Below are 72,089 nucleotides of genomic sequence, written 5' to 3'. Positions count from 1 at the left end.
GAGTCCTTCCATGTCAATAGGGCTCTCCTGTAGGGCTATCCCCTAGTCGCCTCATATAAATGGTATTTAATGTATAAATATATATATATTTAACCCCTTAAGGACCATGGATGTACGCGTACGTCTAAGCACCCTGGTAGTTAAGGACCAAGGACGTACGCATACGTCTGTGGGAATTTCGGTCCCTGCCGGGCAGAGACCGAATCGGGGTGACTGCTGATATCGATCAGCAGTCACCCCACGCAAATGCCCAGGGGTGGTCATCAGACCCCCCATGTAGGCGATCGCCGCAAATCGCAAGTGAATTCACACTTGCGATTTGCGGCTATTTCGGGTCATACGGGTCTATGGTGACCATGTGACCGGGAAAATAAGGGGGATCAGGGTTGTCCAAGACACCCATGATCCCCCTGAAGGGATAGGAGTGAGGTGGCAGGGGTGCCACTCCTCCTATCCCTGCTATTGATCGTAGAGACGTGACGACCAATAGCAGATAGGGGGCCGGGGGGAGTGTAACTTTCGTTTTCCCCTTTCTGCCCACCCACGATAGGCGGGGCAGAACGGGGAAACCGAGGAGGACCGGCGCCGAAGTCCACTTACCCTGCGGGCGAGGCTGCGGGCGACGATCGGTGTCGGAGATCGGCGGGCGGCGATGTCGTGCAGCTGAATCCTACGGAAGCCGGTGAGTTGCCTAGCAACATCTGGAGGGCTACAGTTTGAGACCACTATATAGTGGTCTCTAAACTGTAGCCCTCCAGATGTTGCAAAACTACAACTCCCAGCATGCCCAGACAGCTGTTTGCTGTGTGGGCATTCTGCGATTTGTAGTTTTGCAACAGCTGGAGGGCTACAGTTCGGAGATCACCGTGCAGTGGTCTCTAAACTGTGGCCCTCTAGATCTTGCAAAACTACAACTCCCAGCATGCCCGCACAGCAGTCTCTGTCTGGGCATGCTGGGATTTGTAGTTTTGCAACATCTGGAGGGCCGCAATTTGGAGATCACTGTGCAGTGGTCTCTAAACTGTAGCCCTTCAGATGTTGCAAAAGTGCAAATCCCAGCATGCCCAAACAACTGTCTCAGCATGCTGGGAGTTGTAGTTGCGTACCTCCAGCTGTTGCATAACTACATCTCCCAGCATGCCCTTTGGCGATCAGTACATGTTGGGAGTTGTAGTTTTGCCACAGCTGGAGGCACACTGATTGGAAAATACTGAGTTAGGTAACAGAACCTAACTGAAGGTTTTCCAACCAGTGTGCCTCCAGCCAGGGCTGCCATCAGGGGGGTACAGCCAGTACCCCAGTAAGGGGCCCGAGCTCCCAAGGAGGCCCGGCCCCGCTGCACCCCCCTGCAGTGGCTGGAGGACACATACAGATCAGCCACTGTGTCAGCCTGTCAGAACTCAGGACCTGCGCACCACAGCTACAGCTGCACACACAGGTCCTGCAGCTAACAGAGTGATACAGTGACCAGAGGTCCGGAGGATACAGAGTCTACTATATACTGTACAGACAGGACACTCACTGCTGCCTCTACTGTCTGCCTCCTCCTCACTGGTTCTGACTCCTCCTGCTGATGGCACACAGGAACAGGAGCTGCTCAGGGGAAGATCTGCTACACTGGGTGAGAGGAGAGCCTCATCATATTACTGTGCGAGGGAGGCTGAGAGTCCTGCTATGTGTGAGGAGGGGGCTGGATAGGGGGGCCTCTTATGTGGAGAGAAGGGGGCAGGGGGGGCTGAGAGTCCTGCTATGTGTGAGGAGGGGGCTGGATAGGGGGGCCTCTTATGTGGAGAGAAGGTGGGAAGGGGGGCTGAGAGTCCTGCTATGTGTGAGGAGGGGGCTGGATAGGGGGTCCTCTTATGTGGAAAGAAGGGGGGCAGGGGGGCTGAGAGTCCTGCTATGTGTGAGGAGGGGGCTGGATAGGGGGTCCTCTTATGTGGAAAGAAGGGGGGCAGGGGGGCTGAGAGTCCTGCTATGTATGAGGAGGGGGCTGGATAGGGGGTCCTCTTATGTGGAAAGAAGGGGGCAGGGGGGGCTGAGAGTCCTGCTATGTGTGAGGAGGGGGCTGGATAGGGGGTCCTCTTATGTGGAAAGAAGGGGGCAGGGGGGGCTGAGAGTCCTGCTATGTGTGAAGAGGGGGCTGGATAGGGGGTCCTCTTATGTGGAAAGAAGGGGGGCAGGGGGGCTGAGAGTCCTGCTATGTGTGAGGAGGGGGCTGGATAGGGGGGCCTCTTATGTGGAAAGAAGGGGGGCAGGGGGGCTGAGAGTCCTGCTATTTGTGAGGAGGGGGCTGGATAGGGGGGCCTCTTATGTGGAAAGAAGGGGGCAGGGAGGGCTGAGAGTCCTGCTATGTGTGAGGAGGGGGCTGGATAGGGGGGCCTCTTATGTGGAGAGAAGGGGGCAGGGGGGGCTGAGAGTCCTGCTATGTGTGAGGAGGGGGCTGGATAGGGGGTCCTCTTATGTGGAGAGAAGGGGGGCAGGGGGGCTGAGAGTCCTGCTATGTGTGAGGAGGGGGCTGGATAGGGGGTCCTCTTATGTGGAAAGAAGGGGGCAGGGGGGGCTGAGAGTCCTGCTATGTGTGAGGAGGGGGCTGGATAGGGGGTCCTCTTATGTGGAGAGAAGGGGGGCTGGGGGGCTGAGAGTCCTGCTATGTGTGAGGAGGGGGCTGGATAGGGGTCCTCTTATGTGGAAAGAAGGGGGGCTGGGGGGCTGAGAGTCCTGCTATGTGTGAGGAGGGGTCTGGATAGGGGGTCCTCTTATGTGGAGAGAATGGGGGCAGGGGGGCTGAGAATCCTGCTATGTGTTGGGGGGGTCTGGATAGGGGGGCCTCTTATGTGGAGAGAAGGGGGGCAGGGGGGACTGAGTCCTGCTATGTGTTGGGGGGGTCTGGATAGGGGGGCCTATTATGTGGAAAGAAGGGGGGCAGGGGGGCTAAGAGTACTGCTATGTGTTGGGGGGTCTGGATAGGGGGGGGGCTCTTATGTGGAGAGAAGGGGGGCAGGGGGGACTGAGTCCTGCTATGTGTTGGGGGGGTCTGGATAGGGGGCCCTCTTATGTGGAAAGAAGGGGGGCAGGGGGGCTGAGAGTTCTGCTATGTGTGAGGAGGGGGCTGGATAGGGTGGCCTGTTATGTGGAGAGAAGGGGGCAGGGGGGGCTGAGAGTCCTGCTATGTATGAGGTGGGGTCTGGATAGGGGGGCCTCTTATGTGGAAAGAAGGGGGGCAGGGTGGATGAGAGTCCTGCTATGTGTGAGGGGGGGGGGGTCTGGATAGGGAAGGCCTCTTATGTGGAGAGAAGGTGGGAAGAGGGGGCTGAGAGTACTGCTATGTATTAGGGGGGTTGGATAGGGGGGGCCTCTTATGTGGATAGAAGGGGGTCAGGAGGGGCTGAGAGTCCTGCTATGTGTTGGGGGGGGTCTGGATAGGGGGGCCTCTTATGTGGAGAGAAGGTGGGAAGGGGGCTGAGAGTCCTGCTATGTGTTAGGGTGGGGGGGTCTGGATAGGGGGGGGCTGTTATGTGGAGAGAAGGGGGTCAGGGGGGATGAGAGTCCTGCTATGTGTTAGGGGGGGTCTGGATAGGGGGGGCCTCTTATGTGGAGAGAAGGTGGGAAGGGTGGCTGAGAGTCCTGCTATGTGTTAGGGGGGGGGTCTGGATAGGGGGGCCTCTTATGTGGAGAGAAGGGGTCTGAGAGTCCTGCTATGTATGAGGTGGGGTCTGGATAGGGGGGTGCCTGTTATGTGGAGAGAAGGGGGGCAGGGGGGGGCTGAGAGTCCTGCTATGTGTTGGGGGGGGGGTCTAGATAGTGGGGCCTCTTATGTGGAGAGAAGGGGGACGGGGGGCTGAGAGTCCTGCTATGTGTTGGGGGGGGGTCTAGATAGTGGGGCCTGTTATGTGGAGAGAAGGGGGACGGGGGGCTGAGAGTCCTGCTATGTGTTGGGGGGTCTAGATAGTGGGGCCTGTTATGTGGAGAGAAGGGGGGCAGGGGGGGCTGAGAGTCCTGCTATGTGTGAGGTGGGGGGGAGGCTGGAGAAGGGAGACCTGCTGTTACTACTGTTTATTGTCTTTTAATTGGGGGACAATATGAATTACACTCAGGTCACCCAGGTGTTTCAGAGTAATCATAATTTATAAATTCTGCCGCTACCTGGGAACTATTCCTTGGGGTGGGTCTCAGGACTAGTTACTCAGGTCCCTGTGCAAAATATAACTGGGAAAATAGTGTAAAAAAATTTTTAACAACCGCCTCTCAAAAACTGAAACATTGCGCTGATTGTTTAAATAAAAAATATATTTTTTTTAATCCTGGCTCCTAGATTCAACTCAAATTTGTTAAAGGAGTGCTCTGCTACTTTACTACTTATCCCCTATCCACAGGATAGAGGATAAGTGTCCGATCCAGAGGGGACCTGGCACAGTGCCCTGGCTCCCTTTGCACATGAAGCGGGGTTATCTACAGCGTTATGTATTTCTGGCTCTTCCATAGAGATGAATGCGTTAGGAGAGCGACATGGAGGAATTCGTGAGGGGTTTCTGTGGTCGGACCCCGTGCAGTCAGAGACGATCTATCTTGTGTATAGGGATAAGTAAAGTAGCAAAGTACCCCTTTAAGCCCTGTAGTATACAGAATTAGGTCAGTAACAGTATGATGGTAATATCTATGGTGATATTTCCTTTTTCCTTCCTTACTCATTGAACTCACGGGATCTTGTTTTTCTTGTCCTGTGTTTAAAACATTTTTTTCATAGATGATGGGGAAGATAGCAGGCATGCCCAGGAGACGGCCAAGGGGGCCCAGGCCTTGATCTGTGTGAGGGGCCCCAAAATGTCTGATGGCATCCCTGCCTCTAGCTGTTGCAAAAGTACAACTCCCCGCAAGCACGATCTGTCAGTGCATGCTGGGAGTTGTAGTTTTGAAACAGCTGGAGGTCCCCATCCCCCCCCCCCATGTGAATGTACAGGGTACATTCACACTTGCTGGTTTACAAAGGGTTTCCTGCTTCAAGTTTTCAAATTTTCGAATTTTCCACCACAGCGCAAACTCCTAGCGGGAAACTCACCATAAACCGCTGCCAGTGCGAATGTACCCTAAAAACACTACACTACACAACACTAACACATAATAAAGAGTAAAACACTACATATACACACCCTTACACTGTCCCCTCAATAAAAATGAAAACGTATCGTATGGCAGTGTTTCCAAAATGGAGCCTCCAGCTGTTGTAAAATAACAACTCCCAGCATTTCCGGACAGCCACTGGAGGCACCCTGTTTGGGAATCACTGGCGTAGAATACCCCTATATCCACCCCTATGCAATCCCTAATTTAGTCCTCAAATGCACATGGCACTCTCTCACTTCGGAGCCCTGTCGTATCTCAAGGAAACAGTTTAGGGCCACATATGGGGTATTTCCGTACTTGGGAAAAAATTGCAATACAAATTTTGTGGGGCTTTTTCTCCTTTTACCCCTTACGAAAAGGAAAAGTTGGGGTCTACACCAGCCTGTTAGTGTAAAAAAAATTTAAAAAAATTACATTAACATGCTGGTGCTGCCATATACATTTATTTTCACAAGAGGTAAAAGGAAAAAAAGACCCCAAAATTTGTAACGCAATTTCTCCAGAGTACGGAAATACCCCATATGTGGGGGTAAAATGCTATGCGGGCGCACAATATGGCTCAGGAGTGAGCGCACTGTGTACATTTGAAGCCTAAATTGCTGATTTGCACAGGGGTGGCTGATTTTACAGTGGTTCTGACATAAACGCAAAAAAATAAATACCCACATGTGATCCCATTTTGGAAACTACACCCCTCACAGAACTTAACAAGGGGTATAGTGAGCCTTAACACCCCACAGGTGTCTGACTAATTTTCATTAAAGTTGGATGGGAAAATGAAGAAAAAAAATTTCTCGCACAAATGCTGGTTTTACCCAAAATTTTTCATTTTCACAAGGGAAAATAGGAAAAAAGCCCCCCAAAATTTGTAACCCCATTTCTTCTGAGTAAGAACATACCCCATATGTGGACGTCAAGTGCTCTGCTGGCGCACTACAATGCTCAGAAGAGAAGGAGCGCCATTGGGATTTTGGAGAGAAAATTTGTCCAGAATTGAAGGCTACGTGTGTTTACAAAGCCCCCATAGTGCCAGAACAATGGACCGCCCCCCCCCCACATGTGACCCCATTTTGGAAACTACACCCCTCACGGAATTTTGTAAGGGGTGCAGTGAGCATTTATGCCCCACTGGTGTCTGACTGATTTTTGGAACAGTGGTCCATGAAAATTGTAATTTTTCATTTGCCCAGCCCACTGTTCCAAAGATCTGTCAAACGCCAGTGGGGTGTAAATGGTCACTGCACCGCTTATTAAATTCTGTGAGGGGTGTATTTTCCAAAATGGGGTCACATGTGGGGGGGGGGTTCACTGTTCTGGCACCACGGGGTCCTTTGTAAATGCACATGGGGTCACAAATTTTGGGGGCATTTTCTCCTATTACCCCTTGTAAAAATTTAAAATTTGGGGGGAAAAACTGCATTTTAGTAAAAAAAAAAATTTTCATTGAGGGGTTTAGTTTCCAAAATAGTATGCCATGTGTTTATTTATTTATTTATTTTTTTTTTTTGCTGTTCTGGCACAATAGGGGCTTCCTAAATGTGACATGCCCCCCAAAAACCATTTCAGCAAAGTTTGCTTTCCAAAATCCAAATGTGACTCCTTCTCTTCTGAGCATTGCAGTTCGCCCGCAGAGCATTTTACGTCCTAACATGAGATATTTCCATACTCAGAAGATATAGGGTTACAAATATTGGGGGGCATTTTCTCCCATTACCCTTTGTTAGAATTGTAAATTTAAAAAATAAAAACTGCACTTTAGTGAAAAAATAGTTTTTTTCATTTACACATCCGACTTTAAAGAAAAGTCGTCAAACACCTGTGGGGTGTTAAGGTTCACTGGACCCCTTGTTACATGCCTTTAGGGGTGTAGTTTCCAAAATAGTATACCATGTGGGGTTTATTTTATTTTTATTTTTGCTGTTCTGGCACCATAGGGGCTTCCTAAATGTGACATGCCCCTCAAAAACCATTTCAGAAAAACTCACTCTCCAAAATCCCATTGTTGCTCCTTCCCTTCTGAGCCTTCTACTGTGCTTGCCGAGCACTTCACATACACATATGAGGTATTAATTGGGTTACAAATTTTTTTGGGGGGGGGATTTTTCTCCTATTACCCCTTGTGGTGGATGACTATGTGAGCTTCCTCTCTATTCATACAGGGTAAAAGAGACCTCCATTCTGGTCAGATCCCTACCAATAAGCTAGCTATTACCGATCCTGTGGACAGATGATCATTTTAAATATTGGAGTTTCCCCTTTAATCCTCTCCTGTGCCTCATAGTGATCCTTAGATAATATTAGAGGAACACTTTCCAAACTCTGTAACACCCTCTCTGGAAAATATTGGTAAATCCTGGGTGGTGGAAAACCCTAGAGATTACCCATTTTTAGAATCTGTCTACGGTGTAAAATAAAGACAACCATACAATGTTCATGGACAACTTTGCATTTATTATCTGAGACCTAGTAAAGAAGATTGTTCAGCAAAGTCAATTGTCAACCTGTCTACATCTTATATAGAACTTATCCTTCTCCCATAACTAAGACTGGACACTCAAAAATAATTTATGTTGCTCGGCTTAAAAAATAGGTCCTAATGGTGGTGAAGCCGTATCATGACATATATACTGTACATTAATGACTATGGACCTACAACCTAATGTATGTGGGTGATGACCACTTATTGGATGTAGCAGAACATTACAGGCCCTTAAAAGGCTTTATTATTCCTGCCATTACAGCAGGTACAATATCTGGTTATTCCTGCACCAGGATCATTTGGATTCCCCCACAACCACCCTTGTTATAACCTTCCAGCAGAGTCTATGGGCACCACTGCCAACCTATACAGCACATAAAAGTCACATCACTCTGCTCCATCTACTAATAAAACAGCTCTACAAGAACCAGCCATGAATGTCTCCATTTTTCTGGACACTAGGCTATCACCATGATGCCCACATTACAGTGTATATGGATGCACAGGTGGACCACTTGCAGCAGGTGCCACCTGATGTTGCTATGACAACACGTCACCTGGACAACGGCTGTTGTTGTTGTTGTTTACCCACAACTGTCAGTTGGACCGAGCGGACGGACGTCTACAGGATCCCAAAGATGGCGGCTACTGGAGGAAGAGGAGATGGCGAGAAGGAGAGAGGAAAGAAGATGAAGAGAGAAGAGGAGGACGAGGAGGAGGAGAAGAGAGGAGATGAGAGGAAGAAGAAAGAGGTGAGCGAGGAGCTGAAGAGAGGAAAGAAGAGGAAGAGAGAAGAGAGCGAGGAGGTGGAGAAGGAGAGAGGAGCGAAGAGGAAGAGAGAAGAGGAGCGCGAGGAGGAGGAGAAGAGAGGAGATGAGAGGAAGAAGAAAGAGGTGAGCGAGGAGCTGAAGAGAGGAAAGAAGAGGAAGAGAGAAGAGAGCGAGGAGGTGGAGAAGGAGAGAGGAGCGAAGAGGAAGAGAGAAGAGGAGCACGAGGAGGAGGAGAAGAGAGAAGAGGAGAGGAAGAAGGAAGATGAGAGCAAGGAGGGGAAGAGAGGGAAGAAGAGGAAGAGAGAAGAGGAGATCGAAGAGGAGGAGAAGAGAGGGAAGAAGAGGAAGAGAGAAGAGGAGGAAAAGAGAGGAGAGGAGAGGAAGAAGGAAAAGGAGAGCGAGGAGGAGGAAAAGAAGAGGAGAGGAGAGGATGCCAGAGTATTGGAAGATGAGGAGTCAAGACCAGGCACCAGTCAGGCCCCCGGAACATCAAGCAAATACCCCAAATTTAACATCAAACACCTTACTGTCCATCAGGTATTGGGTAGGGGCAGCTTTGGAGTGGTAAGTTTATTTAAGTTTATTTTGATGTTGAATGGACAATCAATGTAATTATATCTCATATGTATTTAATATGCAGCTGAATGTAGGCTATTGCTTTCTGTTATCAGCCCTTATGCTCATGAGGATAGCTGTACATAATGGGGTGAATAACAGACAGTCCAGTAAATAACCAGCCCCCATGATCACTCCTATATATCACATATCTGCAGCACTAGAGACCTCCAGTAATGTTTATATCCCTGTGTGTGACAGATATCGGGCCCTTATATAACGCTGCACTGTAATAAGTCCCCATATTAGATCTGGTCTGCTAGAGAGGGGTATTAGACTGTATTAGAGAGTAATCCCTATCTAATTTTCCTTAACTAGTTAGTTACCTTAATAATGATTTTTCTATGTCTGGTAAAATTATTGCCAGAAAATAGATGTCGGTGATTTTCCTCCCCATAATATAGTTTTTGGGAGTAAAACTTTATTTTACTTAGCACCAGCAAGGGCAAAGCTATAGGGAGTACAGAGGTAATTATACCGGGGCCCTGGTGCCTAACGGGACCCCAAAGCACATCTGCCCTATAAGTGACCAGTATTATAATTGGCAGATGGGGCCCAGAAGCTACAAGTTACACCTCTGAGCACCAGTATATTCAACCACTGCCCTGTGGGATTTTCTGTTGTTTTTCTCTTCATTTATGTATTTTATGATGTATTGTTTACGTATATTTAATAAAATAATGTCTTTTTTTGAGATTGTTGTTGGGAAGTCTTCTTTGTTTCTGTAGAATTTAATGTTTAATGGTATAGTTTGTAGGACATTTATTGACAGAAATTTTGAAAATACATTGGGGGAGATTTAGTAAAACCTGTCTGGTGGAAAAGTTACTGAGTTGCCCATAGCAACCAATCAGATCGCTTCTTTCATTTTTGAAAAGGCCTGTAAAAAATGAAAGAAGTGATCTGATTGGTTGCTATGGGCAACTCAGCAACTTTTCGTCTGGACAGGTTTTGATAAATCTCCCCATTGTTATTTATCTGCCTGGTTTTCTTATATATATATATGAAAATGGCGCATCGCTCAAAAATTGTAGGAATGTAGAAAATACTGTGAATTTATTCCTTCATGTCCAACAAAAGGCTTTTTTTGTTGGACTTGAAGGAATAAATTCACAGTTTTTTCTACATTTTTTGAGTGCTGCGCCATTTTCTTCTATTGCATGGACTGTGATCTGCTCGGGGGGCGCTGGCACTGTGCACTTTTGGTTCAGTAGTGCAGCATTGACTGAGTATATATATATATATATATATATATATATATATATATATACTTTTCTTTTTTTTCTTTTTTCCTTAGGGGAGATTGATAAAAACCTGTGCAGAGATAAGGTTGCCCAGTTGCCCATAGCAACCAATCAGATCGTTTTTTATTTTATTTTCAAAGGCCTTTTCAAAATGAAAGAAGTGATATGATTGGTTGCTATGGGCAACTACATTCTGCAGTTTTGTGTGAAATACTCTGAAATAGTTGTGTGAAAAGTTAGGATTTTTTTTTATTCCAGATTCTTTACTTGTAAGAAAGATATAGGATTATATATATAATTTATGCCACATACATTAGGTATTTATGTGCATCTATGTCTACTCTTTGTTGGCATTATTTGTTAAATGTTATTTTACTTTTTTAGGACGTTAACGGGGTTTAGAAATTTGGCAACAATTTTCTAAATTTTTTATTTTTAGAGACCAATTCAGTTCAGAAGTGGATCTGAGGGGCCTACGTGTTAGAACCCACTCATTATATGAACTGTACCCCTCAAAGTAATAAAAATGACTATTAGCCGTGAAGTCATGATACTCCGGCCCCTGTATCGCCAGTCATTACGCACACAGCGAGTTTGCTCTGTGCAGTGATGACAGCGGGGTGCCACAGCCGAGATCGCGGGGGTCCCCAGCGCCGGGACCCCCGCGATCAGACATCTTATCCCATATCCTTTGGATAGAGGATAAGATGTCTAGGGTAGGAGTACCCCTTTAAGTACCAGGGCACCAAGATGTATATTTACCTCTAATGAGAGAGATTTATTAAAACCTGTGCAGAGGATAAGTTGACCAGTTGCCCATAGCAACCAATCAGATTGCTTCTTTATTTTTTTTGAAAATGAAAGCAGCGATCTGATTGGTTGCTATGGGCAACTGCTCTACTTTTCCTCTGCACAGGTCTTTATACATCTCCCCCAATGTTCTTAAGGGGTTATCATTCTGATAATACACTGTAACAAAAACCTCCTTATGTCCCTATCATCATGATAACACACTGTAAGAAACCTCCCCATGTAATCACCTTACTACTGGGGTGACACACTGTAACAAACCTCCTCCTCATGTAATCTACTTACTACTGGGGGGACACACTGTAACAAACCTCCTCCTCATGTAATATCCTTACTACTTGGGTGACACACTGTAACAAACCTCCTCCTCATGTAATCTCCTTACTACTGGTGTGACACACTGTAACAAAACTCCTCCTCATGTAATTACCTTACTACTGGGGTGACACACTGTAACAAACCTCCTCCTCATGTAATCTTCTTACTACTGGGGTGACACACTGTAACAAAACTTCTCCTCATGTCATCTCCTTACTACTGGAGTGACACACTGTAACAAACCCCCTCCTCATGCAATCTCCTTACTACTGGGGTGACACACTGTAACAAGCCTCCTCCTCATGTAATCTCCTTACTACTTGGGTGACACACTGTAAAAAACCTCCTCCTCATGTAATCTCTTTACTACTGGGGTGACACACTGTAACAAACCCCCTCCTCATGTAATCTCATTACTACTGGGGTGACACACTGTAACAAACCTCCTCCTCGTGTAATCTCCTTACTACTGGGGTGACACACTGAAACAATCCCTCTCCTCATGTAATCTCCTTACTACTGGGGTGACACACTGTAACAAACCTCCTCATCATGCAATATCCTTACTACTGGGATGACACTGTAACAAACCTCCTCCTCATGTAACCTCCTTAATACTTGGGTGACACACTGTAACAAACCTCCTCATGTAATCTCCTTACTACTGGGGTGACACACTGTAACCAACCCTCTCCTCATGTAATCTCCTTACTACTGGGGTGACACACTGTAACAAACCTCCTCCTCATGTAATCTCCTTACTACTGGGGTGACACACTGTAACCAACCCTCTCCTCATGTAATCTCCTTACTACTGGGGTGACACACTGTAACAAACCTCCTCCTCATGTAATCTCCTTACTACTGGGGTGACACACTGTAACAAATCTCCTTCCATGTAATTACCTTACTGGGCTGACATGTGACCTCTCCTCCAGCTCAGCCCCGCCTCCTCTACAGCATCACACAGGTCCTTCAACCACAATCTTTTCTCTCCTCCACAGCTAAGCTCCGCCCCCACATATGATGGTGACATCATCACAGGTCCTACACCTTCAGCATCTAGCAGTCCGGGCCAGGGGAGGAGACAGAGAGAGAGTAAGAACAGAGAGGTCGGTCCTGCAGGACTAATGTAACAGGGACGGCGTTCCTCCTGTGGAAAAAACAAAGGAACGCCATTCCTGCACGTTCCTGCAGGACTCGAGCCCTGTTTGTTTCACAGAAATTAAATCAAAGTGGAAGTGGAATTCAAAAAAAAGTCACTTAACGCTGTAGGGCGTACATTTATGCTAGGTTGGAGATTCCATAGATTTTCTCGTTGTAATGACTCTGTAAATTAACCTATATGGTATTGGAAATGCATAATATTTCCCATAGTCTTCCATTTGCTCAATTGCTCCCTTTGCTTTCTTTCAGGTGGGCCTGGCATCAGTCCCCGGCCGAAACAACTATGTCGCCATCAAAGGTATCACCAAAACAGCGGACAATGCAGCAATCCTACAGAGAGAGCGACGGATACTCCTGCTGGCCCGAGACTGCCCGTTCCTGTGTCACCTGTATGCTGCACAGCAGTCTCAGGACCATGCCTTCTTCATCACCGAGTACCTGTCCGGCGGCAGCTTGGAGGCTTTACTCAGAGTGTACAGCAGTCTAAACATCGAAATAGTAAGATTCTTCACAGCAGAGATTGCATGTGGCCTCCATTTCCTTCACAGACAGAACATCGTCCACCGGTAAGTATTACTTCCTTGTCATGTTGTGAATAAGGAATAGGAAAGAGGCCTCCAATACCAGAGAAGATCCAGCACTCAGGTTTGGGTTAAAAATCTTCCAGCTTTATTTTGAATATATTGAAATGTCCAGTGGGCTACAGATTATATAAAAACCAACGCGATTCGCTGAGGTCTTTTTCAAGGCTTAAAGGGGCACTGTCATTTTAAAAAACGTTTTATATTTTGTAGTACTACTGATAAAATGACTTTTATTAAAAATACATTTAATTAAAAACATTAAAATTTTACTAAAAAATTAAAATTAAAATAGCCGCCACTAGAGGTCATCTATCTTTATGCAGACAGACTACTCTGTATTTTGCAGCATACTAAATACCATAAAGCATGTTGGTATCCAGTATAGGAAATCACTGCTGCACCACTGCAGCCTTCAGCTGTTCTGAAACTACAACTCCCATGATCGAATTTGTAGTTTTGCAACAGCTGAAGGCACCACTGCTCTAACACAGTGCTTTACAAACACTAAAGCTCCAGCTGTTGTAAAACAACGACTCCCAGCATGCTTGAACAGCCAAAGCTTTTTCTGACTCCTGAATGACAAAGAGGCTGATCATACATTCATGAGTATGTAGAAGCTGAATGACACATATAGTGACAGCTATGTTGATTAGCATCCAGCTTTACTAGGAACAGATAGAACATATGTGCATAAAAACTACTGTGCTTTTATCATTGAAATCCTTGCACTAATTTATAAAGATCTATTTTTATATTTACACATTTAATATTGTATATACTCACCATAATGTCTTAGGAATACTGCAGGCAAACTCCAATAATCTTCCTCTCTGTGTAACATGTACAGCATGAAACCAGAGAGGAAAGGGTTACAGGAGGGCAGTGATTTGCAGACTGCCAGGCTGCTCCCAGACTCAGAGCAGATGACTTATCCACAGTGAGAGAGAGAGACGCCCCTTCCCCAAGGCAAGAAGACAAAGGAAGTGAGCAAGATATGAATGCTACTTGTTAGGGATATATAGGTCCTAAACCCATAACATTTATATATGTTTATTATCAGGATTAGGTACTGAGTAACATTTTTTATTTTTTTGGCACAATGACAGGTACGTTTTAAAGTAATGGCCCTCGACACGATATAAATAGTATATAAGAAAAAAGAAAAACCTTTTTGTTTGTGCACCTGTGTAATCACCAACACTTTCAAAGATACAAAAAAATAACTCCTTATTGACTAACATCATTTTGCAAGGGGTGTACACAATAAAGATAAACAATAGATAAGTATAATATAATGGGATACCATGATATTAATAATCATTTAAATGATAATAATAGTATACATAGATAACATAAATCCCACCATATAAACTAATGTTATAAATCCTGTAGTATAGTGGCAGGAGTAAAAAGGCAGCACACAAGAGAGATCCAGCGAGGAGGTTTAATAGAAATACATTATGTCACGCCCCCCTCCCACAGACTTGCATTGTGGGGGCTGGGCGGGACATCACATGGGGGCGGAGTTGGGACATTACAATACTCTGGCCCCATAGTAGTGACCCAGCAGACTCGGAGGCTGCAGCGCTACATGCAGCTCCCACAGGTGCATGCGAGATGGGACCCCCGCAGCGGTGGGACCCCCGCGATCAGACATCTTATCCCCTATTCTTTGGATATGGGATAAGATGTCTTAGGGCCGGAGTACTAGTTTAAGACCATTGGGAATTCTAGTATCCATTTTTAATATCCACAAGACCTCCCTTGGACATCCCATTAACCGGTTACATCTAAGTGGTGAGCTGTAAAAAATCATTTTTCCTTCTTTATTGTAAATAATCCACCCAACTTTCCATCAGTGAATTTTGAATAATTTTACTATTGTTTTTTATTTATCAATCTTTTTTCTTCTTTAATTGCAGAGATATCAAGCCAGATAACATCATGCTGGATCGAGATGGACACATCTGCATCATAGACCTCGGACTTGCCCAAGATGGCGTCACCTCCTCCAACAAGATCCAAGGAGTGACGGGCACATTACTTTACATGGCCCCAGAGGTGCTCCAGAGGAAGAGTTACCATGCAGCGGTTGACTGGTGGAGCCTGGGGATTGTTGTATCCCGGATGTCAGCAGGACGTTCCCCATTCTACTTTGGCTGCAACAGAGAAATGGCTCGCGATTCCATCACCAGAGAGAAGCCTAATATTCCATCTTGGCTCCCTGCTGACCTGAAACATCTGATCCAACAACTGCTGCACAAGAATCCTGAGAAGCGGCTGGGTGTGAACAGGAACATCAGAGAACATCCATTCTTCTCCACCATCAACTGGGAGGAACTGGAGCAGAAGAGAGCACAGCCGCCATTTACACCATCCGAGGCAGCTCTGAAGAAGGGAGACCTGCGGTGGTCAGAGGTAGAGACAGCTCTTCACCCCTTGGAAGGATTCTCCTTCATAGCTCCAAGCTGGGAATGGTAAGATCAGCCCACGGCCCAGCTCTGTACCATCTGAGCGCTGTACCCAGGAGCGGCCTGTGCTTGTAACACCTCAGCACAGACCTGGTAAGTATCACACATCATCACACATACATTAGGATCACACACATACAGGTAGATAGAAATATACACACAGGTACATATATAGATAGTATAGACACATACACACAGACACACACACAACAGATAGTGGTAGATATCGGCTCTGATCCTGGGACTTGTTCCGATCGCCATATTTGGGGTCAGGAAGGAATTTTTCCCCTTTGAGGACAATTGGCTTATTCCTCAAGGTTTTTTTTGCCTTCCTTGGGATCATCTCAGCCATAAATAGGTCAAGTATGATAAATCTTTAATTTATTACTAAATATTCCCACAAATAAAATAATATAAAAATAAATTATAAAAAAAAGGTATAGCATATAAAGTATTTATAACATATAGTTTTCCATATTAGATAGGTCAGGTACTGGCTTTTGATCCTGGGACTTGTTCCGATCGCCATATTTGGGGTCAGGAAGAAATTTTCCCCCCTTACATAAGGATAATTGGCTCTTTCCTCAAGGGGGTTTTCGTCTTCCTTTGGATCAACACAGTATATAAAAATGCTTTACCTATACATTTATATTTCACACATAGCAAAATAGAACATAACACACATTTCTATGCCTCGCAGTATCCCCAGTATACCCCTCCTATAAATAAAAAGTCCTTTTTTCCTTTTACATCATTGTGTCTGTGTCTTTATTTTCATTGGATGGTCATGTATTGTTTTAATAAACCTCTTTGAGAAGACACCCCCCCCCCCCCCCCCCCCAAAAAAAAAAAACAAAAAAAATGTATTTAACCCCTTAACGACCAAGGACGTATATTTACATCCTTGGCCGGCTCCCGCGATATAACGCGGGGTCACGTGGTGACCCCACGTCATATCGGGTCGGTCCCGGCATGTATCTGATTCCGGGAACCGGGGCTAATAGCACGCGGCAGCGATCGCTATTAAACCTGCCCGCCTGCTCAGCGGGGCTGATCGGGACCACCGCAGTGATAATGCGGTGTCCCGATCAGCTGGGACAAGAGCGGAGGTCCTCTTACCTGCCTCCGGCGTGTCCCCTCGGCGATTGATTGCTCCAAGACTGAGATTCAGGCTTGAGCAATCGACCACCGATAACCCTGATCACTGCAAAGCTATGGCTTTGCAGGGATCAGGGTAAAAGATCAGTGTGTGCAGTGTTATAGGTCCCTATGGGAGCTATAACACTGCAAAAAAAAAGTGTAAAAAAAAAAGTTAATAAATGTGATTTAACCCTTTCCTTAATAAAAGTTCAAATCACCCCCCTTTTCCCATAAAAAAAACACCATGTAAATAAAAATAAATATAAACATAGGTGGTAGAAAAAATGAATAAAAAAACGATCAAAAAGTCTGATCAATACAAAAATGATACCGCTAAAAACTTAAAAGATCATGGCACAAAAAATGAGCCCTCATACCGCCCCATACGCAGAAAAATAAAAAAAGGTATAGGGGTCAGAATATGACAATTTTAAACATATAAATTTTTTTGCATGTAGTTATGATTTTTTCCAGAAGTACGACAAAATCAAACCTATATAAGTAGGGTATCATTTTAATCGTATGGACCTACAGAATAAAGATAAGGTGTCATTTTTACCGAAAAATATACTGCGTAGAAACGGAAGCCCCCAAAATTACAAAATGGCGTTTTTTCTTCAATTTTGTCGCACAATGATTATTTTTTTCCGTTTCGCCGTAGATTTTTGGGTAAAATGACTGATGTCACTGCAAAGTAGAATTGGTGGCTCAAAAAATAAGCCATAATATGGATTTCTAGGTGCAAAATTGAAAGGGTTATGATTTTAAAAGGTGAGGAAAAAATGAAAGTGCAAAAACGGAAAAACCAGTGGTCCTTAAGGGGTTAAAAGTGGGCTTCTATGTGGGTGGTCTTTTTAAAAACATGTGTAGAAGTAAAAATAAAAAAGAATCGGGAGGCAGCGCCTCGTGTGTTACCCTCGCAAGGTGGGGGATTCTAGGAATAAAGTAAACACACCCAGGGTTTGGTCTGGGCGGCCACTCACCTTAGAGAAAAGAAAATGCGCATATCACCCTTAGTTCCGGGGTACCATAGATTTCAGAGGAAGCTGCTCAGCCTAGGGGTGGTCACTGGAAGGGGGCAACCCAACCCGTCCGTATGGATGTCAGAAAGAAAAAAAAAGAAGAAAACCACCGTATCCAGGCGCTGCTTCGTCCACCAATAATCCAAAGATGCAGGATTTTAAATAAAGATGTAGATTTTATTGCAAATCAATATCTAAAAATGTTTTTGTTGTTTTATTTATTATATATATCTTTTTTTTTTTAAATACTGCATCTGGATTATTGGTGGACGAAGCAGCGTCTAAAAGCATTTTCTAAAAGCATGACCACTATGTATAATGTATGGTGGTCCAAAAATCCATCACATAAAATCTGGTCTGAAGAAGTGGGTGGTCTTCTCAAAGAGGTGGTCTTTTCTAAAGACTTTAATATAAATGTGATACCCTAATTTACGTTTACTACCTGAACCTCCCCTCCCCCATTTTGCTGTTTATCAAGTCATGCTTGATAAACAGATTTGTAAATTACTTCAATGAACAAAATCTTAATCCTTCCAGTACTTATCAGCTGCTGTTATTATCCATAGGAAGTTATTTTCTTTTTGAAATTCCTTTAAGTCTGACCACAGTGCTCTCTGCTGACACCTCTGTCCATGTCAAGAACTTTCAAGAGCAGGAGAGGTTTTCTATGGGGATTTGCTCCTACTCTGGACAGTTCCTAAAATGGACAGAGGTGTCAGCAGAGAGCACTGTGGTCAGACAGAAAGGAAATTCAAAAAGAAAAGAACTTCCTGTGGATCATAACAGCAGCACATAAATACTGGAAGGAGTAAGATTTTTTTAATAGAAGTAATTTACAAATCTGTTTAACTTTCTGGCACCAGTTGATTTAAACAAAAATGTTTCCAGTGGAGTACCCCTTTAAATCTCCACACACCAGAAATGTGGGCCCCCCCCCCAACCCAGGTAATATGTTTGCTAGGTAAACAGGTAGTACGTTTGCAAGTGGTAAATTAGGTAAGTAGAACATTCTCTAAGTAGGTAGGCAAGTAGTAAGTTTGCAAGTTATTTAGGCAGGTAGTAAGTTCAATTTGTAGGAAGGCAAGTAAAAGGTTTGCCGCTAGGTAGGTAGGTTACCGTATATACTCAAGTATAAGCCGACCCGAATATGAGCCGAGGCCCCTAATTTCACCCCAAAATCGCAGGAAAAGTTATTGACTCGAGTATAAGCCTAGGGTGGGAAATACATCATCCCCCCCTGTCATCATCCAGACCCCCGTCATTAACACCCTCATCATCATCACCCTGTCATCATCCCCCCTTCATCATCACCCTGTCATCATCCCCCCTTCATCATCACCGCCTGTCATCATCCCCTTGTCATCATCCCACACCCCCCTTCATCATCCCCTTGTCATCATCCCCACCCCCCTACATCATCCCCTTGTCATCATCCCCTTGTCATCATCCCCACCCCCCTTCATCATCCCCTTGTCATCATCCTCTTGTCATCATCCTCTTGTCATCATCCCACACCCCCCCTTCATCATCCCCCTGTCATCATCCCACACACCCCCCTTCATCATCCCCTTGTCATAATCCCACCCCCCCTTCATCATCCCCTTGTCATCATCACCACATGTCATCATCATCACCGCTTGTCAATGTCTGATACAGTGGTCTTCAACCTGCGGACCTCCAGATGTTTCGAAACTACAACTCCCAGCAAGCCCGGGCAGCCATCGGCTGTCCGGGCTTGCTGGTTTTGAAACCTCTGGAGGTCCTCAGGTTGAAGACCACTGCGGCCTTCGACATCATCCAGCCCCCTCTCACCCCCTTTAGTTCTGTACTCACCTCCGCTCGGCGCTGGTCCGGTGCTGCAGGACTGTCCGGTGGGGAGGTCGTCCGGTGGGATAGTGGTTCCGGGCTGCCATCTTCAGGCTTCGGGCCCGGAATAGAGGCGTTGCCTTGACGATGACGCAGAGGGACGTTGGTAATCAACGTACCTCTACGTCGTCGTCAAGGCAACGTGACTATTCCGGGCCCAAAGAGCGGAGAAGAGGCCCCCCCGATGAAGATGGCAGCCCGGAACCACTATCCCACCGGACGACCTCCCCACCGGACAGTCCTGCACCAGACCAGCGCCGAGCGGAGATGAGTACAGAACTAAAGGGGGTGAGAGGGGCTGGATGATGTTGAAGGCCGCAGTGGTCTTCAACCTGCGGACCTCCAGAGGTTTCAAAACTACAACTCCCAGCAAGCCCGGACAGCCGATGGCTGCCCGGGCTTGCTGGGAGTTATAGTCTTGAAACCTCTGTCGGTCCGCAGGTTGAAGACCACTGAGGGCGGAGAGTTCACTGGAGTATAAGCCGAGGGGGGTGTTTTCAGCACGAAAAATCGTGCTGAAAAACTCGGCTTATACTGGAGTATATACGGTATACGTTTGTTAGGTAGGCAGGAAAAGCATTTGCTAGGTAGGTAATATGTTTGGTTGGTAGGTGGGTGGCCACGTTACATTTGGTAGGTAGGCCCTTAGTCCAGTGTTTTCCAAACAGGCTTTGGCTGTTTGGGCATGCTGGGAGTTGTAGTTTTGCAACAGCTGGAGGCACTCAGGTTGGGAAACACTGGACTAAGGGCCCAACTACCCACCAAAATGCCACCTTCTGCTGCAAAACTCTAACTTCCAGCTTAAGACTGTCCGAGCATGCTGGGAGTTGTAGTTTTGCAACAGATGGAGAGACAATGTTTCGAAAACACTGCCGTAGTTAGTGTTTCCCAACCTGGGGGCCTCCAGCTGTTGCAAAACTACAACTCCCAGCATGCCCGGACAGTCTTAAGCTGGGAGTTAGAGTTTTTCAACAGCTGAAGGCACCCAGGTTGGAAAACAATGGACTAAGGACCTACCTACCACACCTGAGTGTCTCCAGCTGTTGCAGAACTATAACTCCCAGCATGCCTGGACAGCTAAAGACTGTCAGGGGAATGCTGGGAGTTGTAGTTTTGCAACAGCTGGAAGTCCCCAGGTTGGAAAATACTGACTAAGGCAGTGTTTTCAAAACAGTGTCTCTCCAGGTGGTCCAAAACTACAACTCCCAGCATTCCCGGACAGTCTCTAGCTGTCAAGGCATGCTGGAAGTTATAGTTTTGCAACAGCTGGAGGCACACTTATTTGTAAAACTGGTGCTGAAACAATGATGACACTGAGCGCACCGTGATTCACTGACCTGCAGGAAAAGCAGAAGGCGGCGAACAGAGAACGGGACACCAATATTGGAGCAACGGGGGAGCATAGACAGTTGAGTTAGTTTCTTTTGGAATAATTTTCATCCCTGGCACAGTGGATAAAACTAAAATAAAATACTAAAAAAGCCAGCAAGTAGAAGTAAAACGTCCGTCTTTATTCAGGGTTCTTCCTTAAAAGCCTTCATGGTGGCAGACAAACCGTGAACATATCAAAAATATGAAATATTGCACAAACAGAGGGGGGTCCCAAGCATGGCTGACGCGTTTCTGATCTATCAATCCTTACTCATAGCCTGTAGATCCTCAAATGAGGCACCCTTATATACTCCAGGGCATTTTCCCCATTCCCACAGGAAGGGAAGGGACAGGTCCACATCACATGTGCGCGTGATTAAAACAAAAACATGGGACCAAATACAGCTAAATTATTCGGAGACATATCAGTAATGTAATATTAAATCTGTTTTGCTATTTAGACCATGGGGTTGAATGCAATTCAAAAGATAAATCCACATGATTTCCCTATTGTGGAGGGATCGAATATGGTCACCTCCCCTTTTATTTAGCTTCACCTTCTCAATGCCTGAGAACCTGAGGGAAGTGGTGTCTGAATTATGACATATTAGAAAATGTTTAGATATGTTAGAAATGTTCGAGCTTAAAGGGCCAGCAGCATGTCTAATGTGCTCTTGCATGCGTTTTTTAAGGGACCTTTTGGTGGAACCCACATATGTTAAGTGACATTGTGTGCACATGATTTTATATACAACAAAAGTGCTATCACAGTTTATAAAGTTGTGAATGACATGGCATTTGCCATCCACCGTACCTTCTATTTTCTGGCATTTTTCGGCAAAGGGTCATACCACACACCGCGATTTACCGCACTTGTGGAAGCCCTTGGTGCTAATCCACTGGGTGGTAACACTAGCCGTGTCCACCATACTGGGAACAAGGAGATTGGATAGAGTAGGTGCCCGCCTCGCTGCAAATCTCACACCTGACTTTATAATCTCCCCTACCGTGGGATCTGTTGATAGCAAAGGTAAGTGTTTAATTACAATGCGTTTGATGTCATTAAATTCTGGACTGTACGTGGTGACAAATGTAGGACAATCTTGTGATTCAGTTGGTTGCTTACTTGTTAAAAGGGATTTTCGATCCATAGGATCCACTCTCGACCGAGCTTTTTTCAAGAGCCATCCAGGGTCACCTCGAGCCGCCAGGCGTGTGCATGCTGCATCAGCTTCGCTGCGGTACATCTCGGCGGAAGAACTGTTCCGCTTAATTCGTATAAGTTCACCTACTGGTAGGGCTCTTACTGTTTGTCTGGAATGGCATGAATTCGCCCTTAGGATGGTATTGCCTGATATCTTTTTTCTGCAAGGATCCACCTCAATTTTATTTGTATCAGGGTTGCCACGTAATATGACATCCAAAAAGGGGGTTTCACTTTTACACCATGTGTGGGTAAACGTAAGATTGAACCGATTATTATTGATATATGTCATGAATGCATCAACGGTCAGATGGTCAGACGACCAAATGATGACCACATCGTCTACATACCTCCCATACCATGCGAGGCATGTGGAAAATGGATTGGTGTCAGAAAAAATTAACTGCTCCTCCCACCAAAAAACAAAAAGCTTAGCCCGAGCTGGTGATGACTTTGCTCCCATTGAAGCACCCGTGCGCTGCAAATAAAAATTGTTACCAAACATAAAATAATTGTGTTTTAACACAAAACCTACCACCTCAATAATATAATGTCTCAAATCCACAGAATATTTAGAAAATCTCATCAGTATATCCGAGATAGCTGATAATGCCAGGTTTTTCGGAATACTGGAATAGAGCGATTCAATGTCGCAAGTAAGCCATGACAGAGAATCGCTCCATGTGAATTCATCCATGATTTTTAGCAAGTGCTTAGTGTCCTTGATATAACTTGGGCATTGCATAACCAGAGGTTGCAGTACTGAGTCCAACCACTCGCATAGGTGCTCGTTATGGGATCCGATCCCCGCCACGATCGGACGCATCGGCGGCGGGAATCGGTCCTTATGCAGCTTGGGTAGCGAGTGGAAGATAGGAATAATTGGAGCAGGCACGAAAATATAATCCACTTCTTTTTGGGTCAAAATAGATCTGGCTTTCCCCTCTTCCAACAGAGTCAACAGTTCTTTTTTAAAAGGTTCAGTGGGATCCCCACAAAGTTTAAGGTAAGTTTTATCATCAGATAGTAGATTTTCATTTAAATTGATATACAGTCCCGTGTCCATACATACTACCGAGCCGCCTTTATCGGCGGATCGTTAAATTTTTGTTTTTCTTTAATTTCTTTATGGCAGCAGCCTCCTTTTTATTCAAATTAGGACGAGTTGTATTGGGCATTACTTTTGATTGTAGATTAACCAAATCTTTCATGATAAGGTCCTGGAACCAATCAAAAATTGCTGGTCTGGTCTGTATGGGGTAAAAATTTAGGTTTTTAGTGGAGAAGGTATGTGCAGTATTCACTTCATCACAAATTGATATCCCACTATTTTCAAAGGAGACAGAGATCTCTAAAAGCAATTTGTTCTGCTAACGTATGCATTAGTGGTAAATCAGGGTTTATAGAAAGTTGAGGTGGGTCCGATGGTTCATCAGCATTTTCCACAAAAAAAATGTTTCTTAACTGTTAAAGTTCTCACAAATTTATTTATATCCAAAATTGTCCGATAAACATCAAAATGATGTGTAGGAGAGAAACCCAGTCCTTTCCACAGGACCGAGGTTTCTTCATCTGTAATGATTTGTGCAGAAATGTTAATGACTTGAAAATCCTCTTTTATTACTTTTTCCGTTTGTCCTTGTTACGCTTCGAAGCTCTTCTTCCTATGTTTTCTGCCACCGCGCCTTCCTCGTTTTTTGACTGTCTTCTCGCATTGCGATTCTTGTGAGTGTTCACATTTTGCGGTTCTGAGTCCCCGCTAGTGTCCGTGGTATCTGAACAATCTGAATTTTCAGTAAACTCCTGGTCAGAAGAACTAAATTCACATGGAGCGATTCTCTGTCATGGCTTACTTGCGACATTGAATCGCTCTATTCCAGTATTCCGCAAAACCTGGCATTATCAGCTATCTCGGATATACTGATGAGATTTTCTAAATATTCTGTGGATTTGAGACATTACATTATTGAGGTGGTAGATTTTGTGTTAAAACACAATTATTTTATGTTTGGTAACAATTTTTATATGCAGCGCACGGGTGCTTCAATGGGAGCAAAGTCATCACCAGCTCGGGCTAAGCTTTTTGTTTTTTGGTGGGAGGAGCAGTTTATTTTTTCTGACACCAATTAATTTTCCACATGCCTCGCATGGTATGGGAGGTATGTAGACAATGTGGTCATCATTTGGTCGTCCAACCATCTGACCGTTGATGCATTCATGACATATATCAATAATAATCGGTTCAATCTTAAAGGGGTATTCCAGGCAAAAACTTTTACATATATATCAACTGGCTCCAGAAAGTTAAACAGATTTGTAAATTACATCTATTAAAAATTCTTAACCCTTTCAGTACTTATGAGCTTCTGAAGTTAAGGTTGTTATTTTCTGTCTAAGTGCTCTCTGATGACACCTGTCTCGGGAAACGCCCAGTTTAGAAGAGGTTTGCTATGGGGATTTGCTTCTAAATTGGGCGTTGCCCGAGACAGGTGTTATCAGAGAGGACTTAGACCGAAAAAAACAACCTTAACTTCAGAAGGTCATAAGTACTGAAAGGATTAAGAATTTTTAATAGAAGTAATTTCCAAATCTGTTTAACTTTCTGGAGCCAGTTGATATATAAAAAAAAGTTTTGGCCTGGAATACCCCTTTAAGTCCCAGGATGCCCTTGGTCTTAGTGGGGTTAAAATTTCAAAAGATTAAAATATATAAACTAAGAAGACACTGTGAAGTACGGGGATATACTCGGCAGGCCTGGAGAAATATTTTTCTAAAAGATGTTTTTATGTACTTGATGTATTTCTAGGTGTATATTAATATATATATATATATATATATATATATATATATATATATATATCAAAGAAGAAAGCAGCACTCCTAAAGCGTGAGTAGGTGCCTCCAGCTAGGGTCCGTGTCCAGGATCCTGCATACGTAGTTCCAAGGAAAATGCGGTGGCACTCAAGGTATGGTGAAAAAATGAAAACTATTTATTCATCCCAAATGTGCAAAGAGCGATGTTTCAATGGTCTCACACCATCATTATCAAGTGGCTTGTGGCTTGGCAAGTGGCTTGATAATGATGGTGTGAGACCATTGAAACGTTGCTCTTTGCACATTTGGGATGAATAAATAGTTTTCATTTTTTCACCATACCTTGAGTGCCACAGCATTTTCCTTGGAACTACGTATGCAGAATCCTGGACACGGACCCTAGCAGGAGGCACCTACTCACGCTTGGAACTATATATATATATATATATATATATATATATATATATATATATATATATATATATACACACACACACAAATCAAAAATATGTTGCAGTCTCTTGTAATACCCTTTTTATTGGACTAACAGAATTTTGTAGAGACAAGCTTTCAGGATTCCTCCCTTTATCAAGTCCAATAGACAAGGACTAATGATCAAAGGACTTTATAAATTATCAGGGAGGAATCCCAAAAGTTTGTCTCTACAAAATTCTGTTAGTCCAATAAAAAAGGTATTACAATCTGCATCACTGGACTAATACGGCTACTCACATTTACTATACAGATATACACATACCTGAAGATGGTTTAGAACCCTGTGATGTCACACATGCTTGTGATGATGTCACCGTAAGCTGTATAAGGAGGTGCGCGCCGGCTGCAGTCTCTTCAGTGTGTTTTGCATTCACAACCTGTGGTGCAAAGTGTTTGTTAGAGAGTTTCTATTTACGATAGAGAATTCAAGATTTTGACCGTTCCTTGTCTGAAGAGAGAACCACAAGGTAAGTCTCAGCCTCTTCTATTCATACATACACAGGGCTTTTTGTTTGACAGTTTTTTTATTGTTGTTGCTTTTTTTTTTTCGCAAAAAAAAAAACCAAGAAATTAATTTCCAAAAGAAATAACAAAAGTTATATTTCTCATAGCATTGTGACAATACTTGGCTTAGGCATTAAACATAATAAAACGCACAGATAGTAACATGACCAGAGCTTTTTCTTGCAAAAGTGCTAAAATGCAATTATGCCCAAAAAAGCCCCCAAGAAAAAGAGTCCTAATTCATGAAGTTCTAAAAGATATAAGTCTATGAGAAAGATTTGGTGGAGTAGTAAAAGAATGACAGAAAGATTAGGGCAGAAATATAATATTATATAATAGAATTCTGTGTGTACTAACAATAGAAATACTCTGGGTACTCCGAAAGGGAACATTTTCAAATCAACTAGTGGCAGAAAGTCATATAGGGGATGGATAGATCCCAATGAGGTGGGGTAGGTTCATTATTAGTAAATGTATATAGCGGGATAGCCCAATTGTATCTACAGTATGAAGTTCACATGGCCCAGTGACCATACAGCCAAGCCCTTATAATCCGCCATTACTAGAACAGATTCAGGGTTGTCAGATATTACTAGGACCGGACAGGTTCAGGGTTATCAGATATTACTAGGACCGGACAGGTTCAGGGTTATCAGATATTACTAGGACCGGACAGGTTCAGGGTTATCAGATATTACTAGGACCGGACAGGTTCAGGGTTATCAGATATTACTAGGACCGGACAGAATCAGGGTTATCAGATATTACTAGGACCGGACAGGTTCAGGGTTATCAGATATTACTAGGACCGGACAGGTTCAGGGTTATCAGATATTACTAGGACCGGACAGGTTCAGGGTTATCAGATATTACTAGGACCGGACAGGTTCAGGGTTATCAGATATTACTAGGACCGGACAGGTTCAGGGTTATCAGATATTACTAGGACCGGACAGGTTCAGGGTTATCAGATATTACTAGGACCGGACAGGTTCAGGGTTATCAGATATTACTAGGACTGGACTGGTTCAGGGTTATCAGATATTACTAGGACCGGACAGGTTCAGGGTTATCAGATATTACTAGGACCGGACAGGTTCAGGGTTATCAGATATTACTAGGAGCGGACAGGTTCAGGGTTATCAGACATTGGTGACCTCAGGGAAGACGTCTCCATATAAAACACTTATAGAGAAGCGTCTTCTTCTGAGGCTGCGATGGTCTTAGTGTTATCTTGTGGTTCTGTGCTGGACATTTCTGCTCTGTATGAAGGATCTATTGTATAATGACAGGAATGATGAGATGTTGTCTAATGTGTTCCCTTATCTCTCTCTCTCTCTAGTGTTTTCAGGCTCTGACCTGTGACCATGGCCTCTCCACAAGACCCATTGCTGAAGGAGGAGGAAGAAGCAATGGAGGACCATAGTGATATGGATGTAGAAAAGGGCGATATCCCTGAGAGGCAGAACCTGCCATCTCTAAGCGTGATGTCCACCGCACGTTCCATCATCACCGTAGTGATCCTCGCCTTTGTTAATTTGCTCATCTATGCAAATCGCTCCAGCGTGGCGGGGGTGCTGCCTTATATACAGAAAGCATATGACACCAATGCTAGTCTGTCCGGCTTATTGAATACATTGTTCATTGGAAGCTACGTGCTGGTCGCACCAATTGCCGGATATTTGGGCGACCACTGTAATAAGAAATATACTGTTTGCGCAGGAGTCATCGTTTGGCTGAGCATGACACTTACCCTGTCATTCATCCCTGACGGGTACTTCCTGCTCTTCCTGCTGACGAGTGGACTGGTTGGAGCCGGAGAGGCGACTTTCTGCACCATCGCCCCCTCAATCATTGCAGACCTTTTTACAAGTGACCAGCGGACCCGCATGCTGAACGTGTTTTACTCCGTCATACCTGTAGGCTGCGGACTAGGATACATCATCGGGCCCAAAGTGACTGATGCAGCAAGGGGCGATTGGCACTGGGCATTTCGGGTCACCCCTGGCCTGGGCCTCATAGCTGTGGCTTTGATGATTTTGGTCACAAAGGAGCTTCCAAGAACGACTTCAAACGGGAAGAAGAACAACAAATCCCAGAAGTTTGCCAAATGGGCGACAGATCTGAAAAAACTATTTAAAAATCGAAGCTTCATGTTAACCACCATGGGATCGACGGCTGTATCCTTCATAGTGGGAGCCATAGGTGTATGGGGTCCGTCATACCTGACCCACGCACGAACACTCCTACAAGAGAAGGACCCTTGCCGTGCTGAACCGTGTGACTATCACGACATCCTAATATTTGGTGTGGTTACAGTCGTTTCCGGCATTCTGGGAGTTGTAGCAGGGACGGAGATAAGTAAAAGATATCGCAAATCCAACCCACGGGCGGACCCGCTTGTGTGTGGATGCGCGATGATGCTCTCCGCCCCTTTTCTTCTGTTGGCATTGACTTTTGGCAACATCAGCCTCGTTGCCACCAACATCTTCATCTTCATCGGAGAGACGCTTCTGTCAGTAAATTTCACCCTCATATCTGACATTATACTAAAAGTAGTAACTCCGTGGAGGAGATCTTCAGCCCTGGCCGTGCAGATGACAATCTATCACCTCCTAGGTGACGCCGGCAGCCCGTACCTCATCGGCCTGATATCTGACACCTACGAACGAGGATATGCCAAATTCCCTCTTCTGAAATACCGCAGCCTGGAGTATGCCCTCATGACCTGCACCATAATGGCAGTCATCGGAGGGGCCTTCTTCATGGCCACGGCCCTATTTATAGAGAGGGACGAAAAAAAAGCAGAGATGGAATCAGAACCTCCGTCATCCTCCTCCTCCTCACTGCTTCCTGCCGATGAGGACCGCGCTCCAGACTGAGGAAAAGTCATTGCTTACCTTTATCTCGTTTACTTCATTAAAAAAAATTAAGAAAAGAAATAACTGCATTTGTTCTATGTTCCACTTTACCCCTTATTCTCTACCCAGGGGCGGACACAGACAGCAGAGGGCCCTTGTGCAAAGAATGTTCCTGTGCCCCCCCCCCCAAAAAAAACATCAATTGTTCAGCACCCCCCCTCCATGTGTCACTTACTCAGGTGGACCCCCATATGTCACTTGCTGTATAAGTTTCTAATTATTTATTAAGGCCTCCCATATGCCGCAGCTCATTCAAGCCCCCCACATTAGGTAGCATAGATTCCCAAGATTAGGTAGCATAGTTTCCTCACATTAGGTAGCATAGTTTCCCCCCATTAGGTAGCATAGATTCCCTACATTAGGTAGCAGTTTCCCCACATTAGGTAGCATAGTTTCCCCACAATAGGTAGCACAGATTCCCCACATTAGGTAACATAGTTTCCCCACATTAGGTAGCACAGATTCCCCACATTAGGTAACATAGTTTCCCCACATTAGGTGACATAGTTTCCCCACATTAGGTAGCATAGTTTGCCCACATTAGGTAGCATAGTTTCCCCACATTAGGTAGCATAGTTTCCCCTCAATAGGTAGCACAGATTCCCCACATTAGGTAACATAGTTTCCCCACATTAGGTAGCACAGATTCCCCACATTAGGTAACATAGTTTCCCCACATTAGGTAACATAGTTTCCCCACATTAGGTAGCATAGTTTGCCCACATTAGGTAGCACAGATTCCCCACATTAGGTAACATAGTTTCCCCACATTAGGTAGCATAGTTTCCCCACATTAGGTAGCATAGTTTCTCCACATTAGGTAGCACAGATTCCCCACATTAGGTAGCACAGATTCCCCACATTAGGTAACATAGTTTCCCCACATTAGGTAGCATAGATTCCTCACATTAGGTAGCCATAGCCCCCCCAAACACGCAGACAGACACAGACACACACAGAGACACACTTACCTGCCCTGCACAGCGCTTCTCCTCTCCGGCAGCGGCCTGACGAATGACGTCACTGACATCCTCCTGAGCGGGTCTGCAGAAGTACGTCACTTGTGCGACGTCCCTTGTCAGACCCCGGTCGGCCGGAGGCAGACTCACAGTCTAAAGTGCCCGCTGCACTATTATACCCCGCAGCTGCTTTAGAACAGTGAGCAACGGCGGCACCAATCCTACCATGAACCTACTAGGCACGAAAAAAAAAAAGGGGGCAGCAAAATGCCGCCCCTGAAAAGTGCCACCAGGGACTTATGGTCCCACCTTCCCATGGTAGGGCCCACCAGAGGCGGCTCTAGACTTTGTGAGGCCTTAGGCGAAACTTGAACATGAGGCCCTGCTTTATTTTCTGCTGAAATCACATGGTGGTCCGGCTGTGAGATGGTTATACTGTGACATCACTGTGTATTATCCCTGTACTGTGACATCACTGTGTATTATCTCTGTACTGTGCCATCACTCTGTGTATTATCCCTGTAATGTGACATCACTGTGTATTAACTCTGTACTGTGCCATCATTGTGTATTATCCCTGTACTGTGACATCACTGTGTATTATCTCTGTACTGTGCCATCACTCTGTGTATTAATCCTGTACTGTGACATCACTGTGTGTATTATCCCTGTACTGTGACATCACTGTGTATTATCCCTGTACTGTGACATCACTGTGTATTATCCCTGTACTATGACATCACTGTGGGTATTATCCCTGTACTGTGACATCACTGTGTATTATCTCTGTACTGTGCCATCACTCTGTGTATTATCCCTGTACTGTGACATCACTGTGTATTATCTCTGTACTGTGTCATCACTCTGTGTATTATCCCTGTACTATGACATCACTGTGTATATTATCCCTCCCTGTACTGTGACATCACTGTGTGTATTATCTCTGTACTGTGACATCACTGTGTATTATCCCTGTACTGTGACATCGCTGTGTGTATTATCTCTGTACTGTGACATCACTGTGTATTCTCCCTGTACTGTGACCTCACTGTGTATATTATCCCTGTACTGTGACATCACTGTGTATTATCCCTGTACTGTGACCTCACTGTGTATATTATCCCTGTACTGTAACATCACTGTGTGTATTATCCCTGTACTGTGACATCACTGTGTATATTATCCCTGTACTGTGATATCACTGTGTGTATTATCCCTGTACTGTGACCTCACTGTGTGTATTATCCCTGTACTGTGACATCACTGTGTATTATCCCTGTACTGTGACATCACTGTGTGTATTATCTCTGTACTGTGATATCACTGTGTGTATTATCCCTGTACTGTGACATCACTGTGTATTATCCCTGTACTGTGACATCACTCTGTATATTATCCCTGTACTGTGACATCACTCTGTATATTATCCCTGAACTGTGACATCACTGTGTATTATTCCTGTACTGTGACATCACTGTGTATTATTCCTGTACTGTGACATCACTGTGTATTATTCCTGTACTGTGACATCACTGTGTGTATTATCTCTGTAATGTGACATCACTGTGTATTAACTGTGTATTGCAACAGCTGGAGGCACCCTGGTTGGGAAACACTTATCTAATGGCTCTATGTGTGATATTGTCTGCGGAGCTGTGTATCTAATCCCCCTATAGATACACAGATACTGGTTGTTGAGTCCCTTTATCTAATGCTATAATGTGTGATACTGTATGCTATACTTGTGTAAGGAGATTACATGAGGAGGAGGTTTGTTACAGTGTGTCACTCCAGTAGTAAGGAGATTACATGAGGCGGAGGTTTGTTACAGTGTATCACCCCAGTAGTAAGGAGATTATATTAGGAGGAGGTTTGTTACAGTGTGTCACCCCAGTTCTAAGGAGATTACATGAGGAGGTTTGTTACAGTGTGTCACTCCAGTAGTAAGGAGATTTCATGAGGAGGAGGTTTGTTACTGTGTGTCACCCCAGTAGTAAGGAGATTAAATGAGGAGTGGGTTTGTTACAGTGTGTCACCCCAGTAGAAAGGAGATTACATTATGAGGAGGTTTGTTACAGTGTGTCACCCCAGTAGCAAGGAGATTACATGAGGAGGAGGTTTGTTACAGTGTGTCACCCCAGTAGTAAGGAGATTACATGAGAAGGACGTTTGTTACAGTCTGTCACCCCAGTAGTAAGGAGATTACATGAGGAGGAAGTTTGTTACAGTGTGTCACCCCAGTAGTAAGGAGATTACATGAGGAGGGGGTTTGTAACAGTGTGTCACCCCAGTAGTAAGGATATTACATAAGGAGGATGTTTGTTACAGTGTGTAACCCCAGTAGTAAGGAGATTATATGAGGAGGAGGTTTGTTAGAGTGTGTCACCCCAGTAGTAAGGAGATTACATGAGGAGGGGGTTTGTTACAGTGTGTCACTCCAGTAGTAAGGATATGACATTAGGAGGATGTTTGTTACAGTGTGTAACCCCAGTAGTAAGGAGATCACATGAGGAGTGGGTTTGTTACAGTGCGTCATCCCAGTAGTAAGGAGATTAAATGAGGAAGGGGTTTGTTACAGTGTGTCAGCCCAGTAGTAAGGTGGGGCGAGTAAAAGGGCGGAGCCAGTGGGCGGGGTCAAGGGGGCGGCAAAATTCACTTTCGCCTAGGGCGGCAAAAATCCTTGCACCAGCCCTGAGCGGGCTGCACAGGTGGCCCGCATAGGCCGCCTGGTGCCGACGATAAATACGGCCCTGGGTGGTCAGCTGCCTGGGAGAGGCACTTTGAGTTCCGGCCTGGCGCACTGCTGCGCTCAGACGTGAGGTCACGTCACCGTGGGGGTGACGTGACCGCACGTCTAAGCGCAGCAGCGCAACGTCGGAGTTCACTGTACCACCGATCAGTGCGCCCGCCACCCTAGCTGCTCTCTCTCTTGTGGAGAGCTATACTGCACCTAATGTGGGGGAACTATACTGCACCTAATGTGGGGGAACTATACTGCCAGCCTAATGTGGGGAAACTATACTGCACCTAATGTGGGGAGGGGGGGGACAGGACTATACTGCACCTAATGTGGGGGGAACTATACTGCACCTAATGTGGGGGGAACTATACTGCACCTAATGTGGGGGGGGAACTATACTGCACCTAATGTGAGGAACTATACTGCACCTAATGTGGGGAACTATACTGCACCTAATGTGGGGGACTATACTGCACCTAATGTGGGGGAACTATACTGCCAGCCTAATGTGGGGAATTATACTGCACCTAATGTGGGGGGGAACTATACTGCACCTAATGTGGGGGGAACTATACTGCACCTAATGTGGGGAACTATACTGCACCTAATGTGGGGAAACTAATATGCTTTAAAATGCATGATTTTACCTTTTATGAGCAAGAAAATGACCACGTGCTGGTATAATGACGCAACACTATGGGGCTGGTATGTAATTTTTTCCAGGGCTGGTTTTCACACCCAGTACGGCCCTGATGGAGGGCGTATGGATACGCCATTGCATCCCGGTACTTAAGGACGGAGGGCGCATTTCCGATCATTGCTGCTCGCTGGGCGGTGATCGGACCAGGATGACTGCTGAAATCATTCAGCAGGCATCCCGTGCCAATGCTCAGGGGGGTCCTGAGACCCTCCCATGTCGGCGCAATTCTCCAGTGAGCTCACACTGGCGATTTGCGGCTATTCCGGGTCATATGGGTCTACGGTGACCCAGAAAATAAGGGGAATCGGGGTTGTCCAAGACACCAGCGATCCCCCTGAAGGGATAGGAATGAGGTGGCAGGGGTTCAACCCCTCCTATCCCTGCTATTGGTCGTCTAGAAGGGGACCGGTGCCGAAGATCCACTTACCCATCGGCGGCGGCAGAGGCGACCATCGGCGCCAGAAGAGGACGGCGATGCGGCTCCCTGGATCCTACGGAAGTCGGCAAGTTGCCTAGCAACATCTGGAGGGCTACAGTTTGAGACCACTATATAGTGGTCTCTAAACTGTAGCCCTCCAGATGTTGCAAAACTACAACTCCCAGCATGCCCAGACAGCTGTTTGTGGGCATTCTGGGATTTGTAGTTTTGCAACAGCTGGAGGGCTACAGTTCGGAGATCACTGTGCAGTGGTCTCTAAACTGTGGCCCTCTAGATGTTGCCAAAGTGTAAATCCCAGCATGCCCAAACAGCTGTCTCAGCATGCTGGGAGTTGTAGTTGCGTACCTCCAGCTGTTGCATAACTACATCTCCAAGCATGCCCTTTGGGGATCAATACATGTTGGGAGTTGTAGTTTTGCAACAGCTGGAGGCACACTGATTGGAAAATACTGAGTTAGGTAACAGAACCTAACTGAAGGTTTTCCAACCAGTGTGCCTCCAGCCAGGACTGCCATCAGGGGGGTACAGCCAGTACCCCAGTAAGGGGCCCGAGCTCCCAAGGAGGCCCGGCCCCGCTGCACCCCCCTGCAGTGGCTGGAGGACACATACAGATCAGCCACTGTGTCAGCCTGTCAGAACTCAGGACCTGCGCACCGCAGCTACAGCTGCACACACAGGTCCTGCAGCTAACAGTGATACAGTGACCAGAGGTCCGGAGGATACAGAGTCTACTATATACTGTACAGACAGGACACTCACTGCTGCCTCTACTGTCTGCCTCCTCCTCACTGGTTCTGACTCCTCCTGCTGATGGCACACAGGAACAGGAGCTGCTCAGGGGAAGATCTGCTACACTGGGTGAGAGGAGAGCCTCATCATATTACTGTGCGAGGGAGGCTGAGAGTCCTGCTATGTGTGAGGAGGGGGCTGGATAGGGGGGCCTCTTATGTGGAGAGAAGGGGGCAGGGGGGACTGAGAGTCCTGCTATGTGTGAGGAGGGGGCTGGATAGGGGGGCCTCTTATGTGGAAAGAAGGGGGCAGGGGGGGGGCTGAGAGTCCTGCTATGTGTGAGGAGGGGGCTGGATAGGGGGGGCCTCTTATGTGGAGAGAAGGGGGGCAGGGGGGGCTGAGAGTCCTGCTATGTGTGAGGAGGGGGCTGGATAGGGGGGCCTCTTATGTGAAAAGAAGGGGGGCAGGGGAGGCTGAGAGTCCTGCTTTGTGTGAGGAGGGGGCTGGATAGGGGGGCCTCTTATGTGGAGAGAAGGGGGGCAGGGGAGGCTGAGAGTCCTGCTATGTGTGAGGAGGGGGCTGGATAGGGGGGCCTCTTATGTGGAAAGAAGGGGGCAGGGGGGGCTGAGAGTCCTGCTATGTGTGAGGAGGGGGCTGGATAGGGGGGCCTCTTATGTGTAGAGAAGGGGGCAGGGGGCTGAGAGTCCTGCTATGTGTGAAGAGGGGGCTGGATAGGGGGGCCTCTTATGTGGAAAGAAGGGGGCAGGGGAGGCTGAGAGTCCTGCTATGTATGAGGAGGGGGCTGGATAGGGGGTCCTCTTATGTGGAAAGAAGGGGGGCAGGGGGGGCTGAGAGTCCTGCTATGTGTGAGGAGGGGGCTGGATAGGGGGTCCTCTTATGAGAAAAGAAGGGGGGCAGGGGGGGGCTGAGAGTCCTGCTATGTGTGAGGAGGGGGCTGGATAGGGGGGGCCTCTTATGTGGAAAGAAGGGGGGCAGGGGGGCTGAGAGTCCTGCTATGTGTGAGGAGGGGGCTGGATAGGGGGTCCTCTTATGTGGAAAGAAGGGGGGGCAGGGGAGGCTGAGAGTCCTGCTATGTGTGAGGAGGGGGCTGGATAGGGGGTCCTCTTATGTGGAAAGAAGGGGGGAAGGGGGAGCTGAGAGTCCTGCTATGTGTGAGGAGGGGGCTGGATAGGGGGTCCTCTTATGTGGAAAGAAGGGGGGCAGGGGGAGCTGAGAGTCCTGCTATGTGTGAGGAGGGGGCTGGATAGGGGGGCCTCTTATGTGGAAAAAGGGGTCAGGGGGGGCTGAAAGTCCTGCTATGTGTGAGGAGGGGGCTGGATAGGGGGTCCTCTTATGTGGAAAGAAGGGGGCAGGGGGGGCTGAGAGTCCTGCTATGTGTGAGGAGGGGGCTGGATAGGGGGTCCTCTTATGTGGAAAGAAGGGGGGCAGGGGGAGCTGAGAGTCCTGCTATGTGTGAGGAGGGGGCTGGATAGGGGGTCCTCTTATGTGGAAAGAAGGGGTCAGGGGGGGCTGAGAATCCTGCTATGTGTTGGGGGGGTCTGGATAGGGGGTCCTCTTATGTGGAAAGAAGGGGGCAGGTGGGGCTGAGAGTCCTGCTATGTGTTGGGGGAGTCTGGATAGGGGGTCCTCTTATGTGGAAAGAAGGGGGCAGGTGGGGCTGAGAGTCCTGCTATGTGTTGGGGGGTTCTGGATAGGGGGTCCTCTTGTGTGGAAAGAAGGGGGCAGGTGGGGCTGAGAGTCCTGCTTTGTGTGAGGAGGGGGCTGGATAGGGGGTCCTCTTATGTGGAAAGAAGGGGGGCAGGGGGGACTGAGAGTCCTGCTTTGTGTGAGGAGGGGGCTGGATAGGGGGTCCTCTTATGTGGAAAGAAGGGGGCAGGGGGGGCTGAGAGTCCTGCTATGTATGAGGAGGGGGCTGGATAGGGGGTCCTCTTATGTGGAAAGAAGGGGGCAGGGGGGCTGAGAGTCCTGCTATGTATGAGGAGGGGGCTGGATAGGGGGGCCTCTTATGTGGAAAGAAGGGGGCAGGGGGGGCTGAGAGTCCTGCTATGTGTTGGGGGGGTCTGGATAGGGGGACCTATTATGTGGAAAGAAGGGGGCAGGGGGGCTGAGTCCTGCTATGTCTTGGGGGGGGCTGGATAGGGGGTCCTCTTATGTGGAAAGAAGGGGGGCAGGGGGGCTGAGAGTCCTGCTATGTGTGAGGAGGGGTCTGGATAGGGGGTCCTCTTATGTGGAGAGAAGGGGGGCAGGGGGGGCTTAGAATCCTGCTATGTGTTGGGGGGTCTGGATAGGGGGGGCCTGTTATGTGGAGAGAAGGGGGCAGAGGGGGCTGAGAATCCTGCTATGTGTTGGGGGGTCTGGATAGGGGGTGCCTCTTATGTGGAGAGAAGGGGGGCAGGGGGGGGCTCAGTCCTGCTATGTGTTGGGGGGGGCCTGGATAGGGGGGCCTATTATGTGGAAAGAAGGGGGGCAGGGGGGCTAAGAGTCCTGCTATGTGTTAGGGGGGGTCTGGATAGGGGGGCCTCTTATGTGGAAAGAAGGGGGGCAGGGGGGCTGAGAATCCTGCTATGTGTTGGGGGGGGGGGGGTCTGGATAGGGCGGCCTCTTATGTGGAGAGAATGGGGCAGGAGGGGCTGAGAGTCCTGCTATGTGTAAGGGGGAGGTGGTCTGGATAGGGGAGGCCTCTTATGTGGAGAGAAGGTGGGAAGGGGGGCTGAGAGTCCTGCTATGTGTAGGGGGGGGGGTCTGGATAGGGGGGGGGCCTCTTATGTGGAGAGAAGGTGGGAAGGGGGGCTGAGAGTCCTGCTATGTGTTTGGGGGGGGGGTCTGGATAGGGGGGGGCCTCTTATGTGGAGTGAAGGTGGGAAGGGGGGCTGAGAGTACTGCTATGTATTAGGGGGGGGGGGTTGGATAGGGGGGGGCCTCTTATGTGGAGAGAAGGGGGTCAGGGGGGGCTGAGAGTCCTGCTATGTGTTTGGGGGGGGGGTCTGGATAGGGGGGCCTCTTATGTGGAGAGAAGGTGGGAAGGGGGCTGAGAGTCCTGCTATGTGTTAGGTGGGGGGGGTCTGGATAGGGGGGGGGCCTGTTATGTGGAGAGAAGGGGGTCAGGGGGGATGAGAGTCCTGCTATGTGTTAGGGTGGGTCTGGATAGGGGGGCCTCTTATGTGGAGAGAAGGTGGGAAGGGGGGGCTGAGAGTCCTGCTATGTGTTAGGGGGGGGTCTGGATAGGGGGTCCTCTTATGTGGAGAGAAGGTGGGAAGGGGGGCTGAGAGTACTGCTATGTGTGAGGAGGGGTCTGGATAGGGGGTCCTCTTATGTGGAGAGAAGGGGGTCAGGGGGGCTGAGAATCCTGCTATGTGTTAGGGGGGGTCTGGATATGGGGGGGCCTGTTACGTGGAGAGAAGAGGGCAGAGGGGGCTGAGAATCCTGCTATGTGTTGGGGGGGTCTGGATAGGGGGTGCCTCTTATGTGGAGAGAAGGGGGGCAGGGGGGCTGAGTCCTGCTATGTGTTGGGGGGGGGGTCTGGATAGGGGGGCCTCTTATGTGGAAAGAAGGGGGCAGGGGGGCTGAGAGTCCTGCTATGTATGAGGTGGGGTCTGGATAGGGGGGCCTCTTATGTGGAAAGAAGGGGGGCAGGAGGGGCTTAGAGTCCTGCTATGTGTTGGGGGGGGTCTGGATAGGGGGGGCCTCTTATGTGGAGAGAATGGGGTAGGAGGGGCTGAGAGTCCTGCTATGTGTTGGGGGGGGGGTCTGGATAGGGGGGCCTCTTATGTGGAGAGAAGGTGGGAAGGGGGGCTGAGAGTATTGCTATGTATTAGGGGGAGTTGGATAGGGGGGGGCCTCTTATGTGGATAGAAGGGGGTCAGGGGGGGGCTGAGAATCCTGCTATGTGTTGGGGGGGTCTGAATAGGGGAGGCCTCTTATGTGGAGAGAAGGTGGGAAGGGGGGCTGAGAGTATTGCTATGTATTAGGGGGGGTCTGGATAGGGGGGTGCCTGTTATGTATAGAGAAGGGGGGCGGGGGGGGGGGGGGCTGAGAGTCCTGCTATGTGTTGGGGGGGTCTAGATAGTGGGGCCTGTTATGTGGAGAGAAGGGGGCAGGGGGGCTGAGAGTCCTGCTATGTGTGAGGTGGGGGGGAGGCTGGAGAAGGGAGACCTGCTGTTACTACTGTTTATTGTCTTTTAATTGGGGGACAATATGAATTACACTCAGGTCACCCAGGTGTTTCAGAGTAATCATAATTTATAAATTCTGCCGCTACCTGGGAACTATTCCTTGGGGTGGGTCTCAGGACTAGTTACTCAGGTCCCTGTGCAAAATATAACTGGGAAAATAGTGTAAAAACATTTTTAACAACCGCCTCTCAAAAACTGAAACATTGCGCTGATTATTTAAATAAAAAAATATATTTTTTAATCCTGGCTCCTAGATTCAACACAAATTTGTTAAAGGAGTGCTCTGCTACTTTACTCCTTATCCCCTATCCACAGGATAGGGGATTAGTGTCCGATCCAGAGGGGACCTGGCACAGTGCCCTGGCTCCCTTTGTACATGAAGCGGGGTTATCTACAGCGTTATGTATTTCTGACTCTTCCATAGAGATGAATGCGTTAGGAGAGCGACATGCAGGAATTCGGGAGGGGTTTCTGTGGTCGGACCCCTTGCAATCAGAAACGATCTATCTTGTGTATAGGGGATAAGAAGTAAAGTAGCAAAGTACCCCTTTAAGCCCTGTAGTATACAGAATTAGGTCAGTAACAGTATGATGGTAATATCTATGGTGATATTTCCTTTTTCCTTCCTTACTCATTGAACTCACGGGATCTTGTTTTTCTTGTCCTGTGTTTAAAACATTTTTTTATAGATGATGGGGAAGATAACAGGCATGCCCAGGAGACGGCCAAGGGGGCCCAGGCCTTGATCTGTGTGAAGGGCCCCAAAATGTCTGATAGCATCCCTGCCTCTAGCTGTTGCAAAAGTACAACTCCCCGCAAGCACCATCTGTCAGTGCATGCTGGGAGTTGTAGTTTTGAAACAGCTGGAGGTCTGTCCCCCCACCCCCATGTGAATGTACAGGGTACATTCACACTTGCGGGTTTACAGAGGGTTTCCTGCTTCAAGTTTTCAAATTTTCGAATTTTCCACCACAGCGCAAACTATTAGCGGGAAACTCACCATAAACCGCTGCCAGTGCGAATGTACCCAAAAAACACTAAACTACACTACACTAACAAATAATAAAGGGTAAAACAATACATATACACACCATTACACTGTCCCCTCAATAAAAATGAAAACGTATCGTATGGCAGTGTTTCCAAAATGGAGCCTCCAGCTGTTGTAAAACAACAACTCCCAGCATTTCCGGACAGCCACTGGAGGCACCCTGTTTGGGAATCACTGGCGGAGAATACCGCTATATCAACCCCTATGCAATCCCTAATTTAGTCCTCAAATACACATGGCACTCTCTCACTTCGGAGCCCTGTCGTATCTCAAGGAAACAGTTTAGGGCCACATATGGGGTATTTTCGTCTTGGGGAGAAATTGCAATACAAATTTTGTGGGTCTTTTTCTCCTTTTACCCCTTACGAAAAGGAAAAGTTGGGGTCTACACCAGCCTGTTAGTGTAAAAAAAATTTAAAAAATTACATTAACATGCTGGTGCTGCCATATACATTTATTTTCACAAGAGGTAAAAGGAAAAAAAAGACCCCAAAATTTGTAACGCAGTTTCTCCAGAGTACGGAAATACCCCATATGTGGGGGTAAAATGCTCTGCGGGTGCACAATATGGCTCAGGAGTGAGCGCACTGTGTACATTTGAAGCCTAAATTGGTGATTTGCACAGGGGTGGCTGATTTTACAGTGGTTCTGACATAAACGCAAAAAAATAAATACCCACATGTGATCCCATTTTGGAAACTACACCCCTCACAGTACGTAACAAGGGGTATAGTGAGCCTTAATAGGTGTCTGACGAATTTTCGTTAAAGTTGGATGGGAAAATGAAGAAAAAATTTTTTTTCACAAAAATGCTGGTTTTACCCAAAATTTTTCATTTTCACAAGGGAAAATAGGAAAAAAGCCCCCCAACATTTGTAACCCCATTTCTTCTGAGTAAGAACATACCCCATATGTGGATGCCAAGTGCTCTGCTGGCGCACTACAATGCTCAGAAGAGAAGGAGCGCCATTGTCCGGAATTGAAGGCTACATGTGTTTACAAAGCCCCCATAGTGCCAGAACAATGGACCGCCCCCCCCCCACATGTGACCCCATTTTGGAAACTACACCCCTCACGGAATTTTGTAAGGGGTGCAGTGAGCATTTATGCCCCACTGGTGTCTGACAGATTTTTGGAACAGTGGTCCATGAAAATGAAAATTGTAATTTTTCATTTGCCCAGCCCACTGTTCCAAAGATCTGTCAAACGCCAGTAGGGTGTAAATGCTCACTGCACCGCTTATTAAATTCTGTGAGGGGTGTATTTTCCAAAATGGGGTCACATGTGGGGGGGGGGGTTCACTGTTCTGGCACCACGGGGTGCTTTGTAAACGCACATGGGGTCAGAAATTTTGGGGGCATTTTCTCCTATTACCCCTTGTAAAAATTTAAAATTTGGGGGGAAAACTGCATTTTAGTGAAAAAATTATTTTTTTCATTGAGGGGTGTAGTTTCCAAAATAGTATGCCATGTGTTTATTTTTATTTTTTATTTTTTTTGCTGTTCTGGCACAATAGGGGATTCCTAAATGTGATATGCCCCCCAAAAACCATTTCAGCAAAGTTTGCTTTCCAAAATCCAAATGTGACTCCTTCTCTTCTGAGCATTGCAGTTCGCCCGCAGAGCATTTTACGTCCTAACATGAGGTATTTCCATACTCAGAAGATATAGGGTTACAAATATTGGGGGGTATTTTCTCCCATTACCCTTTGTAAGAATTGTAAATAAAAAAAAAAAAAACTGCACTTTAGTGAAAAAATTTTTTTTTTCATTTACACATCCGACTTTAACCCCTTCAGGACCAAGCCCATTTTGGCCTTAAGGACCAGAGCGTTTTTTGCACATCTGACCACTGTCACTTTAAACATTAATAACTCTGGAATGCTTTTAGTTATCATTCTGATTCCGAGATTGTTTTTTCGTGACATATTCTACTTTAACATGGGGGTAAATTTTTGTGGTAACTTGCATCCTTTCCTTGTGAAAAATCCTAAAATTTGATGAAAAATTTGAAAATTTTGCATTTTTCTAACTTTGAAGCTCTCTGCTTGTAAGGAAAATGTATATTACAAATAAAAAAATTTTTATTCACATATACAATATGTCTACTTTATGTCTGCATCATAAAAGTGACGAGTTTTTACTTTTGGAAGACACCAGAGGGCTTCAAAGTTCAGCAGCAATTTTCCAATTTTTCACAAAATTTTCAAACTCACTATTTTTCAGGGACCAGTTCAGGTTTGAAGTGGATTTGAAGGTCTTCATATTAGAAATACCCCACAAAAGACCCCATTATAAAAACTGCACCCCCAAAGTATTCAAAATCATCATTTTAACCCGTTAGGTGTTTCACAGGAATAGAAGCAAAGTGAAGGAGAAAATTCACAATCTTCATTTTTTACACTCGCATGTTCTTGTAGACCCAATTTTTGAATTTTTACAAGGGGTAAAAGGAGAAAATGTATACTTATGTTTGTAGCCCGATTTCTCTCGAGTAAGCACATACCTCATATGTCTATGTAAAGTGTTCGGCGGGCGCAGTAGAGGGCTCAGAAGGGAAAGAGCGATAAGGGGATTTTGGAGAGTACGTTTTTCTGAAATGGTTTTTGGGGGGCATGTTGCATTTAGGAAGCCCCTATGGTGCCAGAACAGCAAAAAACCCTCACATGGCATACCATTTTGGAAACTAGACCCCTTGAGGAACATAACAAGGAATAAAGTGAGCCTTAATACCCCACAGGTGTTTCACGACTTTTGCATATGTAAAAAAAAAAAAAAAATTTCCACTAAAATGTTTGTTTCCCCCCAAATTTCACATTTTTGCAAGGGTTAATAGCAGAAAATACCCCCCAAAATTTGTAACCCCATCTCTTCTGAGTATGGAGGTACCCCATAAGTTGACCTGAAGTGCACTATGGGCGAACTACAATGCTCAGAAGAGAAGGAGTCATATTTGGCTTTTTGAGAGCAAATTTTGCTCGGGGAGCATGTCGCATTTAGGAAGCCCCTAAGGTGCCAGAACAGCAAAAAAAAAAAACACATGGCATACCATTTTGGAAACTAGACCCCTTGAGGAACGTAACAAGGGGTACAGTGAGCATTTGCCCCCCACTGGTGTCTGACAGATCTTTGGAACAGTGGGCTGTACAAGTTTTCATTTTCACGGACCACTGTTCCAAAGATCCGTCAGACACCTGTGGGGGTAAATTCTCACTGCACCCCTCATTACATTCCGTGAGGGGTGTAGTTTCCGAAATGGGGTCACATGTGGGGTTTTGTTTTTTTTGCGTTTGTCAAAACTGCTGTAACAATCAGCCACCACTGTGCAAATCACCTCAAATGTACATGGTGCGCTCTCCCTTCTGGGCCTTGTTGTGCGCCCCCAGAACACTTTGCGCTCACATATAGGGTATTTCTGTAGTCGGGAGAAATTGCGTTACAAATTTTGGGGGGCTTTTTTCCCTTTTACCTCTTGTGAAAATGTAAAGTATAGGGCAACATCAGCATGTTAGTATAAAATTTTTTATTTTTTTACACTAACATTCTGATGTAGACCCCAACTTTTCCTTTTCATGAAGGATTAAAGAAGAAAAAGCCCCCCAAGCCTTGTAACGCAATTTCTCCCGAGTACAGCGATACCCCATATGTGGCCCTAAACTGTTGCCCTGAAATACGACAGGGCTCCAAAGTGAGAGCGCCATGTGCATTTGAGGCCTAAATTAGGGATTTGCATAGGGGTGGACATAGGGGTATTCTACGCCAGTGATTCCCAAACAGGGTGCCTCCAGCTGTTGCAAAACTCCCAGCATGCGTGGACAGTCAACGGCTGTCCAGCAATACTGGGAGTTGTTGTTTTTCAACAGCTGGAGGCTCTGCTTTGGAAACAGTGGTGTACCGGACATTCTTATTGGGGGAGGGGGGCTGTGTAGGGGTATGTGTATATGTAGTGTTTTTAACTTTTTATTTTATTTTGTTTTAGTGTAGTGTAGTGTTTTTAGGGTACAGTCACATCATGGGCGGGGGATTACAGCGAGTTTCCCAGCGCAAAATTTGCTGCATCTCAAGATGCGAGAAACCCACTGTAAAAGCCTCGCCCATGTGAATGTACCCTGTACATTCACAGGGGGGGGGGGGGGGGTGCACCAGCTGTTGCAAAACCACAACTCCCAGCATGCATGGTCTATTAGTGCATGCTGGGAGTTATAGTTTTGCAACAGCTGAAGGCACACAGGTTAGGAAACACTGAGTTAGAAACAGACAATGTTTCCCAACCAGTGTGTCTCCAGTTGTTGCAAAACTACAACTCCCAGCATGCCCAGACAGCTGAAAGGCATGCTGGGAGTTGTAGTTCGGCAACATCTGAAGGGCCAGATGTTGCTGAACTAAAACTCCCAGCATGCCTGGACAGTCAGTTCATACTGGGAGTTGTAGTTTTGCAACAGCTGGAAGAGCACAGATTGGAGACCATTATACAATGGTCTCCAAACTGGGGCCCTCCAGATGTTGCAAAACTACAACTCCCAGCATGCATGGTCTGTTAGTGCATGCTGGGAGTTATAGTTTTGCAACAGCTGGAGGCACACAGGTTAGGAAACACTGAGTTAGAAACAATGTTTCCCAACCAGTGTGTCTCCAGTTGTTGCAAAACTACAACTCCCAGCATGCCCAGACAGCTGAAGGGCATGCTGGGAGTTGTAGTTCGGCAACATCTGAAGGGCCAGATGTTGCTGAACTAAAACTCCCAGCATGCCTGGACAGTCAGTGCATGCTGGGAGTTGTAGTTTTGCAACAGCTGGAAGAGCACAGATTGGAGACCATTATACAATGGTCTCCAAACTGGGGCCCTCCAGATGTTGCAAAACTACAACTCCCAGCATGCCCAGACAGCCAAAGGCTGTCTAGGCATGCTGGGAGTTTTAGTTTTCAGACTCCTAGAAGCAGCAGTGAAGATCTTCACTGCTGCTTCTGAGGACTACATACTTACCTGCCGGTCCCGTCGCTGCTCGTCCACGTGGCCGGTCCTGCCGCTGCTCCTCGGTCCCGCCAGGTAAGGCCGCTGGTCCCCTGGTGTTCCCCCCCTATGCCGCAGGTCCCTGCGAGCCCCTGCAGCCATCGTCCCCCGTTCTGCCCGACTTCCAGGGGCGGGCAGTGCGGGGGATCTGAACTTTCACCCCAGATCACTGTGATTGGTCCACAGGGACCAATCACAGTGATCGCTGACCAGGACCATCAATGGATGGTCCTGGGGGGTGAAGCAGAAGTTGTCCCCTGCTGGAAACAGCGGGACTTCTGCCAGTTAACCAGTGCGATGCTGCGCATCGCCGGGTTAACTGAATGTCATTTATAAACGCCGGGATGCGCGAACGCACTGCACAACCCGGCGTTTATATATGCCATTCTGCGGGAAGGGTTTAAAGAAAAGTCGTCAAACACCTGTGGGGTGTTAAGGTTAACTGGACCCCTTGTTACATGCCTTGAGGGGTGTAGTTTCCAAAAGTGGGGTTTATTTTATTTTTATTTTTGCTGTTCTGGCACCATAGGGGCTTCCTAAATGTGACATGCCCCTCAAAAACCATTTCAGAAAAACTCACTCTCCAAAATCCCATTGTTGCTCCTTCCCTTCTGAGCCTTCTACTGTGCTTGCCGAGCACTTCACATACACATATGAGGTATTAATTGGGTTACAAATTTTGGGGGGATTTTTCTCCTATTACCCCTTGTGGTGGATGACTATGTGAGCTTCCTCTCTATTCATACAGGGTAAAAGAGACCTCCATTCTGGTCAGATCCCTACCAATAAGCTAGCTATTACCGATCCTGTGGACAGATGATCATTTAAAATATTGGAGTTTCCCCTTTAATCCTCTCCTGTGCCTCATAGTGATCCTTAGATAATATTAGAGGAACACTTTCCAAACTCTGTAACACCCTCTCTGGAAAATATTGGTAAATCCTGGGTGGTGGAAAACCCTAGAGATTACCCATTTTTAGAATCTGTCTATGGTGTAAAATAAAGACAACCATACAATGTTCATGGACAACTTTGCATTTATTATCTGAGACCTAGTAAAGAAGATTATTCAGCAAAGTCAATTGTCAACCTGTCTACATCTTATATAGAACTTATCCTTCTCCCATAACTAAGACTGGACACTCAAAAATAATTTATGTTGCTCGGCTTATAAAATAGGTCCTAATGGTGGTGAAGCCGTATCATGACATATATACTGTACATTAATGACTATGGACCTACAACCTAATGTATGTGGGTGATGACCACTTATTGGATGTAGCAGAACATTACAGGCCCTTAAAAGGCTTTATTATTCCTGCCATTACAGCAGGTACAATATCTGGTTATTCCTGCACCAGGATTATTTGGATTCCCCCACAACCACCCTTGTTATAACCTTTCAGCAGAGTCTATGGGCACCACTGCCAACCTATACAGCACATAAAAGTCACATCACTCTGCTCCATCTATTAATAAAACAGCACTACAAGAACCAGCCATGAATGTCTCCATTTTTTTGGACACTAGGCTATCACCATGATGCCCACATTACAGTGTATATGGATGCACAGGTGGACCACTTGCAGCAGGTGCCACCTGATGTTGCTATGACAACACGTCACCTGGACAACGGCTGTTGTTGTTGTTGTTTACCCACAACTGTCAGTTGGACCGAGCGGACGGACGTCTATAGGATCCCAAAGATGGCGGCTACTGGAGGAAGAGGAGATGGCGAGAAGGAGAGAGGAAAGAAGATGAAGAGAGAAGAGGAGGACGAGGAGGAGGAGAAGAGAGGAGATGAGAGGAAGAAGAAAGAGGTGAGCGAGGAGCTGAAGAGAGGAAAGAAGAGGAAGAGAGAAGAGAGCGAGGAGGTGGAGAAGGAGAGAGGAGCGAAGAGGAAGAGAGAAGAGGAGCGCGAGGAGGAGGAGAAGAGAGGAGATGAGAGGAAGAAGAAAGAGGTGAGCGAGGAGCTGAAGAGAGGAAAGAAGAGGAAGAGAGAAGAGAGCGAGGAGGTGGAGAAGAAGAGAGGAGCGAAGAGGAAGAGAGAAGAGGAGCACGAGGAGGAGGAGAAGAGAGAAGAGGAGAGGAAGAAGGAAGATGAGAGCAAGGAGGGGAAGAGAGGGAAGAAGAGGAAGAGAGAAGAGGAGATCGAAGAGGAGGAGAAGAGAGGGAAGAAGAGGAAGAGAGAGGAGGAAGAGAAGAGAGGAGAGGAGAGGAAGAAGGAAAAGGAGAGCGAGGAGGAGGAAAAGAAGAGGAGAGGAGAGGATGCCAGAGTATTGGAGGATGAGGAGCCAAGACCAGGCACCAGTCAGGCCCCCGGAACATCAAGCAAATACCCCAAATTTAACATCAAACACCTTACTGTCCATCAGGTATTGGGTAGGGGCAGCTTTGGAGTGGTAAGTTTATTTAAGTTTATTTTGATGTTCAATGGACAATCAATGTAATTTTATTTCATATGTATTTAATGTGCAGCTGAATGTAGGTTATTGCTTTCTGTTATCAGCCCTTATGCTCATGAGGATAGCTGTACATAATGGGGTGAATAACAGACAGTCCAGTAAATAACCAGCCCCCATGATCACTCCTATATATCACATATCTGCAGCACTAGAGACCTCCAGTAATGTTTATATCCCTGTGTGTGACAGATATCGGGCCCTTATATAACGCTGCACTGTAATAAGTCCCCATATTAGATCTGGTCTGCTAGAGATGGGTATTAGACTGTATTAGAGAGTAATCCCTATCTAATTTTCCTTAACTAGTTAGTTACCTTAATAATGATTTTTCTATGTCTGGTAAAATTATTGCCAGAATATAGATGTTGGTGATTTTCCTCCCCATAATATAGTTTTTGGGAGTAAAACTTTATTTTACTTAGCACCAGAGAGGGCAAAGCTATAGGGAGTACAGAGGTAATTATACCGGGGCCCTGGTGCCTAACGGGACCCCAAAGCACATCTGCCCTATAAGTGACCAGTATTATAATTGGCAGATGGGGCCCAGAAGCTACAAGTTACACCTCTGAGCACCAGTATATTCAACCACTGCCCTGTGGGATTTTCTGTTGTTTTTCTCTTCATTTATGTATTTTATGATGTATTGTTTACGTATATTTAATAAAATAATGTCTTTTTTTGAGATTGTTGTTGGGAAGTCTTCTTTGTTTCTGTAGAATTTAATGTTTAATGGTATAGTTTGTAGGACATTTATTGACAGAAATTTTGAAAATACATTGGGGGAGATTTAGTAAAACCTGTCTGGTGGAAAAGTTGCTGAGTTGCCCATAGCAACCAATCAGATCGCTTCTTTCATTTTTGAAAAGGCCTGTAAAAAATGAAAGAAGTGATCTGATTGGTTGCTATGGGCAACTCAGCAACTTTTCGTCTGGACAGGTTTTGATAAATCTCCCCATTGTTATTTATCTGCCTGGTTTTCTTATATATATATATATGAAAATGGCGCAGCGCTCAAAAATTGTAGAAATGTAGAAAATACTGTGAATTTATTCCTTCATGTCCAACAAAAGGCTTTTTTTGTTGGACATGAAGGAATAAATTCACAGTTTTTTCTACATTTGTACAATTTTGGAGCGCTGCGCCATTTTCTTCTATTGCATGGACTGTGATCTGCTCGGGGGGCGCTGGCACTGTGCACTTTTGGTTCAGTAGTGCAGCATTGACTGAGTAAATATATATATATATATACTTTTCTTTTTTTTCTGTTTTCCTTAGGGGAGATTGATAAAAACCTGTGCAGAGATAAGGTTGCCCAGTTGCCCATAGCAACCAATCAGATCGTTTTTTATTTTATTTTCAAAGGCCTTTTCAAAATGAAAGAAGTGATATGATTGGTTGCTATGGGCAACTACATTCTGCAGTTTTGTGTGAAATACTCTGAAATAGTTGTGTGAAAAGTTAGGATTTTTTTTTATTCCAGATTCTTTACTTGTAAGAAAGATATAGGATTATATATATAATTTATGCCACATACATTAGGTATTTATGTGCATCTATGTCTATCTTTTGTTGGCATCATTTGTTAAATGTTATTTTACTTTTTTAGGACGTTAACGGGGTTTAGAAATTTGGCAACAATTTTCTAAATTTTATATTTTTAGAGACCAATTCAGTTGAGAAGTGGATCTGAGGGGCCTACGTGTTAGAACCCACTCATTATATGAACTGTACCCCTCAAAGTAATAAAAATGACTATTAGCCGTGAAGTCATGATACTCCGGCCCCTGTATCGCCAGTCATTACGCACACAGCGAGTTTGCTCTGTGCAGTGATGACAGCGGGGTGCCACAGCCGAGATCGCGGGTGTCCCCAGCGGCGGGACCCCCTCGATCAGACATCTTATTCCATATCCTTTGGATAGAGGATAAGATGTCTAGGGTAGGAGTACCCCTTTAAGTACCAGGGCACCAAGATGTATATTTACCTCTAATGGGAGAGATTTATTAAAACCTGTGCAGAGGATAAGTTGACCAGTTGCCCATAGCAACCAATCAGATTGCTTCTTTATTTTTTTTGAAAATGAAAGCAGCGATCTGATTGGTTGCTATGGGCAACTGCTCCACTTTTCCTCTGCACAGGTCTTTATACATCTCCCCCAATGTTCTTAAGGGGTTATCATTCTGATAATACACTGTAACAAAAACCTCCTTATGTCCCTATCATCATGATAACACACTGTAAGAAACCTCCCCATGTAATCACCTTACTACTGGGGTGACACACTGTAACAAACCTCCTCCTCATGTAATCTACTTACTACTGGGGGGACACACTGTAACAAACCTCCTCCTCATGTAATATCCTTACTACTTGGGTGACACACTGTAACAAACCTCCTCCTCATGTAATCTCCTTACTACTGGTGTGACACACTGTAACAAAACTCCTCCTCATGTAATTACCTTACTACTGGGGTGACACACTGTAACAAACCTCCTCCTCATGTAATCTTCTTACTACTGGGGTGACACACTGTAACAAAACTTCTCCTCATGTCATCTCCTTACTACTGGAGTGACACACTGTAACAAACCCCCTCCTCATGCAATCTCCTTACTACTGGGGTGACACACTGTAACAAGCCTCCTCCTCATGTAATCTCCTTACTACTTGGGTGACACACTGTAAAAAAACTCCTCCTCATGTAATCTCTTTACTACTGGGGTGACACACTGTAACAAACCCCCTCCTCATGTAATCTCATTACTACTGGGGTGACACACTGTAACAAACCTCCTCCTCGTGTAATCTCCTTACTACTGGGGTGACACACTGAAACAATCCCTCTCCTCATGTAATCTCCTTACTACTGGGGTGACACACTGTAACAAACCTCCTCATCATGCAATATCCTTACTACTGGGATGACACACTGTAACAAACCTCCTCCTCATGTAACCTCCTTAATACTTGGGTGACACACTTTAACAAACCTCCTCATGTAATCTCCTTACTACTGGGGTGACACACTGTAACCAACCCTCTCCTCATGTAATCTCCTTACTACTGGGGTGACACACTGTAACAAACCTCCTTCTTATGTAATCTCCTTACTACTGGGGTGACACACTGTAACCAACCCTCTCCTCATGTAATCTCCTTACTACTGGGGTGACACACTGTAACAAACCTCCTCCTCATGTAATCTCCTTACTACTGGGGTGACACACTGTAACAAACCTTCTCCTCATGTAATCTCTTTACTACTGTGGTGACACACAGTAACAAACCTCCTCCTCATGTAACCTCCTTACTACTTGGGTGACACACTGTAACAAACCTCCTCATCATGTAATCTCCTTACTACTGGGGTGACACACTGTAACAAACCTCCTCCTCATGTAATATCCTTACTACTGGGATGACACACTGTAACAAACCTCCTCATCATGTAATCTCCTTACTACTGGGGTGACACTGTAACAAATCTACTCCCCATGTAATATCCTTACTACTGGGATGACACACTGTAACAAACCCTCTCCCCATGTAACTTCCTTACTACTGGGGTGACACACTGTAACAAACCTCCTTCTCATGTAATCTCCTCACAACTAGGGTGACACACTGTAACAAACCTCCTCATCATGTAATCTACTTACTACTGGGGTGACATACTGTAACAAACCTCCTCCTCATGTAATCTCCTTACTACTGGGGTGACACGCTGTAACAAATCTCCTTCCATTTAATCTCTTTACTCCAGGGGTGAAATACTGTAACAAACCTCCACCTCATGTAATCTCCTTACTACTGGGGTGACACACTGTAACAAATCTCCTTCCATGTAATTACCTTACTGGGCTGACATGTGACCTCTCCTCCAGCTCAGCCCCGCCTCCTCTACAGCATCACACAGGTCCTTCAACCACAATCTTTTCTCTCCTCCACAGCTAAGCTCCGCCCCCACACGTGATGATGACATCATCACAGGTCCTACACCTTCAGCATCTAGCAGTCCGGGCCAGGGGAGGAGACGGAGGGAGAGTAAGAACAGAGAGGTCGGTCCTGCAGGACTAATGTAACAGGGACGGCGTTCCTCCTGTGGAAAAAACAAAGGAACGCCATTCCTGCACGTTCCTGCAGGACTCGAGCCCTGTTTGTTTCACAGAAATTAAATCAAAGTGGAAGTGGAATTTAAAAAAAAGTGACTTAACGCTGTAGGGCGTACATTTATGCTAGGTTGGAGATTCCATAGATTTTCTCGTTGTAATGACTCTGTAAATTAACCTATATGGTATTGGAAATACATAATATTTCCCATAGTCTTTCATTTGCTCAATTGCTCCCTTTGCTTTCTTTCAGGTGGGCCTGGCATCAGTCCCCGGCCGAAACAACTACGTCGCCATCAAAGGTATCACCAAAACAGCGGACAATGCAGCAATCCTACAGAGAGAGCGACGGATACTCCTGCTGGCCCGAGACTGCCCGTTCCTGTGTCACCTGTATGCTGCACAGCAGTCTCAGGACCATGCCTTCTTCATCACCGAGTACCTGTCCGGCGGCAGCTTGGAGGCTTTACTCAGAGTGTACAGCAGTCTAAACATCGAAATAGTAAGATTCTTCACAGCAGAGATTGCATGTGGCCTCCATTTCCTTCACAGACAGAACATCGTCCACCGGTAAGTATAACTTCCTTGTCATGTTGTGAATAAGGAATAGGAAAGAGGCCTCCAATACCAGAGAAGATCCAGCACTCAGGTTTGGGTTAAAAATCTTCCAGCTTTATTTTGAATATATTGAAATGTCCAGTGGGCTACAGATTATATAAAAACCAACGCGATTCGCTGATGTCTTTTTCAAGGCTTAAAGGGGCACTGTCATTTTAAAAAACGTTTTATATTTTGTAGTACTACTGATAAAATGACTTTTATTAAAAATACATTTAATTAAAAACATTAAAATTTTACTAAAAAATTAAAATAGCCGCCACTAGAGGTCATCTATCTTTATGCAGACAGACTACTCTGTATTTTGCAGCATACTAAATACCATAAAGCATGTTGGTATCCAGTATAGGAGATCACTGCTGCACCACTGCAGCCTTCAGCTGTTCTGAAACTACAACTCCCATGATCGAATTTGTAGTTTTGCAACAGCTGAAGGCACCACTGCTCTAACACAGTGCTTTACAAACACTAAAGCTCCAGCTGTTGTAAAACAACGACTCCCAGCATGCTTGAACAGCCAAAGCTTTTTCTGACTCCTGAATGACAAAGAGGCTGATCATACATTCATGAGTATGTGAAAGCTGAATGACGCATATACTGACAGCTATGTTGATTAGCATCCAGCTTTACTAGGAACAGATAGAACATATGTGCATAAAAACTACTGTGCTTTTATCATTGAAATCCTTGCACTAATTTATAAAGATCTATTTTTATATTTACAGATTTAATATTTTATATACTCACCATAATGTCTTAGGAATACTGCAGGCAAACTCCAATAATCTTCCTCTCTGTGTAACATGTACAGCATGAAACCAGAGAGGAAAGGGTTACAGGAGGGCAGTGTTTTGCAGACTGCCAGGCTGCTCCCAGACTCAGAGCAGATGACTTATCCACAGTGAGAGAGAGAGACGCCCCTTCCCCAAGGCAAGAAGACAAAGCAAGTGAGCAAGATATGAATGCTACTTGTTAGGGATATATAGGTCCTAGACCCATAACATTTATATATGTTTATTATCAGGATTAGGTACTGAGTAACATTTTTTATTTTTTTGGCACAATGACAGGTACGTTTTAAAGTAATGGCCCTCGACACGATATAAATAGTATATAAGAAAAAAGAAAAACCTTTTTGTTTGTGCACCTGTATAATCACCAACACTTTCAAAGATACAAAAAAATAACTCCTTATTGACTAACATCATTTTGCAAGGGGTGTACACAATAAAGATAAACAATAGATAAGTATAATATAATGGGATACCATGATATTAATAATCATTTAAATGATAATAATAGTATACATAGATAACATAAATCCCACCATATAAACTAATGTTATAAATCCTGTAGTATAGTGGCAGGAGTAAAAAGGCAGCACACAAGAGAGATCCAGCGAGGGGGTTTAATAGAAATACATTATGTCACGCCCCCCTCCCACAGACTTGCATTGTGGGGGCGGGGTGGGGCATCACATGGGGGCGGAGTTGGGACATTACAATACTCCGGCCCCATAGTCGTGAGCCAGCAGACTCAGAGGCTGCAGCGCTACATGCAGCTCCCACAGGTGCATGCGAGATGGGACCCCCACAGCGGTGGGACCCCCGCGATCAGACATCTTATCCCCTATTCTTTGGATATGGGATAAGATGTCTTAGGGCCGGAGTACTAGTTTAAGACCATTGGGAATTCTAGTATCCATTTTTAATATCCACAAGACCTCCCTTGGACATCCCATTAACCGGTTACATCTAAGTGGTGAGCTGTAAAAAATCATTTTTCCTTCTTTATTGTAAATAATCCACCCAACTTTCCATCAGTGAATTTTGAATAATTTTACTATTGTTTTTTATTTATCAATCTTTCTTCTTCTTTAATTGCAGAGATATCAAGCCAGATAACATCATGCTGGATCGAGATGGACACATCTGCATCATAGACCTCGGACTTGCCCAAGATGGCGTCACCTCCTCCAACAAGATCCAAGAAGTGACGGGCACATTACTTTACATGGCCCCAGAGGTGCTCCAGAGGAAGAGTTACCATGCAGCGGTTGACTGGTGGAGCCTGGGGATTGTTGTATCCCGGATGTCAGCAGGACGTTCCCCATTCTACTTTGGCTGCGACAGAGAAATGGCTCGCGATTCCATCACCAGAGAGAAGCCTAATATTCCATCTTGGCTCCCTGCTGACCTGAAACATCTCATCAAACAACTGCTGCACAAGAATCCTGAGAAGCGGCTGGGTGTGAACAGGAACATCAGAGACCATCCATTCTTCACCACCATCAACTGGGAGGAACTGGAGCAGAAGAGAGCACAGCCGCCATTTACACCATCCGAGGCAGCTCTGAAGAAGGGAGACCTGCGGTGGTCAGAGGTAGAGACAGCTCTTCACCCCTTGGAAGGATTCTCTTTCATAGCTCCAAGCTGGGAATGGTAAGATCAGCCCACGGCCCAGAGCTCTGTACCATCTGAGTGCTGCACCCAGGAGCGGCCTGTGCTTGTAACACCTCAGCACAGACCTGGTAAGTATCACACATCATCACACATACATTAGGATCACACACATACAGGTAGATAGAAATATACACACAGGTACATATATAGATAGTATAGACACATACACACACACACAACAGATAGGGGTAGATATCGGCTCTGATCCTGGGACTTGTTCCGATCGCCATATTTGGGGTCAGGAAGGAATTTTTCCCCTTTGAGGACAATTGGCTTATTCCTCAAGGTTTTTTTTGCCTTCCTTGGGATCATCTCAGCCATAAATAGGTCAAGTATGATAAATCTTTAATTTATTACTAAATATTCCCAGAAATAAAATAATATAAAAATAAATTATAAAAAAAAAAGGTATAGCATATAAAGTATTTATAACATATAGTTTTCCATACTAGATAGGTCAGGTACTGGCTTTTGATCCTGGGACTTGTTCCGATCGCCATATTTGGGGTCAGGAAGAAACTTTCCCCCCTTACATAAGGATAATTGGCTCTTTCCTCAAGGGGGTTTTCGTCTTCCTTTGGATCAACACAGTATATAAAAATGCTTTACCTATACATTTATATTTCACACATAGCAAAATAGAACATAACACACATTTCTATGCCTCGCAGTATCCCCAGTATACCCTTCCTATAAATAAAAAGTCCTTTTTTCCTTTTACATCATTGTGTCTGTGTCTTTATTTTCATTGGATGGTCATGTATTGTTTTAATAAACCTCTTTGAGAAGACCCCCCCACCCCCGAAAAAGAATAAAAATTGTATTTAACCCCTTAACGACCAAGGACGTATATTTACATCCTTGGCCGGCTCCCGCGATATAATGCGGGGTCACCACATGATGACCCCGCGTCATATCGGGTCGGTCCCGGCATGTATCTGATGCCGGGAACCGGTGCTAATAGCGCGCGGCAGCGATCGCTATTAAACCTGCCCGGCTGCTCAGCGGGGCTGATTGGGACCACCGCAGTGATAATGCGGTGTCCCGATCAGCTGGGACAAGAGCGGAGGTCCTCTTACCTGCCTCCGGCGTGTCCCCTCTGCGATTGATTGCTCCAAGACTGAGATTCAGGCTTGAGCAATCGACCACCGATAACCCTGATCACTGCAAAGCTATGGCTTTGCAGGGATCAGTGTAAAAGATCAGTGTGTGCAGTGTTATAGGTCCCTATGGAAGCTATAACACTGCAAAAAAAAAAGTGTAAAAAAAAAAGTTAATAAATGCAATTTATCCCTTTCCTTAATAAAAATTCAAATCACCCCCCTTTTCCCATAAAAAAAAAAACACTATGTAAACAAAAATAAATATAAACATATGTGGTATCGCCGCATGCATAAATGTCCGAACTATAAAAATATATAATTAATTAAACCGAACGGTCAATGGTGTACACACAAAAAAATTCCAAAGTCCAAAATAACTTATTTTTGGTCGCTTTTTATATCATGAAAAAATGAACAAAAAGCGATCAAAAAGTCCGATCAATACAAAAATGATACCGCTAAAAACTTCAGATCATGGCACAAAAAAATGAGCCCTCATACCGCCCCATACGCAGAAAAATAAAAAAGGTATAGGGGTCAGAAGATGACAATTTTAAACATAATGTTTCCAGTGGAGTACCCCTTTAAATCTCCACACGCCAGAAATGGAGAGAACTTACCCCTTTTGCCTAGGTGACAGGCCTCTCACCAGGCAATTCAGAATACCTTTACCTACCTCTAGGGATATGAACAGACATTGTGGGGGGCAGGTCCTTAAGTGCACTTTTTCCAGTGGTGTAACAATAAATTTGGGGACCTCCTTGTAAGAAATACTGAGAGGTCCCTTAAGCTCCTCCCCCACCAGGTATGCAACGCTCATACCAATATACCCCACACATATGACCTGCCAACAGCCGTATAGTCCCCCTCCCTACATGTTGTTACCCCCTACACAAACTCTCATCCCCCCTTTACACAGCCAAAGTTACATTAATCCTTAGGGACACAGCCCATTTTGGCTTTAACCCATTAACTACACATGACGTAAATGTCTGTCCTTGTGCCCTGGCACCAGGACGTACATTTATGTCCTATATATGATGCGAGCACTAGACCCGTGCTCACATCATGCACTTCAGGTCCCGGCTGCTAGAATTTATCCCCCCCACCCACCCCAAGACCCCTGCAGCATTTATCCCCCCCACCCCAAGACCCCTGTAGCATTTATTCCCTAACAACCCACACACCCCAAGACCCCTGCAGCATTTATTCCCCCCCACCCCAAGACCCCTGCCGCATTTATTCCCCCCACCCCAAGACCCCTGCAGCATTTATCCCCCCCACCCCAAGACCCCTGTAGCATTTATTCCCTAACAACCCACACACCCCAAGACCCCTGCAGCATTTATTCCCCCCCACCCCAAGACCCCTGCCGCATTTATTCCCCCCCACCCCAAGACCCCTGCAGCATTTACCCCCCCCCACACACACCCACCCCCAGAGCCCTGCAGCACTTATCCCACCCCCACGCCAAGACCCCTGCAGCATTTATTCCCCCCCCCACCCCAAGACACCTGCAGCATTTATTCCCCCCAAGACCCCTGCAGCATTTATTCCCCCCACCCCAAGACCCCTGCAGCATTTATTCCCCCCCACCCCAAGACCCCTGCAGCATTTATCCCCCCCCCCACCCCAAGACTCCTGCAGCATTTATTCCCCCCCACCCCAAGACCCCTGCAGCATTTATTCCCACCCCCCCTACCCAAAGACCCCTGCAGCATTTATTCCCCCCCACCCCAAGACCCCTGCAGCATTTATTCCCCCCTCCCACCCCAAGACCCCTGCAGCATTTATTCGCCCCCCGCCACCCCAAGATCCCTGCAGCATTTATTCCCCCCAACCCCAAGACCCCTGCAGCATTTATTCGACCCCACCCCAAGATCCCTGCAGCATTTATTCCCCCCCCCCAAAGACCCCTGTAGCATATATCCCCACCCCAAGACCCCTGCAGCATTTATCCCCACTACAAGACCCCTGCAGCATTTATCCCCACCCCTGTCTACATAATAAGGGAAGCGCTGGCCAGGCAGGAAACAGAGTGCTCCCTCGCTCCGGTGGCGCTCAGCTATTCATTTGTATCTTGAAGACCCCGATACATATGAATGTCGGGACAGCGGGTGCCTCCTCCGGCTGGTTCAGGTCCGGGTGCCTGGCGGCCGCAGTGCGGATTTGGCCCGCGGTCCGCCAGTTGAGTACCGCTTCTCTATACTGTAGCACTCCAGATGTTGAAAAACTACAACTCCCAGCATGCCCAGACAGCTGTTTGGGTATGCTGGGATTTGTAGTTTTGCGACAGCTGGAGGGCTACAGTTTGAGACCACTATACAGTAGTCTCTAAACTATAGCCCTCCAGATCTTGCAAAACTACAACTCCTAGCATGCCCACACAACTGTTTGCTGTCTGGGCATGCTGGGATTTGTAGTTTTGCAACATCTGGAGGGCCACTGTTTGGAGATTATTGTGCAGTGGTCTCTATTCTGTAGCTCTCCAAATGTTGCAAAACTGCAAATCCCAGCATGCCCAAACAGCAAACAGATGTCTCGGCATTCTGGGAGTTGTAGTTGCGTATCGCCAGCTGTTGCATAACTACATCTCCCAGCATGCCCTTCGGCGATCAGTACATGCTGGGAATTGTAGTTTTGCAACAGCTGGAGGCACAATGGTTGGAAAATACTGAGTTAGGTAACAGAACGTAACTGAAGGTTCTCCAATCAGTGTGCCTCCAGCTGTTGCAAAAGTACAACTTCCAGCATGCACGGTCTGTCAGTACATGCTGGGAGTTGTATTTTTGAAACAGCTGGAGGTTTGCCCCCCCATGTGAATGTACAGGGTACATTCACACGGGCAGGTTTACAGTAAGTTCCCTGCTTCAAGTTTGGGCTGCGGCAAATTTTTCGCTGCAGCGCAAATTCCTAGCGGGGAACTCACTGTAAATCTCTGCCAGTGCGAATGTACTTTAAAAACACTACACTACACTACACTAACAAATAATAAAGGGTAAAACACTACATATACACCCCCTTACACTATCCCCCCCCCAATAAAAATGAAAAACTTATTGTACGGCAGTGTTTCCAAAACGGAGCCGCCAGCTGTTGCAAAACGACAACTCCCAGTATTTCTGGACAGCCACTGACTGTACAGGCATGCTGGGAGTTTAGCAACAGCTGGAGGCACCCTGTTTGGGAATCACTGGCGTAGAATACCCCTATGTCCACCCCTATGCAATCCCTAATTTAGTCCTCAAATGCGCATGGTGCTCTCTCACTTCAGAGCTCTGTCGTATTTCAAGGAAACAGTTTAGGGCCACATATGGGGTATTTCCGTACTCGAGAGAAATTACACTACAAATTTTGGGGGGCTTTTTCTCCTTTTACCCCTTATGAAAAGGAAAAGATCCTCTAAACCAGCCTGTTAGTGTAAAAAAAAAATGTTTACACTAATATGCTGGTGTTTACTTTTTATTTTCACAAGAGGTAAATGGAAAAAAAGACCCCCAAAATTCATAACGCAATTTCTCCTGAGCATGGAAATACCCCATATATAGGTGTAGAATGCTCTGCGGGCGCACAACAAGGCTCATGAGTGAGAGCGCACTATGTACACTTGAGGCCTAAATTGGTGATTTGCACAGGGGTGGCTGTTTTACAGCGGTTCTGACATAAACGCAAAAAATAAATACCGACATGTGACCCCATTTTAACTACACCCCTCACAGAATGTAACAAGGGGTATAGTGAGCCTTAACACCCCACAGGTGTTTGACAAATTTTCGTTAAAGTTGGATGGGAAAATGAAAAAAATATTTTTTTTTCACTAAAATGCTGGTGTTACACAAAAATTTTCATTTTCACAAGGGAAAATAGGAAAAAAAGCCCCCCAAATTTAGAACCCCATTTCTTCTGAGTAAGCACATACCCCATATGTGGATGTAAAGTGCTCTGCGGGTGAACTACAATGCTCAGAAGAGAAGGAGCGCTATTGGGATTTTGAAGAGAAAATGTTTCTGGAATTGAAGGCCACATGTGTTTACAAAGCCCCCATAGTGCCAGAATAGTGGACCCCCCACCATGTGACCCCATTTTGGAAACTACACCCCTCATGTAATGTAATAAGGGGTACAGTGAGCATTTACCCCCCACAGGTGTCTGACAGATTTTTGGAACAGTGGTCCGTGAAAATGAAAAATGTAATTTTTCATTTGCTCAGCCCACTGTTCCAAAGATCTGTCAAATGCCAGTGGGGTGTAAATGCTCACTGCACCCCTTATTAAATTCTGAGAGGGGTGTAGTTTCCAAAATGGGGTCACATGTGGGGAGGGTCCACTGTTCTGGCACCACGAGGGGCTTTGTAAACACACATGGCCCCTGACTTCCCTTCCGAACAAATTCACTCTTCAAAGCTCAATGTCGCTCCTCTTCTTCTGAGCATTGTAGTTTGCCCCGTAGTGCACTTGACATACACACATGGGGTATTTCCATACTCAGAAGAAATGGGGTTACAAATTTTGCGGCTAATTTTCTCCTATTACCCCTTGTAAAAATGTAACATTTGGGGAAAAAACTGCATTTTAGTGAAAAAAAATTTTTTTTTTCATTTACACATCCAAAAGTCGTGAAATACCTGTGAGGGGTTAAGGCTCACTGTACCCCTTGTTACGTTCCTTGAGGGGTGTAGTTTCCAAAATAGTATGCCATGTGGATACTTTTGCTGTTCTGGCACCATAGGGGCTTCCTAAATGCGACATGCCCCCCAAAAACCATTTCAGCAAAATTTGCTTTCCAAAAGCCAAATGTGACTCCTTCTCTTCTGAGCATTGTAGTTCGCCCGCAGAGCATTTTCTGTCCTAACATGGGGTATTTCCATACTCAGAAGAGATGGGGTTACAAATTTTGGGGGGCATTTTCTCCCATTACCCTTTATAAAAATGGTAAATTTTGGGGAAAAATCTGCACTTTAGTGAAAAAAAATGTTTTTTCATTTACACATCCGATTTTTAACGAAAAGTCGTCAAACACCTGTGGGGTATTAAGGCTCCCTGGGCCCCTTGTTACGTGCCTTGAGGGGTTTAGTTTCCAAAATGGTATGCCATCTGGGGTTTTTTCTGCTGTTCTGGCACCATAGGGGCTTCCTAAATGTGACATGCCCCCCCAAAAACCATTTCGGAAAAACTCACTCTCCAAAATCCCATTGTTGCTTCTACCCTTCTGAGCCCTCTACTGCGCCCGCCGAACACTTGACATACACATATGAGGTATTTTGAGAGGATTTTTCCCCTTTTACCCCTTGTAAAAATTCAAAAACTGGGTCTACAAGAACATGCGAGTGTAAAAAATGAAGATTTTGAATTTTCTCCTTCACTTTGCTGCTATGTCATTTACTGAATGTCATTTTGAATACTTTGAGAGGTCCAGTTTTTATAATGGGGTCATTTGTGGGGTATTTCTAATAAGAAAGACCTTCAAATTCATTTCAAACCTGAACTGGTCCATGAAAAATTCTGATATAGAAAATTTTGTGAAAAATTGGAAAATTGCTGCTGAATTTTGAAGCCCTCTGATGTCTTCCAAGTAAAAACATGTCAACTTTATGATGCAAACATAAAGTAGACATATTGTATTTGTGAATCAAAATATAATTAATTTGGAATGTCTATTTTCCTTACAAGCAGAGAGCTTCTGTAACGCCGAGCGCTCTGGGTCCCGCTCCTCCCCCGGAGCGCTCGTGGCGTTCTGTTCCTGCTTGCAGCGCCCCGGTCAGACTCGTTGACCGGGAGCGCTGCTCTGTGTCCCCCGGCGGGGATGCGATTCGCGCGGCAGGACGCGTCTGCCCGCGGGTCGCATCCCGATCATCTCACCTTCCCCGTCCTCCTGCTCAGTCCCGTCACGCGCAGCCCCGCTCTCTAGGGCGCGCGCGCGCCGGGTCTCTCAGATTTAAAGGGCCAGTGCACCATTAATTGGTGCCTGGTCCAATTAGTTCCTAATCACTCCCTACACATAAAAAACAACTTCCCCTTCCTGTCCTTGCCAGATCTTGCTGCCTTGTGCCTTGGGAAAGCGTTTAGTGCGTTCCCTTGCCTGTGTATCCAGATCTTCTGCTGTTGCCCCTGACTACGAACCATTGCTGCCTTCCTTGACCTTCTGCTACGTCTTACCTCGGCTCTGTCTAGTCCTTGTGTACCGCGCCAGTCTCAGCTGCCAGAGAGGTCGAGTCGCTACTGGGGGACACAACCTGATAGTTACCGCCGCAGCAAGTCCATTCCGCTTTGCGGCAGGCTCTGGTGAACACCAGTAACTACTTAGAACCAATCCTCCAGTATGACCCGCGCCATCACCTCTCTGGCACAGAGGATCCACCTCCTGTGTCCTCACCAGCCGCCAGTCCGGATCCTGACAGCTTCAAAGTTAGAAAAATTCAAAATTTTCCATTTTTTCATAAAATTTTTGAATTTTTCACCAAGAAATTATGCAAGTATCGACAAAATTTTATGACTAACATAAAGTAGAATATATCAGAAAAAAACTATCTCAGAATCAGAATGAAAGGTAAAAGCATCCCAGAGTTATTAATGCTTAAAGTGAAAGTGGTCAGATGTGCAAAAAACGCTCAGGTCCTACAGTGAAAAATGGCCTGGTCCTTAAGGGGTTAAGGACCTTTGGGTCATGTGATACCCAGAGTTCACTGGGTTAGGACTGACAGGTTCTGCTGACCAATGACCTTTGTCCCACCCCCTTTATATATAAGGGTCTGCAGCCACTAAATTCTCTCTCTTGAGACCTGTACATTAAAGCAAGCACATCATCATCTCATCAGCATCAATTCAAGCTAGGCCTGTGGCAAAGCCGCGGGTAATCCAATCATCCATTACAAGTGCCGCATTGCCACAGATGCCGTGATCTGTATTCATCATGGTATCTGAGGGGTTAATGGGGAACATCAGCACGATTGCTTATAGCAGCTGGTACTTGCCGTGCATGATGCAAGCACTGCTCCGGTTAAAGGAGTTATCCAACGGGAGGTTTATTTTTGTTGTTGTTAACTATTCCCTGTGGTGTCCCAGTACAGGACCTGGTCCTGTCCTGTGCCTAAAGTTCCCACAGCTAGAGCCCCTCCATGTCCACAGGGCTCTCCTGTAGGGCTTACCCCTAGTCGTCTTAAGTAAAGTGTGTACATATTAATTTAATGTATAGAAGATGTATGTACAGGACCTTATTGGTCACGTCATACACAGTTGTAATGTATAAAATGCTTAACCCCTTAAGGACACAGTCCATTTTCACCTTAAGGACCAGGCCAATTTTATTTTTGCATTTTAGTTTTTTCCTCCTCGTCTTCTAAAAATCGTAACTCTTTTATATTTTCATCATAGTTTGAGGGCTTGTTTTTTGCACGACCAGTTTTCCTGCATAATGACATCATTCATTTTACCATAAAATGTATGGCGCAAATAAAAAAAAAAACACTATTTGTGTGGAGAAATTAAAAAGAAAACCGCAATTTTGCTAATTTTGGAATGTTTTGTTTCCACAATGTACAATTTACAGTAAAAATGAGATGTGTTCTTTATTCTGTGGGTCAATTCGATTAAAATGATACCCATGATTATATACTTTTCTATTATTGTTGCGCTTAAAAAAATCGCTAACTTTTTAACCAAATTGGTATGTTTAAAATCCTTCTTTTTTGATGACCTATAACTTTTTCATTTTTCCGTATAAGTGGCGGTATGAGGGCTAATTTTTTTGCGCTATAATCTGTACTTTTTATTGATACCACGTTTGTGTATATAAAACTTTTATTTATTTTTTTATAGATTTTTTAAAATAAAATGTGATAAAAAAGCAAAAATGTTGTGCATGTTTTTTTTTACGTTCACGCCGTTCACCGTACGGGATCAGTAACATTATATTTTAATAGATTGGACATTTACGCATGCGGCGATACCAAATATGTGTATTAATTATTATTGTTTACACTATGGGGGTAAAATGGGAAAAAAGGACATTTTACATTTTTATTGGGGAGGGGATTTTTCACATTTTTTTACTTTTTTTTTTTTTTACTTTTTTACTTTCATTTTTACACTTTAATGGTCCCCATAGGGGACTATCTATAGCAATCATTTGATTGCTAATACTGTTCAGTGCTATGCATAGGACACTGCACTGATCAGTATTGTTGGTGATCCTCTGCTCTGGTCTACTCGATCTCAGACCAGAGAAGAAGACCCCGGGAGACGGCCAGAGCAAGGTGAGGGGACCTCCGGCTGCCATGCTGGATGATCGGATCACCGCGGCCGCGCTGCAGTTGATCCGATCATCCATTCAAAGTACCGCACTGCCGCAGATGCCGTGATCACGGCGCCTGCGGGGTTAATGGCGGACATCCGCGCGATCCCTTGCTGCTGATAGTAGCTGGGACCTGCCGGACATGACGCGAGCACCGCTCCGGTGCTCGCGGTCATGAAGGAGCGTAAATGTACGCCATGGTGCGTTAACTACCACGGCACCATGACGTACATTTACGTCCATTGTTGTTAAGGGGTTAAGGACCTTTGGAGGTCATGGGATGTACCCAGAGTTCACTGGGTTCATAACTTACAGGTTTGCTGACCAATGAGCTTAGTCCAGCCCCTTATTATATAAAGGGCTGTAGTCAATCAATTCTCTCTCTTTTTCCTGCACTACAAAGTCAAGCACATCTCAGCACAAGCATCTTATCAGCATCAATTCAATTCATCACAAAACGTGAGTTACTCAAAGCTGAAACTACTGAATCCTGTGTGACTACTATCAGCTCAAATATTCTAAAATAGTAACACAGTGGCTAGCATCAAAAGCTCATTGCTTCCAAGTCCCAGCAAACCTGTGAGGAACCTGTATCCCGGTTCACTCTTGAAAAGATTGTCATGTTCAATACTGTTGCTTCAGTTCATTTAATAAAATCTGCTGTGGACATTCCATTATTTCTCCCTGCCGTTTGTGGGACGGTTGGCGGTAGGAACATTACTATTGAGAAAATCGCACCCTGGCGTCACGACATTCAAGGGTTAATACCACCAGACCCTACACTATCACCGCAACACCCTAGACACCATTACTCTCCCGGCACCACAACTCTTTTGGCGTCTTTCGAATGGGCACATACGGTTGTGTGCCTTAAAGAACTTTGCTGCCCTGATAAAAGCTACATGTCCCAGAGCAGGAAGCACGCTGACCAGCAAGGTGGGAGTCAAAAAGATACCCCGTGTAAAGTCATTAATTTCTTTTTGTTTGCTTACCATTAATTCTGTGGTACCCAGTACCTTTGTTTCTCTACAGACTGTTCTGTTCCGGTTTGTAACCTGTTAAGAATAAGTGCCTGGCAGGACTGTGCCAAGAAGTTACCTGTTCAGTAACGTAACCACCTAAGCTTGTGCCCGGTCCCAGGCCGAGAGACTCCTTGTCCGAGGAGATTCTTGTAAGTTTATGCCCGGCTCCCATACAGCTGTGATAGTTTTGGACTCATAACGTAGGTGGACTGCTGATCCTTACGTGTCTGTTTGTTGTACATATCCTCACAGTTATATATTTTGTGCCCTAAATGTTGCACATATACAGCAGGTAAATGTACCTGAATGCATCAAAGGTTGGGCTGCTATCAAGTAGCCTTTGTGTTCTAACAAATAAAATGTCTGTTATAAAATGTCAAACCAATGTCCATGGTTATTGTACAGAAGTATCAATTCCTGTACACAAAATACTTACTTTCTTTCTTGTGTTATAGTGTTTACTTAAAGGTGCCCTCCCAGCTCCTCTGGGAGTAACAAATAGTGTCACCCCTCACTAACGCCCAAGGAAATATTCCCATCAGATACCAAGACTGACTATATTCACTAAATACAATGTACACATTGTACATTATACAAAATTCATTAGTGTACATTCAGAATCCAATACACATAACGTAGAAATATATATCTCACACACACAACATATTTCTTAGGAACTGTAACATGCTATATCTCAGTTCTATACCACTGTTTATGCACTAATGTGTTCTTTTGTCTCTTACATGTTCAGGATGTTCTTCCTGGCCAGAAGGTGCTTCTGTAGCTCAATAAAAAATGCACGTATCCAGAAAGGTAACAGTATGTCATTGTTATCTAGTTCAGAGAGTTCTAGGGGTAAGTGTGTAATACCAATAGACCCTAGTAACCAAGGCATTGGGCAGAAAGCCTCAGGCAACCCAATCCACAACCAGTTTATAACGCTATAAAAATGTGGTATATGTCAACAAAAAAGAAAAAAAAATAGTGAGATCTGTTAAAGTGTGTAAAAGCCTTGATGTCACTATACATACTTCATAGTCAGTGATTAAACAGTCAAAAAAAATCTCAGTCAAATATGAAGAGTACCATATATCCTTAATGTTATGCATAGTCAATAATACATAGTCTTATATACTAAACCAAGAAAAAAAAAAAAAAGGTAAGGCTGGGTTCCCACTATGTTTTCTCCCATACGGGAGTGCATACGGCAGGGGGGAGCTAAAACCTCGCACTCCTGTATGCCTTCCTATGCTCTCCCATATTTAATTAATTTCAATGGGCCGGCCGGAGTGAAACATTTGGTTCGGTCGGCTCATTTTTGCGCTGTATGCGCTTTTTCCCCGGACCTAAAACTGTGGTCAACCACAGGTTTAGGTCCGGCTGTAAAAGCACATACGGCGCAAAAATGAGCCGACCGGGCCGAACGTTTCACTCTGGCCAGCTCATTGAAATTAATTACATATGGGAGCGCATACGAAGGCATACGGGAGCGCAAGGTAGTGGTGGTCTCTAAACTGTGGTCCTCCAGATGTTGCAAAAATACAACTTTCAGCATGTACTGACTGTCTGGGATTCTGGGCGTGTAGTTCTGCAATATGTGTCCCTTCATATGTTGCTGAACTACAACTCCCAGCATGCCTGGACAGTCTGGGCATGCTTGGAGTTGTAGTTTTGCAACATCTGGAGGGCTACAGTTTGGAGACCACTTCTTAGCGGTCTCCAAACTGTTCTTCCCCAGCTGTTGCACAACTACAACTCCTAGCATGCCCAGACTGTCCAGGCATGCTGCGAGTTGTAGTTCTGCAACATCTGAAGGGACAGATATTGCAGAACTACACACCCAGCATCCCGGACTGTCTGGGCATGCTGGGAACTGTAGTTTTGCAACAGCTGTAGGCACACTGGTTGAGAAACACTGAGCTAGTCTGTTTCCTAACTAAGTGATTCCAACCCGTGTGCCTGCAGCTGTTGCAAAACTACAACTCCCAGAATGCACTGACAGACCGTACATGCTGGGAGTTGTACTTTTGCAACAGCTGGAGGTACACGGGTTAAAATCACTGAGTTAGAGTCTGTTTCTTAACTCAGTGGTTCCCCACCAGTGTGCTTACAGCTGTTGCAAAACTACAACTACCAGCATGTACGGTCTGTCAGTGCATTCTGGGAGTTGTAGTTTTGCCACAGTTGAAGGCAAAATTTCCGCCGCAGCTCAAACTCCCAGTGGAAAACTCACTGTGAACCCCACCAGTGCGAGTTTACCCTAAAAACACTACACTACACTACAATAACAAATAATAAAAAGTAAAACCCTACATATACCCCCCCCCCCCCAACCAATAAAAATGAAAAAACATCTTATACGGCAGTGTTTCCTAAACGGACCCTCCAGCTGTTTTAAAACAACAACTCCCAGTATTGCCGGACAGCCATAGACTGTCCTGGCATGATGGGAGTCTTGCAACAACTGGAGGCACCCTGTTTGGAAAACACTGCCATAGGGTTTTGGTGGAGACAAGCCCCATCCTTGTATCCGGGTCCGCCCCTATTGCAAATTCCTCATTTAGGCCTCAAATGCGCATGGAGCTCTTTCACTTCAGAGCCCTGTTGTATTTCAAGGCAACATTTTAGGGCCACATATGGGGTATTTTCATACTCAGGAGAAATTGTGTTACAAATTTGGGGGGGGGGGGGGGGATTTTTCTCCTTTTACCCCTTATGAAAAGGTAAAGTTGTGGGGCTACACCAGCATGTTAGTGTAAAAAAATTTAAATTTTTACACTAACATGCTGGTGTTGCCCCATGCTTTTAATTTTCACAAAAGATAAAAGGAGAAAAAGACCCCCAAAATTTCTAACGCAATTTCTTCTGAGTACGGAAATACCCCAAATGTTTACGTAAAATGCTCTGCGGACGAACTACGTGTGAGTGAGAGAGAGCCATGTACATTTGAAGCCTAAATTGGGGATTTGCACAGGGGTGGCTGATCGTTACAGCGGTTTTGACATGAACGCAAAAAAAGAAAAAAACACATGTGACCCCATTTTGGAAACTACACCCCTCACGGAATGTAACAAGGGGTATAGTCAGCCTTAACACCCCACAGGTCTTTGAGAAATTTTCATTACATATTTAGTATGTTTGAAAAAAGCCATACGTCCATCAAGTCCAAACAGGGAATAAAATTTGGACATGAATTTTTTATTTTTTTTTGCCTGAAATGCTGGTGTTTCCCCAAATTTTTCATTTTCAAAAGGGGTAATAGGAAAAAAGCCTCCCAAAATTTGTAACCCCATTTTTTTCTGAGTAACGGGATACACCAAATGTGGATGTAAAGTACTCTGCGGAAAAGTGCTCTGCTCAGAAGAAAAGGGGCGCCATGGGGCTTTTTGAGAGTGAATTAGGCTGGTATTGAAGGCTATGTGTGTTTAAAAGCCCCCATGGTGCCAGAACAGTGGACACTCTCCACATGTGACTCCATTTTGGAAACTACACCCCTCACGGAATGTAATAGGGGGTACAGTGAACATTTACGCCAGATGTCTTACAGATTTTTTGAACAGTCGTCCATAAAAATGAAAAAGTAATTTTTCATTTGCACAGCCCACTGTTCCAAAGATCTGTCAAATGCCAGTCGGGTTTGAATGCTCACTGCACCCCTTATTAATTTCTGTGAGGGGTGTAGTTTCCAAAATGGGGTCACATGTGGGGGGATCCACTGTTCTGGCACCACAGGAGGGCTTTGTAAACGCACATTGCCCCCGACTTCCATGACAACCAAATTCTCTCTCCAAAAGCCCAATGGTGCTCCTTCTCTTCTGAGCATTGTAGTTCGCCCGCAGAGCACTTTACATCCACATATGGGGTATTTCCATACTCAGAAGAAATGGGGTTAAAGAAAATTGGGGACTTTTCTCCTATTGCCCCTTGTGAAAATGAAAAAATTGGGGTAACACCAGCATTTTATAGAAATTTTTTTATTTTTTTTATTTTTACGTCCCAATTTTACGATAGTTCATCAATCACCTGGGGAGTGTTAAGGCTCACTGTACCACTTGTTATTTTCCTTAAGGGGTGTAGTTTCCAAAACAGGATGCTATGTGTTTTTTTTTTTACTGTTCTGGCTTCCTAAATGCGACATGCCCCCCAAAAACCATTTCAGCAAAATTCGCTCTCCAAAAGCCTAATGTCGCTCCTTCCCTTCTGAGCCTTCTAGTGCACCCACAGATCACTTTATATCCACATATGAGGTATTGCCTTACCCAAGAGAAATGGGGTTACAAATTCTGTGGGGCATTTTTTCCTATTACTCCTTGTGAAAATGAAAAGTTTGGGGTAACACCAGCATTTTATTGGTCAGATTTGCAAAAAATGCTCCCGTCCTTAGGGTTAAAATGGGCTCCGTCCCAAGGGGTTAAAGGGGTACTCCAGGGTAAACTTTTTTTTTTTTTAAATCAACTGGTGCCAGAAAGTTAAACAGATTTACTTCTATTAAAAAATCTTAATCCTTCCAGCACTTATTAGCTGCTGAATACTACAGAGGAAATTATTTTCTTTTTGGAACACAGAGCTCTCTGCTGACATCACAAGCACAGTGCTCTCTGCTGACATATCTGTCCATATTAGTAACTGTCTAGAGCAGCATATGTTTGCTATGGGAAATTTCTCCTACTCTGGACAGTTCTTAAAATGGACAGAGATGTCAGCAGAGAGCACTGTTCTCATGATGTCAGCAGAGAGCACTGTGTTCCAAAAACAAAAAAATTTCCACTGTAGAATTCAGCATCTAATAAGTACTGGAAAGATTAAGATTTTTTTTAATAGAAGTAATTTACAAATCTGTTTAACTTTCTGGCACCAGTTGATTTAAAAAAAAAATAAAAGTTTTCCACCGGAGTGCCCCTTCAATCCCCTATTTTTCTGAATTCACACTCATCCTCTATTACACTTACCTGTCCTTCACCACACTCACCCTGTCACATTAACCCATTAATACAGATCACTATACACAGATCACTATAGAGAGACCACTATACATGTTACGCCGAGCGCTCCGGGTCCCTGGTCCTCCCCGGAGCGCTCGCTGCGTTCTCCTCTCTGCAGCGCCCCGGTCAGACCCACTGACCGGGAGTGCTGCACTGACATTCACGATGGGGATGCGATTCGCATAGCGGGACGCGCCCGCTCGCGAACCGCATCCCAAGCCACTTACCCGTCCCGGTCCCCGGCTGTCACGTTCTGGCGCTCGCGGCTCCACTCTCTAGGGCGCGCGCGCGCCAGCTCTCTAAGATTTAAAGGGCCAGTGCACCAATGATTGGTGCCTGGCCCAATCAGTCTAATTAGCCTCCACCTGCTCCCTGTCTATTTAACCTCACTTCCCCTTCACTTCCTTGCCGGATCTTGTTGCCTTGTGCCAAAGAAAGCGTTTAGTGTTGTCCAAAGCCTGTGTTCCAGATCTTCTGCTATTGCCATTGACTATGAACCTTGCCGCCTGCCCCGACCTTCTGCTACGTCTGACCTTGCCTCTGCCTAGTCCTTCTGTCCCACGCCTTCTCAGCAGTCAGCGAGGTTGAGCCGTTGCCGGTGGATACGACCTGGTTGCTACCGCCGCAGCAAGACCATCCCGCTTTGCGGCGGGCTCTGGTGAAAACCAGTAGCAACCTAGAACCGGTCCACTGACATGGTCCACGCCAATCCCTCGCTGACACAGAGGATACACCTCCAGCTAGCCGAAGCATAACAATACACAGAGCAGCTTTACCTCATGGAGAACACCTTATGGAGAACGCCCAAAAAAAAAAAACGAGACAAAAAAGTGCAAGAATTGCAAAAATTTGCTCCGAAACGTTGAATAAAAATGATCGAAGGTAACATGTATTGCAAAAATGGTAGCAATTAAGAGTACAGCTTGTCACACAAAAAATAAGCCCTCTCGCAATGTCAGAACATGACATAAAAAAAGAGAATAAAAGGATTTTGTTGTAAAAAGGAAAAAAAAAATTTAAAACGATAAAACTTGGGTATTACCATAATTTTACCCACCCACAGAATAAATATAACATCATTCTTAACATACAGTAAAGACCATAAAAAAATATAATTACAAACGCCAGAAATTTTTTAATTCTTCGCAATATTTAGACTTTTTTTTTTTTTTTTTTACAAAAACCACTGTATCAACAAAGATTTACTACTAATATAAAGTACAATATGTCACAAAAATACAGTCTCTGAATCGTTTTGATCAGTAAAACCATTTCAAATGTATTACCATTTGGGGTCAATTCACCCATACAGGATCCTGCTCATATTTGATGCTCAAGGTTTAAAACTGTGTTCACATTACATTGAAATCTGTAGCATAGAATCCTCCACTTCAAATATGTGTGGGATACTGCACTATCTCTAGATGAATTGTGCGAGATCTTGACTTATCAGACGAGACTTTGTGGTGCCTAATAGCCACCTGCAAGAAGGGTACAATGTACAGTTTGTGACGCCAGGGTAACCTTATCCGCCACGTTCGAGTTTGAGATAGCTCTAATGGGCCAAGCGTTGGGACAATAATGACCACAATGCAGGGTTATGAAAACTATCTTTACTGAGGTGGGATAAATGGTAATTCCTTCACAGTGCAGATTGATGCAGGGAAAGTGCAGAGTGACCCTGGTTATAACATATTGTGCTTTTGTGGTGTCCCAGTAAAGGATGTTGTCCTGTAGACAAGACCATAAGCAGCCAAAAAGTACCGAGGCAGCAGCCAGTCCAGTTTATATCAATATAACATCAGATATCAGGTTAGACTAGCTATTACAATGTGTTTTCCAACCAATGTCTGTCCAGCTGTTGCAAAATTACAACTCCAAGCATGTCCAGACAGCTTAAGGCTACGTACTGTATGCTGTCTCCTCTCTTTGCAGAACAGGCACAGCAGCAGGGACTGGGGACAAAGAGAGGTACTGAATGATCCCTGCTCCCCCCCCCCCCCCCCCAGAAAGGACCATTATACATGCAAGATATTGTAACATAAGGCTAGAGATGAGCGAATCGAAGAAGAAGAACCCAAATTCATGAACTTCAGTATTTATTTGATTTGCAACTAATGCAAATATCGCCGCAATTCTATCATGCGAATCACTATAAACTCCATTTAACAGCATTCCAGGCTTCAGGACACCTAAAATGGCGGATCTACATGTCAGTACATGGGGCAGGGGATGCTGGGAAGGCAAGGCGGGAAGGGAGGTAGGCGGAATGACCCTGAATCACATCAGCATTCATTGA

The 72,089-nt window shown here is 45.4% G+C and overlaps 3 protein-coding genes across 5 annotated transcripts; all 3 read left to right on the top strand.

Annotated features, from left to right (window-relative positions):
- The first annotated feature begins 8,166 nt into the window (after positions 1 to 8,166).
- LOC130282989 (protein kinase C delta type-like) lies at positions 8,167 to 16,316 on the top strand. The gene is made up of 3 exons (XM_056532071.1): positions 8,167 to 8,934; positions 12,774 to 13,090; positions 15,031 to 16,316. Exons 1-3 carry the CDS (start codon positions 8,239 to 8,241, stop codon positions 15,587 to 15,589), a joined length of 1,572 nt encoding a protein of 523 aa, XP_056388046.1. The 5' UTR covers positions 8,167 to 8,238; the 3' UTR covers positions 15,590 to 16,316.
- A 9,491-nt stretch (positions 16,317 to 25,807) lies between these two features.
- On the top strand, positions 25,808 to 28,926 carry LOC130282997 (protein spinster homolog 1-like). Its single transcript, XM_056532080.1, has 2 exons — positions 25,808 to 25,958; positions 27,338 to 28,926. Exon 2 carries the CDS (start codon positions 27,363 to 27,365, stop codon positions 28,875 to 28,877), a length of 1,515 nt encoding a protein of 504 aa, XP_056388055.1. The 5' UTR covers positions 25,808 to 25,958; positions 27,338 to 27,362; the 3' UTR covers positions 28,878 to 28,926.
- A 17,449-nt stretch (positions 28,927 to 46,375) lies between these two features.
- Positions 46,376 to 55,108, top strand: LOC130283001 (protein kinase C delta type-like). 3 transcript variants are annotated; one of them, XM_056532088.1, is made up of 3 exons: positions 46,376 to 46,557; positions 51,568 to 51,884; positions 53,819 to 55,108. In XM_056532088.1, exons 1-3 carry the CDS (start codon positions 46,444 to 46,446, stop codon positions 54,375 to 54,377), a joined length of 990 nt encoding a protein of 329 aa, XP_056388063.1. In that variant the 5' UTR covers positions 46,376 to 46,443; the 3' UTR covers positions 54,378 to 55,108. The 3 variants fall into 3 exon arrangements, with proteins under 3 accessions (XP_056388063.1, XP_056388062.1, XP_056388064.1); XM_056532087.1 differs by having other exon boundaries at positions 46,376 to 46,698; XM_056532089.1 differs by lacking the exon at positions 46,376 to 46,557 and adding an exon at positions 49,347 to 51,249.
- Positions 55,109 to 72,089: the final 16,981 nt, after the last annotated feature.

This window comes from Hyla sarda, chromosome 7, assembly GCF_029499605.1.
Source record: "Hyla sarda isolate aHylSar1 chromosome 7, aHylSar1.hap1, whole genome shotgun sequence".
Lineage (NCBI taxonomy): Eukaryota > Metazoa > Chordata > Amphibia > Anura > Hylidae > Hyla > Hyla sarda.
The sequence above is the reverse complement of the archived record's forward strand: the minus strand, read 5'-3'. Positions and strand labels throughout refer to the sequence as shown.

Coding starts and splice junctions, on each gene's coding strand:
- LOC130282997 (XM_056532080.1), top strand. CDS start 27,363: ATGGCCTCTCCACAAGACCCATTGCTGAAGGAGGAGGAAGAAGCAATG.
- LOC130283001 (XM_056532087.1), top strand. CDS start 46,444: ATGGCGGCTACTGGAGGAAGAGGAGATGGCGAGAAGGAGAGAGGAAAG. Junction 46,699..51,567: donor ATGAGAGGAAGAAGAAAGAG/GTGAGCGAGGAG, acceptor GCTTTCTTTCAG/GTGGGCCTGGCATCAGTCCC. Junction 51,885..53,818: donor AGACAGAACATCGTCCACCG/GTAAGTATAACT, acceptor CTTTAATTGCAG/AGATATCAAGCCAGATAACA.
- LOC130282989 (XM_056532071.1), top strand. CDS start 8,239: ATGGCGGCTACTGGAGGAAGAGGAGATGGCGAGAAGGAGAGAGGAAAG. Junction 8,935..12,773: donor GTAGGGGCAGCTTTGGAGTG/GTAAGTTTATTT, acceptor GCTTTCTTTCAG/GTGGGCCTGGCATCAGTCCC. Junction 13,091..15,030: donor AGACAGAACATCGTCCACCG/GTAAGTATTACT, acceptor CTTTAATTGCAG/AGATATCAAGCCAGATAACA.